General features: G+C 49.2%; 1 long non-coding RNA gene across 1 annotated transcript; it reads right to left on the reverse strand.

The window, feature by feature from the left end:
* Positions 1-24,306: 24,306 nt before the first annotated feature.
* LOC146395718 (uncharacterized) lies at positions 24,307-29,112 on the reverse strand. The gene is made up of 3 exons (XR_014831080.1): positions 28,962-29,112; positions 27,156-28,163; positions 24,307-25,563 (listed from the first exon to the last, which is right to left on the reverse strand). It is a non-coding gene; the product is annotated as an uncharacterized LOC146395718 (long non-coding RNA).
* Positions 29,113-71,511: the final 42,399 nt, after the last annotated feature.

The following is a 71,511-nucleotide window of genomic DNA, read 5'->3' on the forward strand; positions in this document are numbered from 1 at the left end:
TTCCAAAAGGGACGACACTCCTATTTACATATGGTGACTTTCATTCCTGGTAGTGTGCAAGCTTTGGGTGCCTCTGTAATATTTTCCCAAGCATTTATATAAAACACATTTATATAAATTCATAATAAAATCACCGTGGATCCCATAATAATTAATAGAAGAATGAAACCAATATGCAAATATGTAAATGTCCCCCAAACTGAGTCAATTATATTTACAAATGAAAATATGAAATAACAATACAATTATTTATAAGTCTTTTAATGATTCCTAGGCCATAGTTGGGTAACCATTTATTTTACTGTAATCTTAAAATCTTTTTCTTTTTTTTTTTCACATCCTCACCTGTGGCATGTGGAAGTTCCCAGGCGGAGGCTCAGGAAGGTGACAGCGCACTTGGCTTCCCAGAGGGTCTTGCTACCCTCCCAGGGAGCGCTCGGAGCCGCCTCGGCCCCTCCGGGAGGGACGTCTGTGCGGTGGCCGGTTTACTGGCGGGAGGAGAGGGGACGCAAGAAGATGCCTGCAGGAAGAAGAAAGAAGACGAGCCCAGAGCGGCGTCCCGCAGACCCTTCGGGGGCAGCACCGCAGCCGGGCGGGGGGACCTGGTGGGTCGGGAAGCTGCTGGTCTCCGGTTGGTGTGGATGCACCGCGCTGCTGCCGCGCACCCGGCCAAGAAGCCGAGAGCCGGGCTGTCGTCGGGCGGGGAGAGCACGTCTGCGCGACAGGCCGGCGGATGGCGAAGATGGTGCACTCGGGGCCAGAGCACCAGGCTCGGAGGCGGCATCGGGAGTTAGCGCCAGGCTCCTTTTACACTAAGGGGGCGCGGGCCGAGTCCCGGGTCCGGGCAGACGGCAGAGCCGTGTCCAGGTCGTCCTGCTGCAGCCACTGCCGGGTGCACCTGATCCCAAGGTCTCCCTGGAGCTAAGCAGACCGGGGGGCTCAGCTCTTCGGCGGGTTGTGTAGAACTTATCCATAGGCGCTGCCCCGTTGGTGATGGACTTGCGCCCCCCCCCCCCCCCCCGCAGAGCAGTGGCATCAAAGGCCAGAGTGAGAGGAGCAGACCCAGCGTGAGCTCCGCAGCTCCCCTTCTTAGCTGCCCTCGGCCGGAGTCCAGGTTCCCCAGGGGAGACGTGCAGACGGGATGGTGGGGGGCCTTCTCAAGCAGCTTGACCACCAGCAGAGCAAGGGGCTGAATAAAAGCTTTTGTGGAGCTAAGCGGGTATTTGTTTTTTACGATGAGAAAGGTGTGTTTATTTGGCCCAAAGTAAAAGCTGGAAGGTGGGCAGGTGGTGACCATGAGCTGTAGGAGGGGACAGGGTCTCTCGGGGGGCCCTGGGAGGTGAGGGAAGGCCGGCAGCTCCTCGGAGTCCCCCACATGAGCCACTTTCCTGCGTCCTCAGCAGACTGTGGCCGCTCCTCAGTCCCCTTCAGGCCCCCGGCCCTGAGAAACAGGGGTCCCAGCCCCTCATCCTGCTGGAAGGGAGAGCTACACCCAACGTCTGGGTAACAAGCAGTGTGCGGGCACCGGACAGACCGGTGTTCTTCTCCCGACCTCACGTCCCTGTCCTGTGAGGCCGCCCGGCGGGCCCAGGACCCCGCCTTTCACTGAGGGGAGATGAGGCTGGGCTCCCTGGCCGACTCCTCTGCGTTCGGGTTGCAGGCAAGAGTGAAAGCAGACAGGTTATGTCTCATCAGCTGCTGGCTCCCCTCCTCCTCTTCCTCCAGAGACCTGGGCCGAGAGGTCAAGGTTACAGGAAGGGAGCGGGCCCCACGGTCCCTGCCGCCCAGTATCCTCTCCCTCCTGTCGGAGAGGCCACACCTTGTGCATTAAGGAGGGCAGGTCTGAGTAAGGTCCAGGCAGGCGGACCACAAGCCAGAGCCGCGGGCTGCAGAGGAAGACGCAGGCGGGGCAGGGCCGGGGCCGCGGGACGGGAGGCGCTCCCGTGCCCCTGCTGGGGGCGGCCGTGGGCGATGGGCCTCTCTCCCCAGCTCCCTGTGCGGCCAGGGCCTGGAGGACCCTCCATTGCTCGGTTTCCCTGCCGGCAAAATGCGATTGGGCCAGAATCCCCAGATGATTTCTAAGACTGTCTCTAGCTGAGGAAGTCCACAAAACCCACAGGGCCGTTAACAGCCCGTTGGTAATCCGTTTTCACGCCCACGTCAAGACTTTATGAAGTTTCATTTTGGGGGCTTCAAAACCTGAACCCAGATGTTACCATGTTGTCCTGTACCTTATGTGACTTGGTGTTTGTATATGCGAAGGTTTGGGTGGCTTTGGAAAGGAGTGCTGAGGATGTGCGCTGAGCAAACGCTGGGGCCAGACATGGCTCTTTTTTTTTTTTTTTGGCTTTTTAGGGCCGCACCCGTGGCACATGAAGCTTCCCAGGCTAGGGGTTGAATTGGAGCTACAGCTGCCAGCCTACACCACAGCCACAGCAACACAGGATCCAAGCCACATCTGCGACCCACACCACAGCCCACGGCAACGCCGGATCCTTAACCCAGTGAGCAGGGCCAGGGATTGACCCCGCAACCTCATGGTTCCTAGTCGGATTCATTTCTGCTGCACCCCGACAGAACTCCCAGACACCGTTATAAGTGTTTTAGGTGTGCTGGCGGATTTAATCCTCAAGACACATCTCGAATCTGGTGCAGGTCTTCTGATTACAGAGGGGGAGATGCAGAACTAAGTTGCCTGGGGTCACATCACGGTGTGAAAGCCAGAGCTGGACTCGGGGGTCTGTGTTGCTGTGTTCAGTACGTTTTGGCCCTTGATGTCCGCCTCAGTGAGCTCTGAGCTCGGGTCCTAGATTTATAAGCCTGGGTTGTAAGTTCTCTGAAATGTGTCACCATCCTCCTGTTTCTGCACTTGCAGGAAAGCGATTCCAACAAGCCCTCTGGCTGAAAATTCCTTGAGGGTTTACCTCGTGAGGACTTCCCCTCACTGCCTTGGGGACCGGCAGCTTCTCCTGGCTTTCGTTCCTGGTCAGGGTTGCCAGAAAGAGGTGACACAGTCAAGTCAGTTTTGGTTTTCAGGTGTGGAACGTTCCGTCTCAATTCTAAATGCTTGTAACAATCAGAGAAGGGTCCCAGCTATTGAAAAGTCTCTCTCCTATAAACAAGAGGCCCCCAAAAGGAAAGGGGGTCTTCTTTTCTATATATACTTACTGTGTTTGAAGGGCGTCCTTGGGAAAACTGAACGTTTCTTGATTCGCAGTGCAAGTGTGGAGTCTTTGCTACGCTGATGGAACCTCCAACTTGGTGAACGTGGCTGGCTCCTGGTTGGTCATTCTCTTTGGATATAAATCATAATTTCTTCAGGATCATCAGGTCCCCCTTTTGGATTCAACCTTCAGCAAGATGACTGGATTTTTGGAGATGCCCTGTCTGGGGCTGTCTGCAGACCAGACTCCAGCTTAAGCAATCTGCACCAAGATGGATGGAGAATGGGTGCGACGGGCGAGGGCCTGGGCATTCAGAAGCCCACTGGCATTTTCAAAAATAACAGGATGCATGGAATTCACAGAACACAGCATTAACCACCTGAAATCAAAGAGTTCAGTGGCATTTAGTCCAAGTTGTACAATCGCCACTCCCTTCACTGGAGAGTAGAACTCTGTCCCGTTAGCAGTTTCTCCTTGTGTCCCCTCCTCCAGCCCCGGCAACCACCTCTCCTCTGCCTCTCTCTTTGGGTCTGTGTGTGTTAGATGTTGCGTATCAGTAGAAACATGCATATTTGTCCTTTTGCACCGTGTCTCTGTCTCCCAGCATCATGACTTGGAGGTCTGTCCCCTTGTTGCTTGTGTTCGGATGTCTGTAGTTATATCATCATCACTATTAGTATGTATTTATTTGGGCGTTTTAGACCTGCACCTGCAGCATATGGACGTTTCCAGGCTAGGGGTCAAATCAGAACTGCAGCTGCTGGGCTACACCACAGCCACAGCAACGCAGGATCTGAGCCATGTTGCGACCGACACCACAGCTCACGGTGATGCCAGATCCTTAACCTACTGGGAAGGCCAGGGATCGAACCCATCCTCATACCAGTTGGGTTCATTACTGCTGAGGCACAACGGGAACTCCTGGATGTCTGTAACTTTTAAAGCATCCTCTCTAAAACATTTCCTGGTATCTCTGCAGACAAAGAAGTGGGCTCCAGCCACGTGATTCCCCCCTTGCCCCACATGCCCCCATAACCGAGGGCAGCCAGGTGTGCAGGGCAGGGCCCCTGGCTTTGGGCTAGAGGCCCAGGCATTCTTGCTCCTGGAAAAGTCAGGCTGAAATATCATTGCTGTTTGATTTGTGAAAGTTGCAAATGTATGATCAGAGAGCAGCTTGTGTCACCTGAGATCAGTAGTGAGCACAAGGCAGGGGGCAGGAGGTCAAGGCAGGAGGGGAGCTGGGGTCTGAGGCCAGGGAGTCTTGGGGTGAGGATATGGGGGTGACATGGGACGGAGCAGGCTCCCCGCCTGGCGATGAGGTCTGCCCCCGCCCAGCTTGCACCCCCAACCTTGCGGGTTCCCAGGGTTGCCCTAGCAAACAGCAGAGCTGGACTCCCAGCTCTGGAGGCCAGCCAGCCCAGCTCACCAGGGCTAACTCGCTCTGGAGGGTCTGGGAGAAGACTGCGTCCACCAGCTTCAGTGGCCTCTGGCGTCCCTGGGCTTGTAGGCGGCCGCTTTCTCCTGGTGTAGTCACGTCGTCTTCCCTTTATGCTTGTCCCTCTTTGAGTCCTGATGTCCCCTTTTTATAAGGACACCAGCCATTGCCATGGGGCCCATCCTCATAACCTCACCCCATACAGAAACGCATGGACCCTTTTTCCAGATAAGGCCACATTCCCTGGGACTGGGGGTTAGCACTTCAACACTTACATTTATAAATTTTTTTTTGGGGGGGGGGAAACACAATTCAACCAGAACACCCACCCCCTGGCTGCCGAGGCCTTCGGGGATGGAGACGGGGAAAGAGTGATCCAGAAGAGGAAGAGCGTGTCTCTGAGATCCGCACCCCAGAGAGGGGCTGGCGAGGACGGCAGCCACCCTGTCCCTCATCTCGGCTCTGCCTCAGCCTGGAGAACAGCAGTGGCCCTGCCCTTCGCGGAGCGTCACGATCGTGCATTCAGGAGGCGTGTTCCAGACCCGGAGCCCCCACTTCCTCCTTCCCCTGCTCGTGGCAGGAGAGGCTGGAGCTCCTGTTCAGGGAGAACCCACAGCTGTGGTGTGGACAGCTCACAGGCTGATCCAGGAAGTGAGCCACAGTGCAGAAGGGTCAAATCCGCAGGCACGTGCAGGATGTCAGCGGGCATTTCTCCAGAAGCCACGGCCGCCAGTGCATCACCCTGTGAGTCTGCCGATGGGCCTCATGTGTGTCGGAGACAGGCTTCAATCAGCAAAAGCGGTGGATGGTGGCACTGATGGGTCCTCTCACTGATGAAATTAACTGTGCCAAGATTACATAGATGAGCTAAAATATTGGGAAGAGGCTCCCACTTTGCGTGTGTAGGGCTTAGGGATCTAGAAAGTTCTCCCCAGAGGTAGGGAATGTAGCCCAGACTTGACCACTAAACCATCTCTGTCCGGCCCTTGAGTTAGGGGTTTTCTGGTTGTCTTACCAGCTTTTTGCCAGGATTCTCCAAAGAAACAGAACTAATAGAATCGATCTCTGTCTTCCTCTGTCTCTCTACCATCCGTCTCTATCTATCTCTCTGCCTCCAGAGAGACAGAGACAGAGAGCTTTATTTTAAGCCATTGGTTCATGCTATTGTGGTGCCGACAAGTCTGGAATCTGTAGGGCAGGCGGGCTTCTGGAACTTTGGAGAAGGATAGGTGTTACATTCTTGAGTCTGGAAGGTGCAAGCTGCAAACAGGCAGGTATGAATGCTGCATTCTTGGGCAGAATTGCTTCTCTTTTGCACAGCCTCAGTCTTTGCTCAAGGCCTTCCCCTGATTGGATGAGGCCCACCGACTTCATAGAGGGTCACCTGCTTGACCCAAGCCCACAGATTTAAAAGGTAAGCACATCTAGAAAGGGCCCCCACAGAAACATTTAGACTGGGGTTTGGCCAACCCACTGGGCACACAGCCGGGCAAGTTGACGTGTAAAGTTAACCCTCACCATGACCACTTTCCTGGTTTGCTCAGGGGGCCTGGGTGTATGCACTGTGTTGGTGTAATTATTAATCCTGCTCAACGGCCTCTCAAAGTGTTTCAGTTCAAAGGACAGAGACTGGTCTCCCTTCAGCGGCAGTGGCTGGGACTCCATGGAGCTTACAGAACAGGTTGTAGGGGCTGCATACCTGTTTGTTCTCAAAGTGCAGGTAACGAGTTTCATAGGTGTAGCCTAACTGGGCAGAACGTTTGCTTTCATTGTCATCACATTGTGAGGTTAGGAGAGCCGGACCGTTAACCTTCACCACCTTAGCCACCGAAAAGAACCAGTGTGTGAGCAGAACAAGCTGGCTTAGCCCTGCCGGAAGCCTGAGGTCTTCCCGGAGCCTGAGACGGGGAGGCTATCGGCCATCGCTGGCGGTGAGCTGGCCTGAAGGGACCCACTGGTTAGAGGTGGAGCGTCCGAGGGGGTGTCTGGCACTGGGCGCGCTGCTGGAAGGATGATTTCTTGTTGAAATTAAAGCCTCAGCCACAGGGCCTCCTCAGCCCAGGGTTTCGTGAGCCCTCGGCTGCACCAGAGTTTCCTCCAAGTGCAGTTCCCGGGGTCTCCGAATCGAGATACACAGGGGACTCCTTAACCAGTGCCTGCATCCAGCCCTGACAAACCAGAACGAGACCTCGCAGCCCTCAGACCCCGCTCTGGAGTGTCCCCGCCCCCGCGCGGCCCCTCCCACAGCCCGACAGAGGCAAGCGCAGCAGGGCTGGCGCGTCCCTCCTGAGGCTGCTCCTAAGACAGGTGGCTTGGGGGATTCGCAGGCAGCCCTGTGCGGGGGCTCCTGTGCCAGGAGATGGGCCATGCCCACCACGACCAGACCTGCTGATGGCCCTGCAACCAAGGTCACGCCCACCACGGCCACACCCACCCACGGCTGTGCCACTGAGACCACGCCCACTGCAGCCATGCCCACAGCAACCATGCCCTCAGTCACGTGAGGCTCCATCTGGGTCGCGGGTCTCCAGGCCTGGTCAAGCTTAAGTGACGCGGCCCCAGTGGAGAGCCTCCTCCTTTGTGGGGGGCCAGCCCATGTGGCTAAGTGTCCTCAGCCTCCAGACTCCCAGAAGCCGTGTCAGAGAATCCGTGTCTGTTGTTCCCAGCTGCGCGGTTTGGGGTGGATTTGTCGCACAGGAGTCCACAGCTAACAAGGGGAGGTTGCTTTTGTCCTCAGGTGGCCCTCAGGCACCGTGACAGCTGAGAGCCTCGCCCCTGCCAGTATCCAGGCTCCTGAGACCGGCGGGAGAGGCCGTCCTGCTCTCTCTCCAGGTCACCATCTCTGTCCTTCAGGACCACAGTGAGGGCCCCTCAACTATCTCCCGGTTTACCAGTGTGCTGGTGGGCCCTCTTCTCTCCCCGTCAGCAGCCGGAGGCTTGTGCAGGTAAATCAGGGCACACGGCCCCCCTGTCCAAGCACCTCCAGTGCCTCTCACATGGTTCCGTCCTCGTGGATGAGTGGCCTTATTCAGGTCTGCAAGCCCCCCTCCCCAGGGAACCCCGGATTCCTCCTTATGTGCTTTCCCACCAGGGTCCCCCAGCCCTGCCCTCTCCTAGCTCCAGCTGTCCACACTCCCTACAGCACACACCCAGGTCTCCCGAGCTCCCCTGTGAATGTCTGTCCCCTCACTAGGGTGTCAGCACCAGGGAAAGGAGAGCCTGCCCTTCCTGCTCAGCTCCACTCTTCCTGATGCCCAGAAATGCACCTGACATGTGGTCGTGCCTCCATCAATCTCTGTCAAATAAGGGGAAAAAAAAAAAAAAAGCATGCCTGGCAAATCTACCTTCCAACTTCCAAGCTCAGCTCCAGAGTTTACCATTTCCAGGGTAAGCTTACCATTTGTCAGTGAATTTCCCAGGCTGTGTCAATTTCCCAGGTTGATTAATTACAGTTGGAACTGGGGTAACACATAATGACATTTCAACGAACAGGCTTAAAAGCAGAACTCGGTGTGGGGCTCCCGACTCTTGACGCGTGATGCCCCGCACGTCTGCGTGCCCTCTCAGTCCGGTCCCTCGCCCCAGGCACCCCCGGGCCTTCGCTGCCCCACGCCTCCTGCCTCCTCTCCATCACTGGAAGCTCTTCTCAGATGGGCAGGCATCTTATTTCTCCAACCAAGGGTCACCAAACATTGGCGCGCCAGCCAAGTCTGGCCCAGCACCTGCTCTTGTAAGTGGATTTCACTGAAGCACAAGCACACATTGATGCTCATTCTTTCAGGCTGCCATGGCACAGGGACTACACAGATGGTACGGGCTGGAAAACTACAAATACTAACTTTCTATCCTTTACAGAAAGTGTGCCCACCTCTGACCCAGGTCACAGGAGACATTTAACAGTGTTCAGATCACTAAAGGGATTTTTTTAGAGGATTGCTGTGAGGAGGAAAGTTACATGGGTGTGAATCAACCATTTGTTGAATCCCATTGAAAGGGATCCATTTAAAATTACGTGAAATATAGAAAGAAGTTACACACAGAGTCTGTTATTCCATCCCATCCATGTCACAGAGCCCAAGGTTGGAAATTTTGGCAATTTCCATGTAATACACGCCCTAACCCTGTGCCCCAAATATTCTAGAATTGGAAACATTCACAATAGCTTTGGAAATCCCAAATAAATAACTGTGATGAATTTTGTTGCAAAATGTATCCCATGTTTAACGGGTCTTTTAAAATGTATCATTTTATCAATGTCATATTATTTTAATTTGCCTTTAAAATGGATGAATGGACTGAGAAATTTCTAACTAGCGGTGATTTTTATTCAATACCAAGACTAAATGTGTGTACTTAATATCCCACAGGAGAAGCCAGGTTTCCTTGGGTCTTAAGAACAAAAGTCAGCAGCCCCTTTGTAAGCATTGCGACCCTCTTACACGAGGCCAATATCTTGATATGACACACTTCTCAGGGCCCAGCCTTTCCAAAGCACAGGACCCCTTTATGACACAAAGGGAGATTTTTCCAAGGTATGCAGATTAGCTGAGTGGGTTATAATCATTTATACGGAGTTGAAACTGAACTTACAAGAGGGGGAAGAAGATGAATATCAAAGGCAAGGCCATTAAAAAGGATTAAAACCATTAATTATGCTCCTGCTGTTCCCAGGGCGCTCCAGGGTCAGGAGCCAGTGGATTCCCGTGGGAGGAGGCTCTGCTGGAATATCTCCAGGTGCAGCCAAGGGAGGCAGTTACCTGGGCAGGTCTGCAGGTGCATCCTGGGTGTTGCGTGAGCCTTCCCGGGACAGCCTAGCCCCGCAGGGCAAGGTGGGGGTGGGGTCATCTGCATTCGTGATCCTTGGCATCTGTGAACACGTTTGTGTGGGTGCTGATCCTGGAAGGCCCTGGAGTGTAGACACTGAAAACCTTCTAATTGCCTCTTCTAATAAAGAGCTGTCAGAAAAGTCCTTCCAAGGCTCACAATTGATAAGGAGTAGAAATGACCAGCACACAGGATGGTCGGTTAAAGTTACACACTTTTATTTCCGTGGTCCTGCGCGAATCTAAGGCGTTCAGTTTCCCGAGCGGAGGGTAACTTGTTCGCTACCTGTGTTGGAGGGCTGCTGAATCCCCTGGAGCCCTATCTCTTGTGCATTATGCAGAAGCTGATGGGTCACACGTTAGCCATGGGGTAGAAATTAACAGTCGACTCCTGGGAACCTTGATCCGAAAGATGAGGAAACCACAGAACGGTTCTCGTGGCCCGTGTGCAGGTCTCTTTCTTTCAAGGACCACCTGAGTTCCAGCCGCACCTTCTCCAAGTGAAGTTTCTGGGCGGAACTGGAAACCTGAAAGCTTCCCAATGCGGGACCGAGGAGCGCTGTCACTATCTGTACGTGCATCGCCACTCGTGCTCATCAGACAAACCTCTCTACATGCCTGGAAAACTTTTTTTTTTCTTATTTTAAAACAGCTTCTTATGTGATATTGGGAAAACAAGCAAACAAAACTACAAGCTCAAATTATAAATGGTAGGTCACTCAACAGTTGGAAGCTAGGGAGGAAAGGGAATTTTTTAATTTTTTAATTAATTTTTTTTTTTTGTCTTTTTAGGGCTGCACCTGAGGCATATGGAGGTTCCCAGGCTAGGAGTGGAATTAGAGCTGTAGCCACCGGCCAGAGGCACAGCAACGCTGGACCCAAGCCGCATCTGCGACCCACACCACAGCTCACGGCAATGCTGGATCCTTAACCCACTGAGCAAGGCCAGGGATCGAACCTGCAACCTCATGGTTCCTAGTCGGATTCGTTTCCTCTGAGCCACAACAGGAATGCCTACGTTTTTTATTTTTCAAATGTTATTGTATATAGTTGACTTACCAAGTTGTGTTAATTTCGGGCATAGGGCAAAGTAACTCAGTTGTATGTATATCCATTAATTCTCAGATTCTTTTCCCTCAGAGGTTATAACACAGTATTGAGTGAAGTTCCCGGTGCCACACAGTAGGTCCTTGTTGCCCATCTGTTTTGTATGCAGTGGTGTGTGTGTAACAGTCCCAGCCTCCTAATTTATCCCCCACCACCTGACATCTCCCCTTTAGCAGATCTGTTTGGTTTTGAAATTTTTTAGTATGTTTCTATTTTCTAGTGTATCATTTTTTATTAGATCCCGTGTATTAGTGTTCTCATATGATAGTTGTCTTTCTCTGAATTACTTCACTTAGATGATAATTTCTAGGTCCATCCATGTTGCTGCAAATGGCATTATTTCATGCTTATTTATGGCTTATTTATCCATTGTACACATGTACTGCATCTTCTTTCCCCAGTCCTCTGTCGATGGACATTTAGGTTGCTTTTCCGTCTTGGCTATTGTAAATAGCGCTGCTCTGAGCATTGGGGTGCCTGGTTTTCTCTGAATGTAAGCCCAGGAGTGGTACTGCTGGGTCACATGGTAGTTCTATATTTAGCTTTTTGAGGAATCTGCATACTGTTCTCCTCAGTAGTTGCACCAGCTTACATTCCCATCAAGAGTGTAGGAGGGTTGCCTTTTCTCCACACTCTCTCCAACATTTATTGTTTGTAGACTTTTTGATGATGGCCATTTTGACTGGTGTGAGGTGGTACCTCATGGGAGTTTGGCTTTGCATTTCTCTAATAATTAGTGATGCTGAGCATCTTTTCATGTGCTTTTTGACCATCTATCTCTCTTCTTTGGAGAAATGTCTGTTTAGATCTTCTGACCAAGTTTTAATTGGGTTGTTTGGTTTTTTTGACATAAACCGTATGAGATGTTTGTGTATTTTGGAGACTAATTCCTTGTTGGTGGCTTCATTTACAAAGATTTTTCCTAGTCTGTGGATTGTCTTTGTTTTGTTAATGGTTTCTCTTGCTGTGCAAAAGCTTTTAAGTTTAATTAGGTGCCATTTGTTTATTTTCATTTTTATTTTCATTACTCTAGGAGGTGGATCAGAAAAGAAATTGCTGTGATATATGTCAGGGTGTTTTGCCTAATGTTTTCTTCTAGGAGTTTTATAGTATCAGGTCTTACATTTAGGTCTTTAACCCATTTTGAGTTTATGGGGTAAATACATTTTGAACGCTTCCTCATTCATGAGGTACAAGGGCTAAAGAAAAAAAACCCAGAGGGGACCCCAGTTTACACCGAGTGCATTGACATGTTCCAGAAAAATCCCTTCTTCCCTACTCATTTCCAGATGACCGAAAATCTTCTACCTCGCACAAAGGGTCTTCGTTTTTTTTCAGAAAGGACTGTGTGGGCTCTCGCATTTTCTCACATGATCTATATCTGGATAGGCAACATTGTTACAACAGTGGAATCTTTTTTTGGCTTTCTTACTCTCAATTTATTCAGATCCTTTCTATTCAAAGGTCGACCTCTGTAACGATTTAACTTTCACTACGTTTACAAGAAACAGAGCTGCACTTTGACCAAGGGAGAAGTGAGACTTTTTGCTAGAAACTCTCCATGCAGTACGCTCAAGGGAAGGTATCTGAGCAAGAGCATAAACTCAGCAGCGAAATCACTGGCTGAACATGAGCTTTGACACAGAACTCATTCCACTCTAGGTGAGCAATTCTGTCCAGTGACCAAGTGTTTGTAGGTTGACTGGCAGCCTACACTGCTTGAGATATAGAATGCTGCAGGCTGAGAATTCAAGGGCATCTTTGAAATGCAAGCAGATGAACAGACCACAAACAGTACGACTTAAAATTCAGAAAGGCTCTCAGCCCAAATTCCTAAAATCAGAAGACAGTTCCTGCAAGTTGCACATGTTAGCATCTGGGATTGGCATATTTCATAGCATAAACTAGAATGATTAATGGATGTACGTGCTTGTGTGTGTGTGTGTGTGTGCCTGCATGTGAGTGTATGTGTATATTTCTGTACAATTTCATTAAAACCATCTTACAGCAGTGGTTTCTCACTGTGAAATATTTTCACAGTAATGAAGAAGAAGAGTTTAAAAAATCACTGACCCGTGTTTCCAATTTGAGCAGCTAGAAGAATAAACAAAGTAAATTTCATTCAAGTGCAAGGAAAATGAATAAATACAGAGCAGAAGTCAATGAAATAGAAAACAGGAAGAAATAATAGAGAAAATGAACAAAGTCCAAAGTTATTTACTTGAAAAAAAAAGCACAATTTATAATCTCCCAGTAAAGTTCATGAAAAAGTGGATAGAACTATAAATCCTAGAGATATTTAAAATCTAACCGATGTGTAATAACCTTTTCATATAGGCAGACCTCGGAGATATTACATGTTGGTTCCAGACTATTCTAATAAAATGACTATCACAATAAGTGAGTCACAAAAAAATGTTGGTTTCCTAGTGCATATATAAAACTTATGTCTACATTATTGCATCTCTATAAGTGTACAAGAGCATCAAGTCTTAAAAGTAGTGTACGCATCTTAATTTAAAAATAATATATTATTGAAAACACCAACCACCAGCTGAGCTTTCAGCCAGTGTAATCACTTTGCTGGCAGAGGGTTTGAAATATCATAAGGATTACCAAAATATGACACAGGGACATGACATGAGAATATACTATTGGGAAAATGGTGCCAGTAGACTTGCTTGACACTGGGTTCCTACAGACCTTCAATTTGTAAAAAATCCAGTGTCTCTGAAGTTCGATAAAATGAAATGCAGTAAAATGAGGTCTGCCTCAATTTTACAATAGGACTAATTCCTAGAAAAATGCAATTTACTAAAACTGACTCATGAGGAAATAGAAAATATGAATAGCCCTATAGCATTTGAGAAATTTACTTTGAAATAAAAATATTTGCCACAAAGAACACTCCAGAGCCACATTATGCCACTGGTAAAGTCTATTAAAGTTAAAGAAGAAATAGTATCCATTTTATAAAAACACGTTCAGGAAACAGAACAAGGATACATTCCAACTCATTTGGCAAAGCTAACCACAAAATCTGAGAAAATAAAATGGAAAAATTCCTCATGAAGCTAGATGCAAATCCTTTATAAAGAATTGTCAAATTAGGTTTTATCCCAGAAAAGCAAAGCTGAATAACTTTAGACCATTAATCATTGTAATTCATCAACTCTTGGGGAATAATCTGTCTACTCACAGCTCCTGTTGTAACAATGGACACATGTTTACACCGTGAAAAACTTAACGATCCAGTCTATTAGCAAGAAGTTGCTGGCTTAATGAAAAGAATCTACAGAAAAACTTTGTGGGCATAAATAGATGAGCAAAAAAGAAAAGAGAAAGTGAAGGTCACACTTGGCACAGTAGATTCTAGGGTAACTGGGTAAATAGCTTTTCTAGACTGTGATTTCACCAACTCTAGAATAAAGTTTCTTCTCAATATGAATTTGCTGATGTGATTTATTTCCTTGCATTTCTCTGTGCATGTTAAGCTAGTCCTTTTGGCGTGTAGGCAATCATTCCAGCTCTTCCCGATTTCTCCAACACAGAGCGGAACGCGTGCTCCGAGAAAGTAAGAAATGCCTAGCTAGCCCTGCCTTCGTTTCTCCCAGTGGCTTAGAGCTAGACAAATTTAGTGATGAACTTGATAAGTAAGGTCTATTGCCATCAAGAAATGTCTTATGGAACTGGGTATAAAACAGTCTTCTTGCCATCACTGCCTGGTAACTCCCAACATATCTAATAAACTAGAATCCTGAAGTATAGAAACAAAATCTTTTAATATATTTATATATTTTTGAATAAGTGCTTTTCTTTTTTTCTTTTTTTCTTTTTTTTTTTTTTGTCATTTTGCCTTTTCTAGGGCTGCTCCCTCGGCATATGGAGGTTCCCAGGCTAGGGGTCGAATTGGAGCTGTAGCGGCTGGCCTACACCACAGCCACAGCAACGTGGGATCTGAGCCGCACAGCTCATGGCAATGCCGGATCCTTGACCCACTGAACAAGGCCAGGGATCAAACCCGAAACCTCATGGTTCCTAGTCGGATTTGTTAACCACTGCGCCACAACGGGAACTCCAATGTGTGCTTTTAAGAACTATGATTTATTTCATTAACTCCTAGATTACCTCTGTGATGTAGGCGTTTGTGTGTGTCCTCTCTTAGGGAAACAAAGAAACTCATGCATGCTAAGCCTAATGAATGCATCTGCCTTTAATGGAGGGGCTGAAACCAGAAGGAATGGAAATTGGCTTCCTCTGCCCATGAAGATAGTAGGTTCATAAAGTCAGGGAGGGCAGTATTTATTTAGGCAGGTGACATTCGGTGCTGGCTTCTCACTTAGGACAGAGTGGCTCTGAGCTGTCCATGCCGGGATAGGATCAGAGAAGGCATGGTATGAAGAGGCCAGCTGTGGGATGCTAGAAACAGAAGGCAGAGTCCCCAAACCAGGCTGTGAGGGCAGATTAGATCTCTCTCAGGGCAAGAAGATTTGCCAGATTCCTCACTAGGAGGGAAATTGTGGCAAATGAGAGCTGGGAAGAAAGCATCTAGCCTGAGGGCTATTTTCATTTGGTCTAGGAGAATCCCTCGGGGACATTTTTTAATGGCGAAAGTACCCATCCATGAGCACAGCTCTCAATCCTGATAGCACAGTAGGGAGGGGGCTACAGAGTTGGTGGTGGGGTCAGTGATTACTCTGTAGGATAATCCAGTTGTCCAGAAAAGTATGAGAATCTGTGTATGCTTTTAAATAATTCACTTTAAATTTAAATAATTCACGCATTGTTGATGGCTGAAAGCTTGAAAAGGAAGCTCTGATGGTAATATTTATTCACTTCCATTAATAAGTTTGGAACACAACAACATTTACACAGAAGAAAATAATTGGTTTGGTATTAGGTTCGTAAGTGTCTTTGTTTGATGTGTAGGAAATAAGTCTTTTTGAAGAGCTGAACAGTCACTTTTTTCTCCTTTTAGAAACGGCAGTGTACGTCCAGATGTCCACCATTCCTCTCCCAACAGTGATAATCAAAGGAGGCCAGAAATAGATCCAATGCAGGAATCCAGGAAAGGGTATCATCAGAATGCCAGAACGTTGAATGAACTTCTTGAATATAAAGTGCAGATGGGGATAGATTAAAAGAAGTCATGAGGAGTCACACATCCCCTCCCAGAACACGGTCTTGCCTCTTGGCAGAACTCCCAAAACTCTGAAACGAGTGTGTTAGAACTAGAAGAAAAAGAAGGCTCCCTCGAGCTGGACCCCACAACTTCTTTTTGGGACAGACCAGTGGCATTCAGAAGTAACTGTGCCAGAAGTTCCGAGTGGAAGAGAGGCGACCCAAGCAGAATCTCACCCTAACTGGGTTCTGGCTACAAATCGCTCCTGAGAAGTTGAGGCTGTCAGCCTGGAAGGACCCTTTCCCGCCCCAGCAGGGTCACTCTCTAACACAGGGAGAAAAGCCCTATGTCCGTGGGTGCAGCTACACAAAGAGCGTAGAGCGGAGGAAACTGAACAGAGAGCATCACTCCCTGGGAGAGCAGTTCCGGTAGACAGAGAAGGAAGTGCTAGGAAGGTGAATGCGGTTGCTTCTCTTCAACCCTCCAGACTTCTCCCCTTCTTCCCTAGGTCCTTGCATCACGGAGCAGGGAATCTGGGCTTGCTGCACCCAGCTCTCCAGCTAAGAATGAAGAGCACCCTAGCAGCATCCAGGGGACCTATATAGAGAGCCAGCTGCAATCAGGCACACCAAGACATGCTTCTATTTAAGCAGGACACTTTGGGAAAGCAATTGAGAACCTGCAAAAGCATCCTATTGTGTGAATACCTATATATGAAAATAAAGCGAGCACAAGTCATGTGCAGAGTCTAAGTTATACTCCCGCCGAGTGTGAAGAAGATACAAACTATGAACGAAGAGATTAGTGATGAGAGATAAAGGTGAAAGGAACCTGATAGTTTCAAGAGAGAAGGAGAGAAAAAAAATCACCTTAGGATGGTTTAAAAGGTACAGGGGCAGGAAGGGTCTGAACCAGTAACAAATACTGGATCAGGCTTATCAAAGAGAAGCCCAACAACCACAGGCAGGGGACTAGGACAGGAGAGGAAGGTCATCAAAGAGGAAAAGAGAAGAAGGAAAGGAGATGCAACAACCACCATAATAATTGGGTTTCTGAAAAGGAAACTGCCTCGAGATGGCCCGAGTTCTCCCCCCTTTTTCTTTCTCCTGACATTGCCAATTCTCTCTAGTTTTTCTTGAGGAGCTGAGTTTCCATCTTCGGTCATTTCCCTTAGTTTGAAGAGCTTTATTTAGCGTTTCTCGCAATGAAGGAATGCTGACAACCTAAGGCCTCTACCTCCTTTAATCTGGAAAGTCTCTTTACATTGCCTTCTTCTTGAAGGCTTTCGACTCAATGCAGGAGCATGGGTGAACCTGTCTTCCCATTATTTTTTAAAATTTTGTTTATTTATTTACTTATTGCTTTTCAGGGCCACACTTGCAGCCTATGGAGGTTCCCAGGCCAGGGGTTGAATTGGAGCTGTGGCCACTGGCCTACCCCACAGCCACAGCCACACCAGATCTGAGCTGTCTCTGCAACCTACACCTCAGCTCATGGCAAACCCACTGAGTGAGGCCAGGGATCAAACCTGCGTCCTCATGGATGCTGGTCAGATTCATTTCTGCTGAGCCACGGCGGGAGCTCCTGAATGAACCTGCCTTAAGATTCCTGTGTGCACAAGCTTTATCCCCGTCGTCAGGCCTCTGTGGTTTCCGATGACTCTCCTACAATTGAACTTGGCCCACCGGGCCTCTAATACGCAGTGTGTGGTTTTTCTCAGGCTGCTTTAAAATTTCTCCTCACTTTGGGAGTTACATCAGCTTGTCTGCAATGTGCTTAGGTATCTTTCATTTATGTTGCTGGGGTCCACTGAGTTTCATGAATCTATAAATTTATTTGTTTCATCAAATTTGGAAAAATTCTGGTCATTGTTTCTTAAATAAACAATGACCTTCCTTCACCTCTATTCCTCCTCCTTTTGGAGTCTGATCACATGCATCCAAGCCCTTTTTCTACTGTGCAATCTTAATTTCCTTTCATATTTTTCTTTCTGTTCTTCATATTTGATCATTTCCATGGATTTAAAAAATTAATGAGTTCTCTGTTTTCTCCTATTGTTAATCCCATTGGATGATTTAAAAAACATTCGAATATTCTCATCTTCACCTTTACATTTAAAAAGGTTATTTTAGTTTATATTCCTCTGCTGATAGCTACTGTTTTTCTGTTCATTGCAAACATACTTTCAGAAGTTCATTTGTAAACATCCTTGAGCAGGAATAACAGCTGCTTTAAAACCCAGGTCTGCTGATAGTGGGTCTGGGTCCTGGGCTTTGCTCCTCACGCATCACCTTGTCTCTGGAGATCATGTCATGTTTTCCTGTTTCTTCACTCTGGGTGTTGCAAAGAATACGCTGCAGAAGCTCTAGATTATTTTATATGCCTTGGAAGATGTTTGCTTTATTTTTTAAGCATGCAAGTAACGTGGAAGAATTCAGGATGCAGAGTCCATCTCCATTGGAACGGAATAGTAACTCAAGAATCAATGCAGTTCCTCAGCTGGGCTGCTTGCATTGTACTCTGTATATGCACAGTTAACAGAGTGGCTGAAAATGTGGGCAAAACACAAGTATGGATTGTTGCTCCTCGGCTCTCTTACTTTACAACACAGTAATGAAATCGCAATAGAGGCTGCGCACTGCATGTGACATAGGGCTTCCGTAGGAAAATGTTTATGATGCTTAAAAATTATGTAGCATTTCCTACTTTGGGGTATTTTAATACAAGTTGGACTGAATTTCTATGTTTTCTTTTTTATATTTCCAAAGATGATCCCATGATTTCTCTCCTTATCTCTATTTGATGACCCTCCAACTATCGAACCATACTTGCATTTCTGGAATTTTCCAAATTGGCCATGACAAGGTGCCTAGCATGTGCTGTACCCTTTGCTCAATATATTTTTACCAGTTTTTGACTTTTTTTTTTTTTTGGAGCAGTTTTAAGTTCACAGCAAAGCTGAGACAAAGATATACCGCTCTTTCCCATATGTTCCCTGCCCTCCCCGCATGGCCTCTCTCATTATTAACCTCCTGCCACAGGAGTGCATTTGTAACAGCTCACGAGCCTACTGACACATCACAAACACCCAACATGCACCAATTATACTAGGGTTCACTCTTCGTCGTGTTTATTCTATGGGTTTGGATAAACGTATAATGACTTATGTTCACCATTACTGTGTCATACAGTGTAATTTTACTGCCCTAAAAATACTCTGTGTTCTGTCTACTTATCCCTGCACCCCAGGCAGCCACTGTCTTCTCACTATGTCACCATAGCTCTGCCTTTTCCCGAACGCCGTGCCATTGGAAGCACACAGTCTGCACACTTTCACACAAACTTTTCAGAGTGGCTTCTTTCACTTAGTAATATGCATTTAAAGGTCCCCAGTGTCTTTTCATGGCTTTATAGCTCGCTTCTTTTTCTCACTGAATAATATTTCATCGTCTGGCTGTACCACGGTTTGTTACTTTTTCACCGACGGAAGGACATCTTGGTTGCATCCAAGTTTTGTCAACTATGAAGAAAGTTGCTATAAACATCTGTGTGCAGAGTCGGGGATGTAGGTAAGTTTTCCTCCCCTTTGGGTAATTGTCAAGAAACAAGACTGCTGGATCCTGGCACAAGTATGTGTAGATTTGTAAGAAAATACCAATCTGTCTCCCCAAGTGGCTGCACCCTTTCGCCTTCCCTCCAGGAGAAATAAGAGTTCCTGCTGCTCCACACCTCACCAGCATATGGTGTTGCCAGTGTCTTTCGGCGTTTCAGAAGATGTGTGGTTGTAACTCATATTTTTTTTTAATTTTTTTATTATAGTTGATTTACAATGTTCTGTCACTTTCTGCTCTGCAGCAAAGTAACCCAGCTGTATGTATAGATATGATATATACACATTATATATATTCTTTTTTTCATTCTCTTCCATCATGTTCCATCTCATAGGAAGTGTAGCATCTTTTCATATGCGTGTTTTCCATTTATACATCCTCTTTATTGAGATGTCTGTTAAGAGCTTTTGCCCATGTTTTAAATCCAAGTTGTCTGTTTTCCTGTTGAGTTTTAAAGGTTTCCTGTATAACAGCCCTTTATCAGATGTGTCTTTGGAAAATATTTTCTTCTAGTCTCTGGCCTGTCTTCGACTACTCTTGACATTATCTTTTGCATATAGCGAAGTTTTTTATTTTAATGAAGTCCAGTTTACCAACTGCCACCCTCTAGTCCTCTCAGTTTTTCTCCTATGCTGTCTTCTATGCTCTGCTCTTCCTAAGAGTTTTATAGTTTAAATATCACATTTAGGTGCTATGATCCATTTTGCATTAATATTTAGGAAGGCTGTGAGGTCTGTGTCTAGATTTATTATTATTATTATTATTATTATTGCATGTGGAAGTCAGTTGTTCCAGTCTCATTTGCTAAAAAAACTATATCAGCTCCATTGCATTACTGTGCTTCTTTGTCAAAGATTAGTGGCCTCTATTTATGTGAATGTGTTTCTCGGCTCCCTGTTCTGTTCCATCGATACATTTGTCTGTTCTTTCCCCAAAACCATACTGTCTGGCTTACTGTAGATTTACAGTAAGTCTTGAAACCACATACTGTTAGTCCTCCGACTTTGTTCTTCTTCAGTATCTTGTTGGCCATTCTGGGATTTTTACTTCTGTGTATAAAATTTAGAATGTATTTTTTTTACACCCCAAAAATAATTTGCTTGGATTTGGGTTGGGATTGCATTGAATCCACAGGTCCATTTGAGAGGAACTGACAGCCAACAATATGGTGTCTTTCTGCCCACCCCTTGAGCTTTCTCTTCATCAAGTTGTTTTTGGTTTTTTTTGGTTTTTGGTTTTGGTTTTTAGGGCCTCATGTGTGGCATATGGAAGTTCCCAGGCTAGAGGTGTCCAATCGAGCTACAGCTGCTGGCCTACGCCACGGCCACAGCCACGCAGATCTGAGCCACCTACACCACAGCTCAAAGCAACGCCGGATCCTTAACCCACTGAGCGGGGCCAGGGATGGAACCCACATCCTCCAGGATCCTAGTCGGGTTCGTTAACCGCTGAGACGTGGAGGGAACTCCCCATTAAGTTCTTTAGTTCATCAAAGTTCTGTGTTTTTTTCTCATATAGATCTTGCATATATTTTGTTAGGTTTATAAGTAATTTAAACAAATTAGATTTATACGTGAGTATTTCATTTTGGGGGGTGACGATGTAAATGTAACTATGCTTCTAATTCCAAATTCCACGGTTCATTCCTGAGAAAGAGGAGAGCAGTTGATTCTCCTTATAAAGATTTTGGCATCGATATTCATGAATTAGCTTGCTCAGTAGTTTTCTTTCTTTATTGTTTGATTAATTAAATCTTTGTCAGGATTTAGATCATGGCTATTCTTCGTAAGATGCTTTTCTTCTTTTCCCATGCACTGAAATTTTTAGAATTATATAATCCTTAAAGGATTAAAGGCTTGATAAATGCTTCCTGAGAAATCAGAGACATACAGTTCTTTTTGTGTAGGGGGTGCACTTTAGCAATTATCTTTTTTTGTCATTGTCTCATTAGACTGTGTATCTCCATTGGAATCAATAAATAGTACGTTTATATCAGTGATTGTATGTTTACTATTTTTTGGTAGATTTTTGCAAAGTGGTTTCTTATGCTTTTTAGAAGAATATTTTGGGAGTTCCCATCGTGGCTCAGTGGTTAACGAACCCAACTAGTATCCATGAGACGCGGGTTCGCTCCCTGACCTTGCTCAGTGGGTTAAGGATCCAGCATTGCTGTGAGCGGTCATGTATGTAGGTCAAAGACGCAGCTAGGACCCTGTGTTGCTGTGGCTGTGGGGAAGGCCGGCAGCTGTAGCTCTAGATTCGACCCGTAGCCTGGGAACCTCCATATGCTGCAGGTGTGGCCCTAAAAAGACAAAAACATTATTTCGGATGCAGTTTCTTCCATTCAGCTTTCAGTGTTGTGCGTCAGTGTTCCCCTGCTAAACCTCCGTTTTTCCTGAGTAAGTTAGGCAATTGGTTGCTTTATTTTTTAAGAAACCAATTTTGGGTTTTAACTGCTCTACTTATTTTAAAGTCACTAGCCCATGCGTTTATGCTTTCTTCCTTATTTTTTTCTATTACTTTCTTTTAATTTACCTCGATATCCTTGTCTTGCTTTTCCAGCTGGGTCCTTCCCTAAGCCAGTCTTAATGTGTAATGTTTATTGATGCCATCATTGAATGTTTTCCTCTGTTACCTGATGGCTCGTTTAGTGGCACCCGCCCCTGCCCACGAATCCTAACATTTGTGTTTTCAAAAGTTTCTCTACTTAATATTTTCTTTTGATCCGTAATTCGTTTCGTGGATTGTTTCTGTAAAATGTAAAAGTAGAGGGCTCTGTTTTTACATTTTGAAAAGTTTTATGCTGTCTTTCTTTTGTCAGGATCACAGACTCCTGACTGTCTCCTTTTTGGTACTTTGAAATCCACTGGGGCTTTCTCTGTGGGCTGAGACCTTTTGTACCTGTGTCAGCCTGTCTCACAGAGAAGGTTCCTTCTCTGCTCTTGGAGGGTGGACGTCAGTACACGTGGATTGGATTTTCCTATTGAGTCTATTGCTCACATCGTTGATGTTCTTCGGCCTGTTTTGTTCACTGCATGTCTCCTAGATGAATAAAAACGTTCTAGGTCCCCCATCTTAGTGCGCTTTGTTTCTCTTTGTATCTTCCCTCGCTTTTGCTTTGCAGAAATTGTTGCTGAGTCCGTAAATATTAATTGCGGTGACATCTTCCTCTGACTTTCAGTCTCTGCTAGTTTGAAGTGACTACTTCTTTTTTCTTCCGATAAAAAAATCACATCTACCACTTTCTTTTGGGTCGTGTGTTTGTCTATATAACTTTGTCCATCCTTTGCTTTCTAGGCTTTCTGGGTCTTTTATTCAGGTATATTTTTAGTGTCAATCTTGGTTTGGAATTTAGCTTTGTTAGTTTATGTGAAAAAATATTTTTCTTCTTTTAATAGAGGCATACAGCTGATAGGTACAGATATTATCAATATATTTTGTTTTACTTCTGTTGTACTATTATGTAAAACATTATGTTGTGTGGTTACAGACACACGACCTTGTGAAAAGTTATTTATAAAATGGCCTGTGACTTTAGCTTTGTCCCTCTCTCTTCGGTGTGCATTTTTTTTAATTTACATTTGGTTTATATATTTGTTCTGCTTACCTTTATATTAATTTTTATGCCAATTCCCTGATATAATATTTGCCATTCCTTCCTTTATTTTTCATTCTGTGAGAGATAATAATTGAATTATAAATTCTTCCTCACCCTTTTCCGCTCTTAATCTTTCTGGCAACTGATATGAGGTCACGTCCTTTGCTCCTCTCACTGATGTATTGAAGGTGATGGCAGGCTCCTTCTGTTTTTCCTATGAGCGCCTCATCACGTCACAACATTAACGGTTGCGAGCTGCCCACGTCTCAGGCATCCGCCGTTTCGTTTCGAATTAGTCTGGAGGCTAACCATCATTTTTCTAGGTTCTGCAGAGAAATACACTTTTAATGCTCACGAGCAGTCCTCATATAGAATGTCTCTCATAATGCTGGCTGTCTGAGCCTGATTTATTTTTATTTTTTACTGAAGTATATTTGACTTACAGTGTTATTTTCTGCTGTACAGCAAAGTGATATATGTACATGCATATACATACATTCTTTTAAAATATTCTTTGTTGTATATCCATCTGAAACTGATTTTTAAGAGCGTCAGTGCTCAAGAGGATAATGTACCCTGAATTCTTGCATGTTGGTAACCGCTTTTTTTGTTGTTGTTGTTGTCTTTTTGCCATTTCTAAGGCCACTCCCACAGCATATGGAGGTTCCCAGGCTGGGGGTCGAATCAGAGCTGCAGCTGCCAGCCTGCACCAGAGCCACAGCAACTCGGGATCCAAGCCACATCTGGAACCTACACCACAGCTCACGGCAACACCGGATCCTTAACCCACTGAGCAAGGCCAGGGATCGAACCCACAACCTCATGGTTCCTAGTTGGATTTGTTAACCATTGCACCACGACGGGAACTCCCATTTTTATTTTTTTATTTTTTAGTTTTTAGGGCCACACCTATGGCATATGGAAGTTCTCAGGCTAGGGGTCAAATCAGAGCAATGGCTGCTGGCCTACACCACAGCCACAGCAATGCAGGATCTGAGGCATGTCTGCAACCTACACCACAGCTCACAGCAACGCCGGATCCTGAACCCACTGAGTGAGGTCAGGGGTGGAACCCGTGTCCTCATGGATACTAGTCAGGTTTGTTTCTGCTGGGCCACAGCGGGAACTCCCTGGGAACCGTTTTAAAAATGCTTTTTATGCTTAATGATCAGCTGAGCTAAATGTCAGGACCTGGCCTCACTTTTTTTCCTTTGGATATTTAAAATATTCTCTAGCGTTTTCTGCCATAAACCACGGCTGTCGAAAATTCTCATAGCACTCTGATTTTCTCTTTTTATACGTAAGTTAACTATTTGTATTCCTAAAGAATTTTTGTTTTTGCCGTTTATTTCTTGAGAGCACAGTAGTTTTTTACATTAAAATGTTCCACTGTTGGTCATCATGACTTATTTTTTGCTTTTCCCACAAGTGCAGCCTTTAAATACATAGAAGAGAGAAACTTTTTTAATTTCAAGAAAGCTCATACAGTTTATAAGATTTAATGTTTGTTCTGTCACAGAGCTCTGTTTTCCTTTGTTTTCAGAGAACACATAAAAGTAGAAATCGATAATATTTTCTTGAAAATATCCTGTTAAAATATCCTACATTAGGACTGAGCAGTTCTACATTTAGTGATTTAATATAAAAATAATCAGAGAGGAACACAAAGATATTGGAGTAAAGATAAACTTAAATTTACATTCATTATAAATAACGAGGCTTCACTATTATAATAGCCAAGACAAAGAGGCGATCTAAGTGTCCATCCACAGAAGAATGGATAAAGAAGACGTGTACATATATGTACGTGGACTATTACTCAGCTATAAAAAAGCATGAAGTAATGCCATTTGTAGCAACATGGATGGACTTAGAAATTATCACACTAAGTGAAGTCAGTCAGACACAGAAAGACACATACCATATGATGTCACTTATATGTGGAATCTAAAATAATAATACAAGAGAACTTATTTACAAAACAGGAATAGACTCACAGACAGAGAAAACACACTCATGTCCAGCAGAGGCGAAGGGGGAGGGAGGGATAAATTGGGAGCTTGGATTAACAGATATATGCTACCATATGCAAAATAAATAAACAACAAGGACTTACTAAAATTTTGTGATAACCTATAAAGAAAAAGAATCCCTCTATCTATCTATTCATCTATAACTGAATCACTTTGCTGTACACCTGAAACTAACACAACATAGTAAATCAACTATATTTCAGTAAAAATTTTTAGAAGTATGCTCTACTTTAGAATGTTCATTAAATAAGTTTTGAGACACTGCATATATAGACTATTTTTCAGATATCAAAATAATGTTTTAGGAGCGTCTTTAATATTATGAGGCTATCAAGTAAAAAAAGGACTTTAAATGCAGTGCATATAGTGTATTCCCTATTGATAACAAAAATACTATTGAAATAAGACTGAGAGTATATAGACTTTCAAAGAATTCATAGTTACTTAGTCTGAAGTGTGGGTGGAGCTGCCGGAGATATGTCCTTTCTACGCTTTCTAAAATTTCCTAAATTATTCAATTATGTATGTGTGTGTATGTGTATATACATACGTAATAAGTGTTATTCGAATAACGTATCTATCATCTACGTTAAAGAAAAAATATACCCTGAAGGAGAAGCTTGTTGGTGGCACTATTTTTCACTCCAGGTTTCCCTTCGGCCAACTGTTTCTGTGGAAGGAATACATGCATTTTACAACCTATTTCAGAATGAAAGCGGCAGTGGAAGTCGCGTATCTGTTGACCCTTCAGCCGCGGGTGACTGTGACTGTGGGCATCATCGCAGTCACGTGCACACGCAGGCCAGCCACGCGGCGCTTTCGCCTCGTTGGCAATGTTAAGGCCCCTTCATTGAAACCACGCCGGGAACCGTCCTTCAGAGTGTTCTCCAGGTCGGTCGCCACGTCCCTCTCCCGCGGGCTCATCGTCACACTGCGGTGGCGAGTTACGCAGGAGAGGGGCTTTGGAGGGAACTCCGAGAAGCACTTTGGCTTCCCCCGGGCTCCTCTTGCAGGTCTAAGCGCCGTCACACAGGACGCTGTCTGCATTTGCATGTCCAGTTTGTTTAGGGCCGTATATGGAAAACCATTCCTTTCTTACTTCCACGAACCCCAATCCTTTTGATCCAGAGCCTTGAAGCTGTGGTTGCGAGTGTGTGCGTGTGCATGTGGCTGAGTGTGTGGGGGGGGATGAGTGAGGCTGTTGAGTGTGGTTGAGTGTATGCGTGTGTGTATCGGCCTCAAGAGGGTGCTTCTGTGGGGCCACCTCCCTCGAGAGCTCCCCTGGGTGGTGCGAGGGGCCGTGAGGCCTCGGGCTCATCCTCCCGGAGGGCAGCACCCACCCCCCGCCCACAGCTCCCCGATGGCACGGCCTCAGCCGGTGCCTGTACAATCTCCATCTCCAGCTCTGCCTCCAGGGAGCTGCAACCAGGCCCTTTGTTTTAAGCTTTTTTTCTTTAAAGAGAGGCATGTCTGTATTAAAAGGTGGAACCCTCCTGCCTCCCCAGTCAGAATATGCTAAAGGCCACCTGACAGCGATGGTTTTCACTTCGTTTTCAGAGCCTGCCTGGGGCTGAGACCTGCCGGCTTCCAGGCTGTCACTTCCTGGGACAGCCCTTTGAGGGGCTGCTGGAGCACCTCCCTGTCACCCCTGGTTTCTGTTTCACACCCACACACACTCACACACACACACGCACATGCACACACGCACACACACACACCATCGTCCAATTACCGAGTTTAGAGGAAGGAAGCCGAGGCCTCTCTTTGCCTCCTTGTGGGCTTTCTTAGGCCGAAGGGTCACATTCTCCAGGAAAGAGCCCGCAACCCCACCCGGGAATTGCTTCTAGCTTGCAGGGGCAGCAAGAAGCCCCGTCCCCGGAAAGGATGACCCTCGGGTTTCCGGCCACACGGCCGCCAGCTTACTTCGCGGTCCATTCAGTGGCCTTGAGTCTCAGCTCCTGCATGTCTCCTGGCTGCTGGGTTCTAGACAGGGGTCAGCTCTTACAGACGGAAAAAGCATTTTCCTGCCTTAAGCAGACACCACACACAGGCACACACTCACACCATAGCACAGCACATCCTAGACACGCACAGGCACACAAACCTCACACACACACACACGCACACACGCATGGGCTTCCTTTGGGGCAGGTAGATTTTGAACAATAGGAGTTGCCATCTTGACCTTGTACCTTTTTCTTTCCCCATAAGTTAAAATCATTTCCATGCATGACGGAGTCAAAGGTTTACACCTGCCCTTACCTGAATCATTTCCAAAACCCATCGTCATTAGAAACCTCTTGAGAGGTCGTCATTAGATCGCCGTCTGTTGGCAGGGCGGCTCGCCGGTCTCATCGACGTGGTAGGCGGATTGGCGATGACGTCAGCACGGAGAAACGGGTCCGTGGCTGGAAGTGGGTCCAGGCTTCCTCACCGGGGAGTGAAGGGCCCCGGGCCCGGCCCTATTCCTTCGCTCGGGTTTGTGTGTTCGCGCAATTACAGGGACCTTGAGGGCAGATCCACGCCCGGGCAGGAGCTGCTCGTCAGGGTGAAATAGCAGCGCCCCACGAAAAGCGGCGTCCAGCAAGCCTGCACTGCTCATCAGAGGGATGCTGATTTTACCTTTTCCTTCCCCAGGGTTCCGGGGAGAGCTCGTTCTCGGGCTCGGGTCCAACTGCCTCATTGGTACGGTTTCTGCCACTTATGTTTCAGTCTTAGAAAAGGAAACTGTTCCTCATGCCACCGCCTCCGGGTCTAGGGTTTCTATGAAACGGCGAGCTCTTCGCCCAAGAGTGGAAAAGCTTGTTGCCCCCGCAAAGGCCAAACGTCGCAGCCCCGACGGGCGAAGACGCCGCACTCAGGGCTCCCCCAGGCTGCTGTCTAATCCTCCAGCTCTGGGGCTGAGGGGCGGGTGGCAGAGGGGGCTCGGAGAGGCAGGGGCCCACGTCCGCCTCCTACCTGGAGGGGCTGCATTTGCTCTGCCAACTAAATAGGAGTTTTTGAGCTGAGCGCTGGGAGCAGGCGGGGCTGTGGCGGCCAGGGCTCCACGCAGTGCCAGCCCAGGTATGGAAAGTAACCAGGGAGGTGGGTGGGCCTGGCCCTGCCCCAAGGGGAGGGCTGTGCAGGTGCAGTGCCGCCGGCGGCCTTCCCTGACACATCTTCCTGGAGCCGTCTACACAGGCTTCTGTGTTACAAGACATCTCGAAGACACGGCTCTCTCCACTGCGGCTTTTCTGGGCGCTGCTGTGCAGCCGTTCTGGTCCAGGGCACCTGCCGGGAGACCAAACCCGAAGCGTGAGCGGCAGCATCCCGCGCTCCATGCCGCGCCCGCCCAGGGCTGAGCCCTGCGGGGGTCTGCGAGTCCTGAGTGCTCGCAGGGGCTGAAGCCCGAGGGGCAGGTCCACCTGGATGGCTTGTCTAAGGCCCTGCTTTCCTGGGGTCATGGAGGGGACAGCACCCCAATTGATAAGGTTCAGGGGTCCTGGCACCACCTTGGAAAAGCATCCCTGGAAATGGGAAGTTTGAGCGGGAAAGTTCTCAACATCCCAGCTCCTCTTCTCTCAAGCACAGGCGGCCGCTCTGAGCTCCCGGTCAGCACATCGTCCTCCCCAGGCACCCAGCCCTGAAGAGCATAGTGCCCACCCCCCATCCCCCCACACCTCCCCCCATCTCCCCACGCCCCCCCACATCCAATCCAACAGCCAGTCCTGCGGAGCTCAGCTCCAAATGCAGCTCCGCCAGCTCACCCCTCGCCCTCTTTGCTGCCCTCTGTCCAAGCCACCCCGCCTCCTACTTGGATCCCTGCAGCCACCACTGGACCGTCCTCCCGAGTCCACTCTTGCGCCACCGCAGAGGTTCTCCGCCAATCCCCTGAACGACCTTTGACCCTGACCATGTCTCCCAGCTGCTTCAAACGCACCATGGTCTCCCCACAAGTCTCCACCCCCGGGCCTCTCGGGCCCCACCCCCGCGGCCACCGGCCAGCCCTCGGCCCCACTCTCGGGGCCCAGCCCGGAGCCCCTGCCAGGTCCGCCCAGATGCCAGGGGCTCTGCCCGGGGGCCTCTCACAGGCATGTGATCCGATTTGTGCCTCTAACTGCTTCGGTCTTGGCGCAGCTCTTCCCTGCCAGCCGTGGTCTGTCCCCGGCTCCTCTTTCTCAACCTGCTGTTTTCCTTTGCGATTTTCTCTGGCAGCTCCTTTCTTTCAGCAGACGCATGTGCCAGACGATTAACCTGTGTTTCTGGGTGTGTGCAGGAAACGCACACACGCACTTACACATGCATGGGCGCCACTCACGCACACCACGGGCACACAAGCCCACATCACATTCATGGACACATGCACACACCTGCACACGCGCATGCTCACACACTCTCTCTGCTGGCTGTCACCCTGTGTGGCTCTGTCCTCTCCAAGCCAGTGTCCCAACCCCATAAATCCTCTGAATATCTACCCAAGGTCATCCGACGTCCTAATTGTCAAGCCAATAAAAAATTCGCTTTCTGATTTTCAGTATTGATTTTCACCCTTTTCCAGGTTGCCCTTCCTGTCTGGAAGCCTCTGGTTTCCTGAGGCACCCCCTCCCCCAGCCCTTCTCATTCTCTGGGACTGTCCCCCTCTGTCCATACTTGGTCCCCCCCAACAGATCTCCACAGGGCTGAGCTCTCCTGCTGCCCCCGGGGCCAGCTTCTTCTCGTGGGGCCCAGGGCAGCCCTCTTCATCTACAGCCTCCGGAGCCCCACTGTGGGGTCCAGCCTGTCTCCCAGGCCCTCCCCTCTGTCCCCTCTGCATCCCATGCCCTGTCTCCTCTAACCAGCCTCCCTCACCCTCCAGGCCCTCCTCTCTCAGCTAGAAGGAGCCCCCAAACCCGACTCTGGTGACATCCCGCCTCCTTTGAAAGCCCTTCTCTCCTTCCCACCACCCAGTACACACAGACTACAGGTCATGCATTGCCTGGATGCCCCCATGGCTTAGCCTCCCCGCCCCCCGGCTATGGTGCCATGTCCTGGTTACAGAGTGACAAGCCTCTGGGCAGCCCTGCTCTTTGATACTGTAGGCGGCTGTCTGTGCTGCCACCCCAAGACAGCCTCTCCCCTGGCTGTCTCCCCACTCTGCTCACTCAGCCACACACCTGCTACCCCCCACCTTCTGAACACTCTGCTCCTGCATCTGTCTCTTTCTCATGGGCTGAATTTCTCCTGGAGGACCTGCCTGCAGAGTGCCTGCCCGCTCAGTCATTGCAGAATGAAGGGACAGGCTCAGGGCACGATTGCTGGGTCAGTGGGAACCAGGCAGAGCGGGTGGAGGTGACGTCTCAAGGAAGCAAGCATCGGAAGTTGATGTAAGAGAGACTGAGCACCAGTTACACATGAGCCTAAAAGACTGAGAAAACATCTTCTCGGGGTAATTTATTGACTTTGAAGAATGAAAGTGGTGTTACTTTTCTATCGCTCCTGGGAAGAATCGCCCCGTGCTTAGCGCCTCACACAGTAGCGCAGCATCACCTCCACCTGGAGCAAGATCAGCTGGTCTTTCTTTAGGCCACGCCACCCCACTCGGCTTCGTTCAAGTCGCCACTGGCTCAGCATTTATCTGGGGGATCTGGGGGAAGGGTCTCCTTCCAGCCTCGTTCTCACCGTTGGCAGAATTCAGTTCCCTGTGATTTGGGGACTGAGTCCTCACATGGATGGAGGGATGATGGGTGGATGGTTGGAGGGTAGACGGATGGTGGATGGGTGGGCGGATGGTTGGAGGACAGATGGACGGATGGATGGATGGACGGATGGGTGGATGGTGGATGATGGGTGGATGGATATCTAGGGACGATGATTTGGGGTAACCTCAGATGGTGGATTACCCTTTCATACCATATGTCCTCAGAGTCCTGGAAGAGGTCAGGTCGGCTCAGTGTCCCTGTCTCTGGGCAGTGGGGACACAGCCATGAACGGTAGCATCATGGGTCATTCCGGCTTCTTTCCATTCTGGGGCCGTTCCCTTCCCTGAACGTGCTTGGAAATCACCTGCCAGCCCATAAACAAATCCTTCCTGTTTGGAGGAGTCCCTGGGTGTACCTATGGGCCATGCTAAGAGCCCTGGACAGTCCAGGGCCAGCATCCTAAGGGCCAGAACCTCATCCTCCTTCCTTGGAGGGATCCCCCTGGGAGTCGGCAGGGTCCGAAGAGAGAAGTGGCCCCTCCCTCCTCCCAGACTCCACACAAAATCCCACTTTCCTCCCATCAGGAAGTGCATTGAAGTGAGCGTGATGGGTTTGCCAGAAAAGTCCTCAGGGCAGCAAAATCAGGGGCCACTCAGAGCAGCGGCCAGGGGCACAGGCTAGGGAAGGGGCGTGGGTCCCAGCCACTGGATGTGTGGAGTTGGGCAAGGAACCCAGCTTTCTGTCCTGCAGGGGAGAAGGTGCCCATCTTCTGGGCTATCGCGAGAGGAGGGCACCGTGCCTGTGATGTCCCTGGCGCAGTAAACACTCCGTCAACGTGGGCTATGCTCACTCCTCCAAAAGCCAAGAGCTTCGATGGTCCTGAAACTGAGACCACAGGACGGTCCACAGAAGGGAGAGGTCCGGGTGGGGAGGCTTGGCTCTCCCCCTGAGTCCACCGTCCTCCCATCATATGTGTCACGCCTTTGGCGATGCTGGGCGTGGAGGAGGGGAGGTGAGATTCAAATGGACACACACGCCTTCCTTCACTCCCCTCGGAAGACCTGAGGATGCGTACATTTCCCCCAAGGGCTCTATTTAATGACACCAGAAGGAGCCACCAAGAAGTGACTCTGGAAAACATGGACCTCAGCAGCACGGGTGGTTTCTGAGGGGTGGTATCTTTGCGGGGCAACTGCCCGGTAGGCGTGGAGGCGTTTGTCTTCCTCTTGCAGCTGGCACTTCCTTCTGGACTGAGTGGGAGTCTGCTGAGCTGCATGCTCTTAGCACCTTGATCTCCCAGCTCCCCCGGAAGCCAGTCCAGATACATCTCGCCTCTACTTCTTTGCTCTTTGTTCCCAAACCTCGTCCCACGCATCCCACCTGAGAACCTCCCAGAAGCCCTGGCAATACACACCTCATCTGGTTTTGCCCAGAGGGCCATGCCCCTTCCAGAAGCAGAAGGAGCGGATCCAGGCAGCTGCTGGGAGGGGATACAGCTCGTCCTGGAGCCTGGGCGGCCCCTGGATGGAGGCATCTTTCCTCCTGGCCCCTGGGGACAGGAAGGCAGGCCTGTGCCCTCCAGGACCCGCTCTAGTCAGGCGTGGCCACGAGATGATGGTGTCGTGTGTGCGACCCCATGTGACACAGCTGGGGGCGCTGTTCTTCAGCCCGAGGATGGAGAGGTCAGCTCGACATACGGTTCTCTTCAGTCCCTGGAGTAACTGCGTGTCCAAACCACGGGGATTTACTCCCCCAGCTCTGAGGGTGAGAGTCCGAAATCAAGGCCTTCTCAGGGCTGGGTCCTCAGAAGCCCCGAGGGCGAGGGTGGTCCGGGCTCTCCCAGTTTCTGGTGGCTCCTGGCAAGCTTGGTGGGTGCATCGCCAGAGCCCTGCCTTCTTCCCGGGAGTCTCCGGGCCCCCTCCTCTTCTTACAAGGATGTTATAACCCTGATCCAGAGGGACTCTGTCATAACCTGAGGACACCTTCAACTGTCCTATTTCCAAGTAAGGTCACATCTGAGGTTCCAGCTGGCCCTAAATCGTGGGCGGAAACTCCGCAACTTACCACAGAGGCTTTACTATGGAGTAAAGTTTGTGTAGTGATGGAATTATCCCATTGTGTCTTTAGAGGGAAACCCACGCTCCGAAGGAGGGGAATTACAGCACTCCTGCAGGAAGTGAATTCTGCCAACAAACAGTGACTCTGGAGGAGGTCCCGGGCACTGGCCAGAACAGCACCCAGCACCTCACAGAAGAAATTTCCAGATAATAAATTCACATGGCTCTCACCCACTAAATGTGTGGTAGCGGGGTCCTCCACCACAGACAGCTAAACACATCTGAAGCTCTGGTTGTGGTCAGACTCCTGGCAATACCCCAAAGAACATGAGTCTAAATATTTTGCAAATGGGACTTGGTGGATCCAAGTGGCATTCTGTAATTTGAGGGTTACCTTCAGAACAGCTCCCTTCCTGTGTCATCTACTGAAAAATCTCTCCATGGCAGAATGAAATGGGATTTTATTTATTTATTTATTTTTTGGAAATCTAATAATCCAAAACCTCAGCAGAGTATTGCATTTGGAGTAGGCAATTCTTTCGGTGACTAATGCCAACTACCCTAAAAGGATGAGTGAGTTCGTATGTGTTCCATGTTTTGAGATCCCCGGTAAGTAGGCACCGATGGTGTTAAGAGGAGGATTACGGGGTGATTATGTTAAGGCCGACAGCTGTCCCCGTGTATCCTGACACACTGAGCATCGGACTTGTCGGGGGAAACTCCAGAGGTACCCATTAGAATTGAATGCCCTGAATCCATGTACAGTTGTAACGCAGCCCCAGCCTGAGAGAGCACCAGGATTTCGGGAGAGGCTTCCTCATGCCTTGGGTTCCCGGGGGGCCAGGGACTGCCCTGTGGCCGCACTGGGCATATTCCGTTTGCTTGGCTACTTTACAAGAGCCGTTGTGGATGTGTCTGTTGAGAGAAAAGGGATCCCTTTGATTTTTATTTATTGTGTCTCCTACAAGGGGCTTTTTCCTTTTGGTTATCAAAATGAAATATTAATAGCCCGTCTGCAAGGATGCGCTACACGCGCCTGCTTCCCTCGTTAGCGCTTGACCTGCAGTCACTCACCATTAGCGCCGCCACCGTGATGCTCCCGCGGCAGCTGCGGACCAGCCTGGGAGGTCCTCGCGCAGTGCGTGCTGGGCGAGGCTTCCGACAAGCGACCATCGCAAGAAAACCGACGTGCCGTGGGGTCCGAGGACAGTGGAGGCACAAATGCGGTTCGCTGACTTCAAGGAAAAACACAGGACGAGCTCCAATGCTCCTAATTAGATGGCAACTGAACAGGAACTGGCTCTTTCGGGAGGCGTGGCGTCAGCGCCCATCACCGACCTTGGGGGTGGGGGCGTGAGGCTGGTGGGCCCTCGAGTTTGTACGTGTGGGTGGGGTGTCCTTTAACTCTGTGATGCCGCTTAATCAGGTCCCCTTGACTTGCTGCCAGCATTTGCCTTCCTGAGCGCACGCCCACAGGTGACCCTAAGCATTTTATCAGGCAGTTTCTTAGGGGTTTTATCACACAGACACATTTCAGCGCTTGCAGCTTTTAGAGGTTTTCTCTCTCCATTGCTCTTTGAAATCCGTGTTGAGTCTCAGCTGTGTTGAGACGGGAGGGGGGCACCGCACCCTCTCCTCCTTGGCATCTCTGGACAAGCCACGCCTTCCAAATGGACGCGCTGGTAATGGACTTTATCGCCCGCATCTCTGACGACAATCAGACCGGTTTCCACACCAGGCATGACTGCAGGTTCTTCCTGGCTATTAATTAGGCTTCAATTTGTTCTCGGTGCCAATTTCAAACCTCCTACGTTTTTTACCCACTCTTTCCCCCCTTCCATCAATCAACTCTTCCCCACATTTAATTAAAAGCTTATAAAGCACGCACGGCTCTGTGCTGCGCTGAGACGCGCAGGTAAGGGGAGCAGGGGGCGGGAGCGTCCTGTCTAGCTGGCACGCAGGGCACCTGTGAGCACAGAACTTCTTTTGTGAACAGCACACTGATAAGAGGAGTGTCACAGGGCGTATCCGATTGCATGCTGTCAGTGGCCAGTCAAAGACCCCAGGCCTCCACAATGACTTTCTAAGACGTGTTTCCAAAAGTCTGAAATTTCCCCAACAACAGGAGGCAAAGGCGGTGAGTAGAAATCGTTCCCATCAAGCTGCAGGGCAAACTCAGGAAAACTGATCTTGTCTTTTGCTGGTTGATGTGAGCCAATTCATGAAGAAAGAATTTCACAACCTCTGCTGCTAAAGATGCTGCAAGCCAACTAGCTGGTGTAGGAGGGATCTGCTCTGCGTGATGGGTCCCGGCATGTCCTGGCTGCCTGCGCCCGGGCCCTGCGCCCAGAGACCATTAGGCAAGGAGACGGGAGGTAGGCAGTGTCCCCAGGGTCACCCAGAAGACTGCCCACGGGCCGTGGGAAAAGCACAGGGGCTGGCTGGTCTGGACGGCAATGGGCTTTCTTAGCTGGTCACTGCCACTGCCTTTTTCTTTTCTTCTTTGGCTATTTAAGGCCACACTCGCGGCATATGGAGGTTCCCAGGCTAGGGGTCTAATCAGAACTGTAGCTGCTGGCCTACACCACAGCCATAGCAACGCCAGACCCAAGCTTCGTCTGCGACCTACACCACAGCTCGTGGCAATGCCGGATCCTTAACGCACTGAGCGAGGCCAGGGATCGAACCTGCAACCTCACGGTTACGGGATTCGTTTCCACTGCATCACAGCAGGCACTCCCGCCGCTTCCTCTTTCTAAATAGCGATCGCTTCTTCTAAATGCTAGTGTGAAGGAAGCACACACCCAGCTTAGGAAGCGAGCTGCTGCTTTTCATCCACCATAAAGAAAAAGTCTATAATCTCGGAATTTAAAAATGAATGTGCCCAAATACCCTGGTGACCTAGCAGTTAAAGATAAGGCATTGCAACTGCTATGACTCAGGTTCACTTCCTGGTCCAGGAACTTTCGCATGCCATGGGCCCGGCCAAAAAAAAGGAATGTGCCAGTCCCAGAAGTTTATTCACGCTTTTGAGAAAATGGAAATAATCCATGTGTTTATGTGATTACATCTAGAAAGTATTCAAAGTAACAAACCTAGGTTGAAACACAGAGTAATTTATAAGCTGTCTCATAATGTCACGTTCATTAAAATAATTTACTTACACAATTATAAAATAATCCTGCCTCATACAGCCACACCCATTATTCCTTTTTTAAAAACTCCTCCTTGGCTCCAACCCACACCCACGCCCACACACCTGTGTGAGCCTGTGCGCACCTGCTTCCTCTGGGGGCTGAGCCTCCCCCCACCTTCCTCCACCTCCCCCTACTTCCCCCCACCTCAGGAGTCAGCTGTGGGGTCCTTTATCCCTGGTCCTGGGGTGATGGGTCCCCGCATGTCACATGACCCTGGCTGGACCATGACAAGCCTCCACTGGGAGCTGGAGACTGGGAGTCAGGGATTCTGGCTCTGTCTGGCTGTTCCCTCAAAAGTGTGAACCCTGAACTTGCGGCCGTGCATGGTACCGCTTTCTCCCGGGGTCCTGGAAATCAGGAAAGCTGATTTGCGGCCGAAGGGCGGGGGCAGACACTCAGACGCAGCGGAGGCCAGAGGTGGGAGGAGGTCCTGAGCGCACGCCAGCCCCTGGCCCCTGGCTGCGCAAGTCCGCCCTTACTCTGAATTCTGCAGGACACGCGAGCATCCTTTCATACATTCTTCTGTGGCTTTAAACCAAATCAAATTAGATTTCTCTCACTTCCACCCCCTGGAATCCTCACGAAAACCACAGGGGAAAAAACTCACCAGAATGGCCACAGTGAATATTTAAGCCTAGTAGAACAGAGGGGGTTTTAACTTTTTCTTAGTTCCATGGCAAGAAGCTTCCTGAAGTTTTAATGTGACAGTTTTAGGGGAAGAAGGAAGGCAGAAAAACAAACATTTTTCTAAAGAAAAAAATAGAGATTTTAAAGCCATTGAATAAATTGCCTACTTAGTTTGTATCTTAGAGCACTCATTATGTTTATCATAATTATTTTTCATCAAGTGACCAAACAAAACGAGTATTATACAAGACAGTGTTTCCCCGAGGATAACTGAACACTTGCTTCAGTGTAGTCTCAGGTTGGAGGAGCATCTATCCTAAAAATGGGTTGGTGTGACGCGAGGCAGTTACTATTAGAAGCAAAAAGTTGGTGCTCTAGGACTTGAGAGAGCATTCTGGAAGGTCTTGTGGTGGAAGCTCTATTCTACAGCCAGAACCCTTCCGGCACTTTCAGTGTCCCTGTATAGTTTCCAGGGCTTGTCCCAGGACGCAGAGGCCGCCTCCTCCAGGGAGTCTGCCAAGAGAGGCTGCTCTGCAGGGGTGGACATCCTGGCTGTGCAGGTTCAAATGCAAGGAGCTGGGAGCCGCCTTCCTCTCTCAGGTGCGAGGGCACAGACAACAGGATGCTTCTGCTTCAGAGGTAAGAGTGCCATCTACTGAATCAAAGACCTCATTTCCCGCAGCCCCATGCCCCGGGCCTCAGAGACCTCCCACCCAGGGGCCGAGGGAGGATGGGAGATGCAGATGGCAGCCAAGAACAAAGACTGGAGGACAGCCCCAGGCTAAGGGCTTGTCAGCCCCACAGCGTCTGCAGGCAGAGGGAGAGCCCGGAGCAGAGCTGCTGTGCGCGATCTCGAAGGATGGCTCTAGCGACTGATTTGGGAAGACAGAGGAGCCCCCCCGAGTCACTTAGGAGAGAGATGCCCACTTGAGCAGTGCGAGGGCTCTGTGGGCTGGCTGTGTCCACGAGAGCGTGGCTGGTGAGGCTGAGCCCCAGCCCCGTGGTCCAGAAAGGCGGGGGCTCCCCCATGTCGAAAGGATGAACGATAAGGCCCTGCTGTCGAGCGTGGGGACTGTATCCGACCTCCCGGGATAGACCGTGATGGAAAGTGATCTACAAAAGGGTGTATATACCTCTGTGCGACTGAGTCACGCGGCCGCAGAGCAGAACCTGGCACTCTGCAGATCCACTCTGCCTCCATCTCAAACAAAGAAGGAAGGGACCACACATCAGCGGAGACGGCGGCCTTCCTGGGCAGGCAGGAGGGCGCGGTGGCAGATCCCGGCGCCGGCTGGATGGCGCTCGTGCACGTCCGCGGTCCCGGTATTCACACAGGCGCTCCCTTTCTCTGGGCGCAGATGAAGGCGGATGATAACGTACCATCCGCGGCCTCCCATCCCGACGGTGGAGGTTAATTTGCTCGTGTTTTAAAGAGCCTTTGAAGGTGCTAAGTGTTATTATTATAATTGTTACATAAAGTTCCTGAGAGGGAATAAGGGCCGCTGGAGGTAGATTTGCTTCACTTTGATGCCGTCGCGCGGCTCATCGCCTGCAAGCGGCGCGGCTGCCAGCGCCGAAGAGAGGCCTGTCGCATGCGCGGGCTGAGCCGCTTTGGTGGCATCCGGTGTTTGGGCTCTGGGTTGTTCTCAAGTGTGTGTTCACGACCGGAGGGTTCTGGAAGGGCAAGGAGGGAGCGGCTCCTCCAATATAAACCCCCTTGATTTTCCGAGGAGGGAGGACCGAGTCAACGAGAGAGAAAAGTGGACCCAAATTAGATGCATGTTGTCTGGGGAAATAGCCCCAAGTCCCCGTGGAAGACGAACACGGAGCTCCTCCCCGACCTTCCAGGGAGGGAGGAGGGGACGGAAGTTCCCACCTGCTGAGCTGAGACACACAGAGCACAGAGGCTCCCGGGTTCAGGGTTGGGTTGGTCGCTTCACTGGCGAACCACCGGGAGGCAGGTGCCAGCCTCCTGCCTCCACGGGCGCAGGTTACACTTCGGAGGCGAGCTCAGCCTTTGGAGCCGGAGAAACACTGATGAGCTGGCTGGGGTGTCTGCACGCAGCCCCGATTTCAGGAGGGGATCCGGGGATTCCGGGGCCCAGCACCGACCGAACTGCCCGGAGACATAGCCACCCAGTGACTCCCAGTCACCCCGCTTCCAGAAAGGGCTCCTCTGTTCGTTCACACACTCAGCACATAACTGGGCAGTGTCCAGTAAGTTGCTGGGGATGACAGAGACCACCCAAGGAGCCCCAGTCTAAGCGGAGCTGAGCCTCCAAATGTTTTAGGACTGAGAGAAGTCAGTTATTGGATGGCAAGTTAGAGTATGATGACTTTCTACGAAAGAGAGGAGGGGCATTTTGAAGGCATTACAAGAGATGACTTGACCTCGTCCTTACTTGGAACATCTTGAAAGAAGGCCTAAATTATGGGGAAAGAGGTGCGATTTCAGGCAGAGGGGGGACGGCTTGTGCAAGTGCCCGGAGGTCATAAAGAAAGCAGGTGTTCAAGAAACCACAGAAGAGCTGGTGTTCCTGCAGAGAGAGATGAGATGAGACAGGGCTGGATGTAGCAGGAGCCTGATGGGTCAGAGCCCTGCAGTTCCGGGGGCTCGCTGAGTGTTTTCCCAAGTAGCAGAGAAGTCATGACAAGCTTGTAAGCCAGGAGCATCTGGAGGGGGCGGACCCAGGGTCAGAGGGAGTGAGGAGCCCTGGCGGTGGCTGAACTGCTTGAAGACACGCGAGAAGCGGAGACTTTCAAAAGGTAAAGATAGGGGAGTTCCCATCGTGCCTCAGTGGTTGGCCAATCCGACGAGGAACCCTGAGGTTGCAGGTTCGATCCCTGGCCTCACTCAGTGGGTTAAGGATCCGGTGTTGCCATGAGCTGTGGTGTAGGTTGCAGACTCGGCTCAGATCCAGCGTTGCTGTGGCTCTGGCGTAGGCCAGTGACTGCAGCTCCGATTCGACCCCTAGCCTGGGAACCTCCATCTGCTGCCGGAGTGGCCCAAGAAATGGTAAAAAGACCAAAAAAAAAAAAAAAAGAAGAAGTAAAGATGGGGAATTCCCTTTGTGGCTCAGTGGAAATGAACCTGACTAGTCTCCATGAGGATGTGTGTTCGATCCCTGGCCTCGCTCAGTGGGTTAAGGATCTGGCATTGCCGTGAGCTGTAGTGTAGATTGCAGAAGCAGCTTGGATCCTGCATTGCTGTGGCTGTGGCGTCCGCCAGCAGCTGTAGCTCTGATTCTACCCCTAGCCTGGGAACCTCCATATGCCATGCTTGCAGCACCCCCGCCTCCCAAACAAAACCCAAAACAGAGTTGCCGTCAGCGTTTGGTTACTGGGTGAGCACAGAGTCCCTCTCCAGGGAGGCAGGAGGAGGAGCAGGCACTGCAGGCCACGCCCCTGCGCAACTCCAGGCAGGCTCTTCCGCACCTCTGCTTACCCCCCCCCCCGTTACACCGGCCTTGCCTGTGAGTCTCCCACGATGCACCGCTCTTTCCACGCCCTGTGTTCTGAGATGTGTGTGTGTGTGTGTGTGTGTGTGTGTGTGTGTGTGATCAAAGGCAGCTGGTGTTCCTGGTGTCACAGATGACGCTGTGGCCCGTGCTCTTACTCCCTGGCAGGCAACTCTGTCCCTGTGCTGCCCCCCCGCCCGAGGCTGCCTGGGGGCTCCATCACCTCCTGTTTGGCCACAACACATCCCACGTTTGCTCTGTGACATCGGCTAGATTCATGCAGATGCACTTGCTGGGCCCGAAGACAGAGCCCGTGAAAGCTGACACTGTCAAGATGCCTTCCCACACATCTTGGCCCTCTTACTCCTTCACCCAAAGTGTGCGAAAGAGCTCGGTTTCTTGCAATCTTTCCGACACTGGACAGTGCGTGTCTTTAAAAAAAATGCCAACCCGCAGGGTGTGGAAATAAAGTCAACGTCCTTTTGCCTGTTCCGTACTGAGGTGGCGCTTCTCTCTTAGGCTCCTGAGCCGCTTGTACGTCCGCTTCCGTGAATTTCTTTGGTCATATTCTTGCTGCCTTTCTGTTGGACTGCTTGCCTGACACCCCGATTTTCATTTATTTTGTCCGTTACACGCACGGCAAGTGTTGTCCTCCAGATGGTCCCCTTTATTTACGATGTATGTGCTTGTTCGGAAGTCCTCGTTTTAATCTTGAACAACAAGTGTGTTAATATTTTCCTTCTTGGGTTTTGGATTTGCTAAGGAAAGCTCGCTTCCTTAAAATTATTAAAACTGTCCTTTACCGTTTCTTCCTTTATACTCTATAGGTATTTGATGTCTTTATAACGCGAAGTTTAATTTAGGTGTGAGGTAAGGAGCCGACTTTATCCTTAGGTTTATTTTCAAATAGAGGTGTTTGTTAGGGAGTCCCTGCTTTTGCTAATGACATGCCAGCTTCGCTTTATGTATGTTTGTGTTCCCTTTTATTCATAGGTTCACGTATTTGCTGACTCAACAGACATTGATCGACCACAGCCAGGCCCTATCGCAGCTGCTGGGACATAACAGCTCAGCCAGGAATCTCCAAAGCGGGAGGTGACCAGAGCTTCGACCAGGCATAAACCAGGTGGGAGCAGGAGGCATGTGGGTTCTACCGAAAAGACGGCAGCACACAGAATTTCTGTGCAAGGAAATGGGAGCTCTGCCTTGCCATCTTGGGGGACAGGAAGCAGGAGAGGTGCCCAGATGGCCCTGGGGACAGCAACGCCTCTGGTGGGAGAGTCCTGGATGCCCTGTGCAGCCAACTTGATTTAAGCTATGTCACTGCACTGCAGACGCCCTCGGTCCCCAAATGTTCCGAAAGGCTGGTGACTTCCAGGGTCGCCGTGTGCGTCAGAGGAGCGGGGGAAAAGCAGCAGCTCGGCCCGGCTGGAGGAAAGGGGCGAGGCCAGGCTGGGGGAGCTGGGACCAGAGGAGACGGGGCACGCGCCCTGCGGATGCGGGAGGCCCACTTTGCCTGATGCTCCAAGGCGCCCTGTCCTGGCTCAGCCCCTGACGTTCCTGCGGCGCGGGGGCCGTGTTGTCGCAGCTCTTACTTACAAGGACCCCCCTCCAGTGAGGGTCCAGCCCAGGGCCCGACCCACGAGCCTCAGCAGGACGGCCTGTGGGGGCGGGGCGGAGACCAGGGCCCCGAGGGCGGGGTTGATGGGACGGGCGCCCAGCGTGGGCGCGCCCCACCGCGCGCAGACCCCTCCTCTGTGTCCCTTGCGGTCGCCGTGCCCCTCGGGAACGCGCCTACACCTCCAGGCGTGACAGCTGTGGCCCTCCAACTGTTCAGCCCCTGGCCGCCTTTTCTCTGCAACTATATAATATATATATTTTAAGTGTTAATGTTTTTAATGATTTTTTTCCATTACAGTCGGTTTACAGTGGTCGTCAATTTTCTACTGCGCAGCAAAGTGACTATATTACGAGGACTCTTTCTAGACATAAAAATAGAGGAAACCATCGTTCTTGGTGAGGCTTGTTTTTCTTCACTCCCCAGGAATGAATCGCTCCCTGTGTTTATAGCTGCACCTCTCCTACCGTCGTGGTGTCTGGAAACAGTCCTGGAGATCAGCCCTGGGGTTTGGCCAACTCGCTACTGAAAAGCTCATCAAGTGGTCTGCAGTTTGTCCTTTTCCTCCACCCTGCAGCTGTCTTCATTCCCCCTTGTTTCCAGGGCCTGGGGGGGGTGGTGCGTGTGATATTAAGTCACATGGAGTCACACGTGCACACGCGTGTCTGGTTACATGCACACACGTGTGACTCCGTCTTCCAGCAGGCCGTCCATGGCTCTGTCGCCTTCTTTACTCCGCTGGTCTGAGGGTCCCTGAGCACACAGCAGGCCTGCAGCTCACGAGCCCCCACTCAGGCAAATCGGAGTGTAGGCTCTCCGGGGGGTGGGGGTGGGGCTGGCTGAGAGTGTTTCGCGCCCCCAAGTGTATGTCTCCCCAGATAAGTCAGGCAGCTCTGTGAGGGTGGAATCGAAAGTGACCTCAGAATCCACCTTCTTGTTGAGACTGTATTTGCCGCTTTCATCCGTGCACCCGTCTGTCTGTCTGGCTCTGAGCCGGGGGCAGAGCTGCTCATCGTGGGCTCAGGGGCAGGAGCAGCGCGTGATGGCCCGACAGCCATGTGTGTGATGTGCTTCCACGGAGGGGAGCCAGTGCCTGGGGCACTCAGCCAGCTCTGCGGAAGGGGACAGCCCAGCTGGGGGGCAGGGGGGGCCTGGACAGACCTGGCGGCCCAACCGTCCCTGCCAGCAGAGGCTGACCCAGGCGAGGCGACCTGTCTGTGAAGCGTGTTGAGAAGGACTTGAACTCTGGGAGTGAACGCTCACTCCCCGTGGCTTAAACACCTGGGAGGTGCCAAGATGCGGGGCTTGGGGCCTGACCTAAAGGGTTTCTTTTGGGGGGCGCTGGGCCCAGGTCACACAGGCAGATGCGAAGGGGGTGTCCCCGGAGGTTACTCCGGGCTGTGTGTGCAGGCGTGTGGAGGCTGAGCAGGGCCAGAGAAACAAAGGCTGGAGTCAGAGACTCGGGATTCTCAGCCTCGCCAGAGCCGCTGCAGGAGAGCCAGCGTCCTCTGGGGCCGGACCTGGGGCCACCACCTTTCAGACGAGGCGGGGTGACCAGGACCCTGTGTGGAGCCCAGGCTGGCGGGGCTGCAGTTACGCCTCCTCATGGTCCCTGCGTGTGTCTGGGACCTGATCCCCTCCTCCTGTCAGGACATCAGTCAGATTGGATGCGGGCCCCGCCCCCTGAGCCGACTTCAGCCTGGTCACTGCCCTGAAGACCCTGGCTCCAATGCCACCAGGTTCCAAGATACCGAAGAAGGTGGGAACCGGGGGGACCCCACTCAGCCCATAGCAGCAGCCAGGGCGACATTGCGGAGCAGGCAGCAAAGTGAAATGAGACAGCTATAATTTTATTATCCCATTAGTAGAAGAATAGGATGGAGAGTCTAAGTTATTCCTCCAGGTGAGGGACCTAAATCAGAAAAAGAGACAATTTTTTGCATCACCAAACTCTCATTACATTTTCTTTGATGTTTTATTGCTAAATTCTTTTTCGCACGGTGGTGTTCTGATTTAAGAAGAGTGAACAGTATAGATTGCAGCCCGGAATAGAGCCAGGCTGCTAGAAATATGTTGGCCAATATTTTCCTTTCCCCGTTATTTGGGTGGTAATTGATGTGTGCATTTTACAGTTCACTGCAGCTTCAGCCCAGGGAAGGCGCACGAGGCAACGTGGGGCTGAAATATTTGAAATGGTCCAGCCTTCATCCTTGGTAAACTATTAGGCTCATTTCAGACTTTCCAGAAGCAAATGAGTGCTTCATCGCTCTGCCTCTGATTCAGTGGCCCAGTAGCCTGTAAAAATATGCAGATTAGTTGCGAGCCAAATAATTTGGTCAGAATTATTAACTAATAAAACATCTTTTCCCCCAGAATCTGCTATCAGGAATAACTTATCACACAGAAGCAAAATAAATGCTCAGTGTTGCTAAAAGAGATAAAAGTCATTGAGCCATGAACGTAAAACTATATTGCAAAACTTCCAGGTACTGAAGAGTAAGTGGATGGCATGCGGATGCCGGGAGACCCTGTTCACAGGTAAGGCTGCCCCCCGCCCATTCGCCACAGGGTTAGTGATGAGTGGAATGGACGCGGCTCTTGGGGCTCAAAGTTTGCGAACGGTGGGGCTGAGGGAGCGATTATTAACAAACTGGACATTAATTGACAGTCTTATTTTCTCCTGAATCGTGGGGGACGAGCAGCCAGGATTTCGGGGACAGGTAACTGCTTGGAGTGGGCCTGTGGCTCCCGGGGAGGGGGCAGCCCTTTCTCCCAGGGTCAGGTAGGGTGCCTGCAGCTGTGGTCCCAGGGGCCCCTTCCCCTGCAAAGGGCAGAGGCAGTGGCAGCGGGGACTGCCCGCGGTCAGTGCAGGGTGCGTGCTGGCAGAGAGGGGGTCTGGGGGGTGCCCAGGGTCCATGCAGGATGTGTGCTGGCAGAGAGGGGGGCTAGGGGCCTGCGCCAAGGAATGACCTTAGCTTCTCTCCGAGGAAACAAAGTGATGCGAGGGGCCTTTTGAGGCATTTTGATCCAACAGGCAGCGTGTCGTGTTTTCAACATAGGACATTTGTTGTTATCAAACATACTGACTGTTAACTGAAGTTTCCCTGCAGCATCAGCTCTCAAAGGAAAGGGACTTTGACGTTCCGCCATCACGGTATTGCCTTCCCTGGGTTCCCGCCAGGGTGTCTTGCCCGGAGTCACCCCACGGTCTCCTAGGAGCCCCCCTCTCCCCCCAGCCCAGGCAGCATCTGATTTCTTCCCTGCATGGCTCCTCAGAGGACTTGGGAACTCAGGTTGGTGGGGGCCTGCTTATGTCCCGTGAGGCTCACCTGTCCCAGGACCCCGTGTGATGTGTTCTGGCAAGTGTGCGTCAAACCTCCATCCCCGGGAAGACTGATGACATTTCCAGCAGCCTCCAGGTCACCTTGTGCCTCTCTCCTGTCCACCCATGCCCTTCCCTGTTTCCGTGGCTCTGTCTGCTCCAGCATCTTCCAGACGGCTGGCCATCCCCTTCCCGCAATGAGCAGAACGCTCGTGAGATTCACCACATGAGCACATGTCACTGGCTGTTCCTCCGTTAGGCGAATCTGTCTCGCTTTGTCTTCTCATTCTCATTTGGGCTCTTCCACAGCCAGTATCTGTGTTCAGGGCTCACTGTGGCCTGGCGTGATTCCTAAGATAAGGATTCAGGACAGGGGTCCCCGACTCATGTGGTAAATGTGTTTAACTTTGTAAGAAGCTGCCAATCTGTCTTCCAAAGTGGCTGCGCCATGCTGTGTGCCCACCAGCAGTGGGTGAATGTTCCAGTAGCTCTACACTTTAACCTACACTTTGTGCCAACAGACTTTGTCGTCTTTTAAGGTTTTATTGAAATCTAGTTGAGTGACAAGGTTGTGACAATTTCTGCTGTACAACAAAGTGATTCAGTTTACAAGTACACACATGCATTCTCTTTCAGACTCTTTTCCAATATAGGGTATCACAGAAGATTGGTAGAGTTCTCTGTGCTACACGGCAGGTCCCCGTTAACTGTCCATTCCACACACAGGAGTGTGAAAATGCAAATCATAAGCCCCACTCCATCCTTCCCCAACTTTTCCCTTTTGGTAACCATAAGTCTGTTTTCAACGTCTGTGAATCTATTTCCATTTTGTAAATAAGTTCATTTGTATCATTTTTTAAGATGCCACATATAAGTGATATCATATTGTATTGGCATTTATCTGTCTGGCTTACTTCACTTACTATGACACTCTCCAGGTCCATCCATGTTGTTGTAAACGGCAGAATGTCATTCTTTTTCATGGCCGAGTAATACTCCATCATATATATGTACCACATCTTCTTTATCCATTCATTTGCTGATGGACATTTAGGTTGCTTCTAAGAATAGACTTTTAAATTTTTTGACATTTGAAAAGTGATTTTAGTTTTCATTTCCCTGATGACAAATACGGTTCAGCTTTTTGGCTTATTAACCATATATACCTCTTTTTTAGTGTTTCTTATATTTTCTTGCTTTATTTTTATTGGATTATCTTATTAGTGAGTGGTGAGAGTATTTTTGAGCAAGAAAGATTTTTTTTTAAAAAAATAAGATATCTGTCTTGTAAATATTTTCTATCAACCTAAAGTTTGTTGCTTCATTTTTCCCAAAATTGTCTTCGGAAGAGCAGAGTTTAAAATTGGAGTGGCTTTTAAGGTCATAACATCTGCTGACATCTATTATTCATTCAACAACCACTTACTAAAAGCCAACACTGCCAAGAACTGTTACAGATCCTGGAGCTATGACAGTAAACAAAATGGGTCAAGTGCCTGCCCCCATGGGCTCACCCTGTGTGGGGAAAATAAATACGGAAACGAGTCATTTGAATACTTTCAGATCATGATAATCAGGGGGAGGAAATTTACGTATTGATTTATTTCCAACAGCGTGTTGATTTCAGGCGTTCTGCGCAGCGAGGTGGCATTTGCACACGTTATGAAATGATCACCACCTCAGTGCAATAACCCCGGTCTCCATACAAAGTTATGAACGATGTCATCCACCATACTCCTTCTGCTGCGTGTTACATCCCTGGGCTTATTTAGTATATGACGAAGGTTGGTACCTCTTAGTCCCCTTCAGGGTGAAAGGAAGTTAAAAATCACAGAGGGTGTTGGAAGAGAGAGCTGGGGCGGGAGCCGGGAGACAGGCATTAACCAGGCCGACCCGAGTGGCCTCCTGGGAGGTGGCCTCCTGGGAAGGTGGGTCTTAAGGGAGCTTTGCGTGGCCACCTTCGCAGGAGGCTGAAGAAGGGGGTTAGGTGTCCTTGGCAGGAGGAACAGCAGGGCTGAAGGCCTCAGGTGAGAGTATGTTGAAATGACTGGGGCTTCACAGAGGCATCAGCCTCACGCAGTGTGGAGATGGAGTCCTGGGTGGCAGAGGCTGAGGGTGGGGAAGTGGGTGGCTCTGAGCCCCACTGCTGCTTCTTTCTTTACATGCAGGGAAGCTTCCAGAAGACCAGAGTGTCCCCTCCTCAGTGTTAGAGGCCCATTTGGTAGATGGTTTCTCATTTTCTACCTACATGACCAAATCATTTGTAAGTAAAGTCATTTTTCTTCTTCCTTTCCAAAGTATATGCTTTTTTCTCTTTCCATCCTTAGTTTGCTGAGAACGTCTGTCATGAGTGGTTTCAGATTTTGTTAATATTTTTCTGTATCTGTTGATATGATCGTATGTTTCTTGTCCTTATTTTAGCTTAATGTGGTTAAATGCATTGACTAACATTCAGCGTTGAACTGGGTTTGCCTTCCTGGGGTGTGACCCACCTGGTCATGGTCCATTGCCTTTTTTACAGCTTGTTGGATTTGATTCAGTAAGCAAGGGATTCTTTTTTTTATTGAAGTATAGTGGATTTATAATATCTTCATTTCAGGTAAACAGCATACTGATTCAGTAGTTTTACAGACTCTACTCCACGAAGAGTTACTGTAAGATAATGGGTATATGCTTTGCGCTGTATAATACACCCTTATTGGTTATTTTATACCGAGTGGTTTGTATCCCTTAATTCCATACCCCAGCTTATCCATCCCCGCTTCCTTCTTCCCTCTGATAATTGCTAGTTTGGTTTCTATGTTTATGAGGCTATTTCTGTGTCACCGTATACATTTTTCTTTATTATTTTTTAGATTCCACCTCTCAGTTCTATCAGATACTGTTTGTCTTCTTTTGACTTATTTCACAAAGCGTAATATCCTCTAGGTCACCCCTGCTGTTGCCATGACATTCTTTCGTGTGTATCACGCACCGCATCTTCCTCACCCACTCCTCTGTTGACGGACATTTAGGTGGCTTCCATGTCTTGGCTGTTGTAAATAGCGCTGCTATGAGCATCGGGGTGTATGTTACCTTTTGGAATTAGTGTGTTCTCCGGGTAGATGCCCAGGAGTGGGGTTGCTGAATCGTAGGGTAGTTCTATTTTTAGTTTTTCGAGGCCCCTCCACACTGTTTTCCATAGTGGTTGTACCAGTTTACATTCCCACCAGCAGTGTAGGAGGGTTCCCTTTTCTCCACACCCTCTCCAGCATTTATTGTTTTGTAGGCTTTCTGATGATGACCATTCTGGCTGGTATGCGGCATTACCTCACTGTGGGTTTGGATTCCGTTTCTCTAATCAGTGAGGTTGAGCATCCTTTCAGGTGCCTGCTGGCCATCCGTATGTCTTCTTTGGAAAGATGCCTATTCAGGTCTTCTGCCCTTTTTTGGATTGGATTGTTTCTTTTTTGACGTTGAGTTGTATGAGCTGTTTGTAGGACTATATGCATGGTCGTAGTTTTCCTGTCAAGGCTCTCGCTGCTTCTGTGATCAGTGTATTGCAGGTCTCACAAAATGAGGTGTTGTGTTCTCTCCTCTTCTGTTTTCTGTAGGGTTTCTGTGGAGTGGAGTTGTGTCGGGGTTACAACATCCTTAAACGTGGGGCAGGATTCCTGAGGTTGTAGGGGAGAATCCTCTCTCCTTACAAGTCCCAGGCTCTGTAGGCATCTTCCTTCTTCAGTGGGATCTGTGGCTTGTGTCCTTCCAGGACTTGACTCTTCATCAAAGTTGTTGGATTTATGGCCGGGACAGTACCTCCTATTAATGTCTTCAGCCTGTGCAGTGACAGCCCCTCATTCCTGGCTCTGGAGCAGAGGCACCGATGATGAGACACAGTGACTGGCTCATCTAACATGGACTCCTGTGTGTAGAGCCCTCCCTTCCTTTTGCAACTGCCTCGGCCACCAGAACAGAAAAGGTGCCCCCTCCACCTCCCTTCCATCCTCCACAGGCCCCTGGCAGGTGCATCTTTGGAGACCAGGGCATTCCCACTGTTGAGGCCAGGCCTCCCATTTCCCATCTTGGCTGTTCTCCAGCATTGCCTTTTCTCAGTTGCCTTGAACTTCAGGAATCTTGCTGGTCCTTGTATTCCCCTCTGTGTCTGCGCGGCTCCAAATGGAACATTAGCTGCATGTTATAGGCACAAGGAAAGAGAAAGCCCTGTGAGCTCACCAGCTTTGAACACTGTGCAGCAGGCATAGCAGGGACTTAGTAAGTGGTCTGTGAGTGAGTGAACAAATGGATGGAAGGATGGGAGGGTGGGTGGATGGATGGATGGAGGAATGGGGGGATGGATGGATGGAGGGAGGGAGGGATGATGGATGGAGAGGCACAGAGGGGATGACAACTTTGGACCAGGACGTGGTGATGGAGGGGAACGGGCCTTGAATCCTGAGAGCATCCCATGCTGGCTCAGAGGGTCTCGGATGGAGAACACAGTCCACTGTGGCCTCACATGATAAAATGCAAAGTGGCCTTTGAATAAAGAGGAACTGACTGCAGAGTTTCATGAGGAATTTGGCGAGCCCGCGCTGACCTACTGCCTGCTCCAGGTTCAAGTCTGCGTTGATGCACCGCCTCACATTTCATGCAGCGCCTGCCGTCCTCTGGGTCTACAGGAGAAGAGAGCTTAAAAGAGCCCCTTTCCCGTCTTCTGGGGCGTTCCTGAAAAGAGGTGAGAGCGACGAAGCAGACACAAGCCGAAAAACTACCATAACTGTGTTTCGTGTTCTTTTCTTTTTTTGAGAACTTTCTACAGTCAAACCTTTCTCCTGCTTCAATTAACCTGAACTGTCATCGATTCTATCTTAGCTTTTAACGGAGACGCCTCCCAGCCGGCCCACTGGGGTGTCTAATGAGTTTGGTGTGGAATGACAATGTTTGAGACGCTATAGCATTTCCGACTGCAGCCCTGGGTAAGGTTTGCTCCCTTCCTGAAGACGGGTGTGAATAAACAGGTTAAACTGGAAGAGGGTCTCAATCCATTTCGGTAACACTGTGAGGGGTCCTACATCATTGGGGTGACACATGCAGGGCCGGTCACAGATACCTGCTCGCCTCCAGGTACCACCTGAGTCCAGCCGAACCCTTGACTCTTTCTCTTCTCGGTTAAATACGCGGGACCATGTGCGGGACCTCCGGACACGGCGGCCGCATCTCCTGTTTGCCCCGAGATGGTGTTTCACACGTTTTAGATTTCAGAGCTTAAATTAGCATGTCTGATAAGCGAGACTGCATCTGTTCTTGTCACAGGGGCAGGCGGTGTCGCCCGCTGCGGCCAGGACCGTGACCTCTGAGCAGTAAGGCGAGTCGCCGCTGGAAATTATTTATCACCCGAGCCGGTCATTCCATTTCGGCCACCGAGCCTCGCACATCTAATTGACACAGCAATAATGGCCTATGAACTTCTGATCCAATTAATTGTTAATGAGAGGTTTGATGAGCAAAGAAAGGGCCTATTAGGTGAACTGGTTGTCTTTCTGTCACAAGAGCAGGGGTCAGCACTCTGCAAAGGGAAAAATGAAAGTACTACCACCGGTCCACTGGTTTAAAGGGGCCACGTCATCACTAATGCTCAGTAAAGCTAAACACAAAGTGTGGCCCCCCAGACACCCCGATGTGAACACGTGGACACCCCGATGTGAACACACGGACATGCTGTACTTCTGAAAGTTGCTCTCATGGATGCTTTAAAAAAAATCATAATCCTTGTGACTTTCACGATATGGAAGAAATCATAGTTTTATGCAATTGGTTCTGTCATTTTTCTTTCGAAATGAACCCAATTTATTTTTCTGATTATAAAAGCAATGTATGCTCACCTCAACAGATAGAGAAAATCAAGGAACCTATTTTTATTTTTATTTATTTATTTATTTATTTATTTATTTTGGTCTTTTTGCCACTTCTTGGGCTGCTGCTGTGGCATATGGAGGTTCCCAGGCTAGGGGTCTAATCGGAGCTGTAGCCGCCGGCCTACACCACAGCCACAGCAACGTGGGATCCCAGCTGCGTCTGCACCCTACACCACAGCTCAGGGCAACGCCGGATCCTTAACCCACTGAGCAAGGTCAGGGATCAAACCCGCAACCTCATCGTTCCTAGTCGGATTCGTTAACCACTGCGCCACGGCAGGAACTCCCAAGGAACCTATTTTTAAAAAGTCAGTACCACTCAATTCTGCCACTCAGAGCTAATTGTTGAGTTTCAGGAATCAAATACAGTTTGTGCCCTGGGAACCTCCAGGGGGCACTGTTCCTGGCCTGATCTGCACACACGGCTCTGGAGTTGGGCAGTGCACAGCCCACAAGGGCTGTAGACATACTGATGTGAATGCTTGTGTCTGTGTAGTTGTCTGTATCCTTCATTTTCAATATTTTAAACATTTAATTTTCTTCCTCCAAAGAGAGAGTTTTGTCATGCTCTGAATCTTCCACAAAGAAGATAAAGTCTTGAAACACCTATGCTACCAGATATCTTTAATTGGAACCTAGAAACTGGTTCTGTAACAGTGGAATGTGGATGTGAGTCCTGGAGTTCGAGACCCACACAACGCAGGCTGTCTTTCTACTCTGCCTGCAACAGGTGAGCAGGCCAGTGGCAGGGGCCGCAGGTCCTCACAGGATGGCCCTCGACACTTGATGTCACTTGTTCTGTGACACGATTTCAGCACACCGGGAGAAGCTTCTGCTGAACTTCCCCTTTAGAGCCTTGCATATGAGATGCTAGTGTATCTTTGAGAGTTGACACATCAAGCTGTCAATCAATCCAGCTCTACAGAGGGCTGCGTTCCAGCTACGTGGCTTATTAAGTGTGTGACCTTCTGCAGGGAGCTCAGCTCCTTGGAGCCCCATGACTGGTCTCCATGGGAAAGATGGGCGATGGGGTAACCCTCAAAACCAGTCTGTTTGGAAGGACTGGAAATCGGGAAGCCTTTCAGAAAACCATGACCGTCAGAGCTGTTCTAATTTATAACGTCATTCCAGTAACTCAGTACCCACGTGTGTGGTTTAGCTGCACTGAGTGGAAGGCAAGAGAGGTGCACGGATGACACAGATGCGAGGGTGGAGGAGGCATTTCCTCCTATGTTGTATTCTAAGTGTATGGTTTCAGGTTTTGCATGTAGTCTCTGATCCACTTTGAGTTAGTTTTTGTGAAGGGTTTATGGTGTGTGTCTAGATTCATTTTTCTGCATGTGGATGTCCCTTGTTAACGGTGCCGTTTGTTGAAAAGACTGTCTTTGCCCCATTGTCAAAGATCCGTTGATTATATGTATGCAAGTCTTTTTTTGGGGGGCACTCCACGATGCCCCATTGATCTCTGTGTCTGTTCTTTCACAAATACCACGTCGTCTTCATCACTGAAGCGTCCTAATGTTTTGAAGTCAAGTGTTGTTAAGCCCTGTCACTTTGTTCTTTAATATTCCGTTCGCTCTTCAGAGGGTTTTTTTTGCCTCTCCAGATAAACTTCAAAAATCAGTTTTGTGGTATCTACCACAACGACTTGCTGCAATTTTGATTGGAATTGCATCGAATCCCTTGATCAAGCTGGGAAGATGTCTTGACAATGTTGTCTTCCTATCCCTGAATAGGTACATCTCTGCATTTATTTAGTTCTTTGATTTCATTCACCAGAGTTTTGTAATTTTCCCATATAGATCTTGTACAGACTTTGTTTGGTTAATACCAAATTATTTAATTTTGGGGGGATGCCAATATAACATTATTATATTTTAAATTTCAAATTCCACTTTATTGCTGGCATCATGAAAAACAATTCAATTTTGCTTGTTAACTTTGTATCCTGAATCTTACTTTAATGGATTATTAGTTCCAGGAGGTTTTGACAGACTCTTTCGGATAATCTACATAGACAGTCATAGTCAAAGTCAATTTTTTTCTTTCTTTCCAGGCTGCATAATTTTTTTCTCCTTTCTTGTCTTATTACATTAACCGGTACTTCCATGATGCTGAAAGGAGTGTTGAGAGAGGACATCCTTGCCTTTTTCCTGATCTTATTGGAGATCACTTTCCAATAAGTTTCTCACTTTTAAGTATAATGTTAACTATAGGTTTTTGCCACTGCAGTGACAACACTGGTTTTTGTAGATATCTTTCATCCAGTTGAGGAAGTTCTAGTTCTTCCTCTATTTCTAGATTACTGAGAGTTTTTCTTTTCTTTCTTTTTTTTTTTTTTTTGGTCATGAATTGATGTTGGATTTGGTCAAATGTTTTTTGTCCATTTATTGATATAATCATGTGATTTTTCTTTTTTAGTCTTTTGATGTGATGTGTTATAACGACTGATTTTTGAATGTTGAAGCAGCCTTGCATAACTGTGATAAATCCCACTTGATTGTAGTGTTAATTTCTTTAATAAATTGTTGGATTTATTTTTGTACTATTTTTTTGAGAATTTTTTGCATCTATGCTCATGAGAGATATTGGCCCATAGGTTTTTTCCCCCTATAATGTGTTTTTCTTGTTTGGTACCAGGATAATACTGGCTTCATAGAATTAGTTATGTTTCTTCTTTCCTTTCTGATAGTAGGAATGTGTGGCCTCTCTCTTTTTTCTTAGTTAGCCTGGCTAAAGTTTTATTGACTTCACTAATCTTTTCAAAGAACTAGTTTTTGGTTTCATTGATTGATTTCGTAGATTTGGCTTCATGATTTTCTCTACTGATTTCCTATTTTAAATTTTATTGATTTCTGCTCTAATTCTTCTTCTCCTTTTTCTTCTTCTTCTTCTTCTTTTTTTTTCCTGCGGTATATGGAATTTTCCAGGCCAGGGCTTAAATCCAAGTCACGTATACCACAGCTGTGACCTATACCACAGCTGCAGCAATGCTGGACCTTTAACCCACTCTGCTGGGCTGAGGATCAAGCCCAACCCTCACCAGCACTCTGAGCTGCTGCAGTCAGATTCTTAACCCACTGCACCACAGAGGGAAATCCTGCTCTAATTCTTATTATTTCTTTTCTTTCACTTACTTTGGGTTTGATTTGCTTTTCCTTTTCTTTCTTAAGGAGGAAATTTAGATTATTGATTTTAGATCTTTTTTTCTTTTCTAATATATGAATTCAATGTTCTAAATTTCCCCCTAAGAACTGCTTTCACCACATCCCACAAATTTTGATTGGTTGTATTTTCCTTTAGTTCAAAATAATTTTTATTCTTGAAATTTCTCCTTCTGCTCATATGTTAATTAGAAGTGTGTTGTTTGATATCCATATATTTTGGAACTTTCCAATTATCTTTGTGTTATTTATTTCTAGTTCAATTTCAAAGTGATCTTTAAAAAACTTAAAAGTGTGTTTTATGGCCCAGCATGTGGTCTATCTTGGTGAAGGGTTCATGTGAGCCTGAGAAGAATGTGTGTTCTGCTGTTGTTGGATGAAGTGGTCTATAGACGTTGATTATAGCCAGCTGATTGATGGTGTTGGTGAAAGTTCCACTGTGTCCTTACTGACTTTCTGCCTGCTGGATCTGTCCATGTGTGATGGAAGAATACCGAAGCCTCCAACTATGACAATGAGTCATCTGTTTCTCCTTGAAGTTCTAGTAACTTTTGTCTCATGGTTTGGTGCTCTGTTTTAGGTGCATATGTGCTAAGAATTTTAGGTCTTCTTCGAGAATTAACCTCTTTATCATCCTGTAGTGCCCCAAATAGTTACAACAGTACAATCAAAGATCAGTGATCACAATCACCAAAGCAATTATAATCATAATGAAAAAGTTTGAAATTACCAAAATGTAGCACGGAGACATAAAGTGAGCAAATGCTGTTGAGAAAATGACATCAGTAGGTTTATTCCATGCAGGGTTGCAAAAAAAACTTCCATTTTAAAAAAACCCAATTATCTGTGAAGCACAAGAACATGAACAGTGCCTTTGTATCTTTACTCTTAAAGAGGGTTTCATGTAGACATTGCATACGTGTCTTAGTTTTGATCCACTGTGATGAGCTCTCTCATTTACCTGGTGAAGTTAGACCATTGATAAGCAATTAGTGATATAACTGGATTAATAACTAATACATTCTTTAGTGTTTTGTTGCCCTTGTTCCTTGTTCCAATTTTGGGCTTCCACTCATATGGACGACCTTCCTTAGGTGGGATAGGATGGCTGGAGTGGGTTGTATTTGGGGTTTCCCTTCTCCCACTTGAAAGGCTAAAGGTGGCTGGAGTTGAGCACCAACTGGTCACTTAGCTCCAGTCCCCCTCTAGGCGAGGCTCTGGTTGGCTAGTGGAGGCCTTGTGAGGAGGACAGAGTCCTCTGCTCCTTTTCCACGTCCCCTGCCAGGAGCACCCCGCGGCTGTCCTCCCGCAGGTACTGTGGGAGGTCCTGGAGATAAATCTCACAGTGCTCCGAGGGTCCTCCTGCGATCGGGCCCCCTTGGAGTTTTTAGCTCTCAGCATCGTCTGCACTGAGCCTCCAGAAATTCTCCAATTACAGTCCACATTTTCGTACCTGGCACTGGCTCCTACCATGGTTTCTGCTTGTGAGTCCCCGCCAGTAGGCCATGACGCTGTATCGCTGTCTGTCCCTCCAGCCCTGCAAGCATTGTCCCCTGTGTCATCATCTCTCTTAGATCCAAGAAGAATTGTTGATTGTTCAGTCTGTTCAGCATTTTACTTGTTGTTAGGTTGGATTGGCAATTTCTAAGCTCCTTACTGAGAGGTTCCTAAATCAACGAAAATAATTTGCCTAAAAACATAAACAAACATGAGTCTGGTAATACGTTAATGAAAGGGTGGGGAAAATAATGTTGAAACTGTAATTATTTCCTTACACAAAGATTATATCTCAAACCACGTACACATGATAGTAGGTAAAGCGGAGATTCAGTAAATATCTTGTTGTTTAGTCGAGAAGAGTCAACCTGATTATATCAAGCCAAGCAATTTAACTCTAAGAACATAATGACCTGAATCAGTTGCCTACCTGGAATAAATTAACAAGCTAATTGTTAAATATTTCCTTCATTCTCTCTTGTTGCAGCTTTAGATTAGATAATACAAACCTGTTACTTCCCGAAACTCACAAAACATTTATCTTTATTCCAAAGGCTCATTTGTCCCAACAAAATTATTAGATCAGATTTTGACATCCAGCCACAGTTAAGTTATTGATACTAGAGCGATCTTCCAGCATGACCAGCCATAAAATGACAAAATGCATGAGGCAGTGGTTTTCAGTCAATGTACAAAAGGCCAGGCGAGAGGCACAGGGGAGTCCCATGATTCTGGTCTCATCTGGGGACAGTCCACGTCCCACTTCAAAAATGGAACAAGTTTGATGCATGTAATGGAGAACATAAGGCATAAAGTGAGACGCGAAGCTGTAAAATACAGACTCGATAGCCTTCAAGTAACCACTAAAAAACAACAATAAAGTGTTGTAGGCAAGAAGGAAATAGAGGAAATAAAAAGGAAAATAAAATGACTAATCTGAGCAAAATAGTAATAGAATAACAGGGGATAATAACCCGAATGGACCAATGAGAACTGAACAGTAAAAGGGTAGCCTTTACTGAATCATAAAACAGGTCCATTCATTTAAATGGACCAAACATGTGTGTTAAAAGGCAGAGATTTTAGGCTGGGCAGACCCAACTATATTTTGACTACAAGAGGAATGTTTTACATATAGAGACAGATACTGAAAAGGATGGAAGGATGGGATGAAAGTATCGTGCAACAATAAATAAGAGAATGCTCACATGGTTGTACTCAGACAAAACGGTAAAATGGACTTCATCAGCCTAAAAATGTGATGCTCCCCGGAAGACAATGCCAAGGGCATGAAGAAGCAAGTCACAGCTTGGAGAAAAGAGACACAAACACATCTATGACCAAAGGCTTGTACCCAGAATTTTTCTACATGGATCAAATCTGGGTCCAAGTCTTTGTCCATATGTGAATACCTATGTGCATATGCTTCACACATGTATGTGTAACTATACGTGTACACACACACACACACATACACACTTTTTTGTGGAATACATCAGCATATATACATGCACACATATGCACACAAACAAAAACAATGGCGAAAAGTTATTTCTCCAATTCCATATTGTCTCATTGATATGTGCAATCTAAAAGAACCCCAAAACATCAAAGAAACAAACTTGTGCGTGCAGAGAATGGATTGGTGGTTGCCAGAGATGTGGGTGCGGGCCCTGGTGAAATGGGTTAAGGGGATCCAAAGGTACAAACTTCCAGTTACAAAACAAATAAGTCCTGGGGAGGCCAATACAGATACAGGGACTATAGTTAATAATACCGCATTGTGTAAAAAACTCCTTATAATGGGACAAATACTCGCATTAAAGCATAGGAAGACTCTCCGAATAGACAGTTCTCAGAAGAAGATGTAATACATGGTGATAAGCATGTAAAGTTTCTCCTACCGTGAGTGGTCAGGTGTACACATATTAAATCCACGGTGATCTCAAATCTTGCTCCACATCTAAGATATCAACAGTGTGAAACGCTGAAGAGGACTGAGCCTCGGAACCCTCACGCTCCTCTTGTGGTGGTGTACGGTGGCACAGTTGTTTCGTGAGGCAATCATAAAGTGAAACTTGCATTTCGTACATGGCTTCTTCCACCTATTTACTTCAGAGACCCAAAAGCCTTTGTCCATAAAACCGACTTGTCTAAGGATGTTTGCAGCAGCCTTCAACAGCCCCGGACTTGAAACAGCTCATTTGTCTATCAGCAGATGGCTGGATAGACACGTGGCCATGTGTCCGTCTTATGGAACAGTGTCAGCTGTGACAACCAATGTGTTACTGATCACACGTGGTGTATGCCTCACGGCCATGATGTCAAGCAAACCAGCCCACTTCATGGGAAGTTCCAGAACAGGCACAACGGGTCTGCACCGAGAGGAGTCAGAGCTGTCAGGCCGAGGAGGGGCTCTTGATTGGGAGGAGACCCAGGGAAGTTTCTGGGGAGGTTGAAACCTTCTCCACGTGGTGGAAGTGCTTTCTCACCAGTCTGCCAAATCCATCGAATTGCACACTTTGAGCGTGACTGTCATTGTCTTTTAGTCACACTTGAAGAAAATTGATCTAAAAATGATTGTGGCTCAGCAGTAACGAACCTGACTAGTACCCATGAGGATGCGAGTTCGATCCCTGGCCTTGCGCAGTGGGTTAAGGGTCCAGTATTGCTGTGAGCTGTGGTGTAGGTCGCAGATGTGCCTCAGATGCCACATTGCTGTGGTCTGGCGTAGGCCGGTGGCTGCAGCTCCGATTCAACCCCTAGTCTGGGAACTTCCATATGCCCCAGGTGCAGCCCTAAAAAGCAAATAAATACATTTTTAAAAAAAAATTTAAACATAATAAAAATAATTAGGCTGAGCGAGAGTTCCCCCAGCCATCTAGCCTCTCTCTACTGTGATTTCTGCCACCGTGGGTGCTGTCCCGCTCCCGACATTTAGGCGAGGGTGTCGTCACTGTCGGGCAGCAAGAATGAGGGCAGAGGGCCCCCTGCCTTGACTGTGTTTAGTCAAATCTGAAGACTTTGGTCGTGTATCTTAGGGAGGCAGTGATCAAGGGCTAATCAGAGTCTAACAGAATCAAAGCTTCTGCCAGACTCTCTCCATGGCCAAGCCAAGCTGCTGAGTGTATTGAGACTAGAACTGCTGTTTGGAAACTCCAACAAGGAAGATTCTTTCATCCAAGACTGACTCATGCATAGGATGTGACTGAAGTATTTTAAAACAGTATGACTCTTCTTTGATGGTCGTGCATGACCAGGCACTATGGTCTCCCTACTCGGAGATTTCTAAACTGTCCTTAGGATGTGATTTCCTCGTAGTTACCTAAAACACCAGTTACTACGGCACTGTGAAATTTTACTCAATTATGCTTTTGATTTACTGCTTAAAGCAGCCTGCATCATCTGGGCTCTATTTGTTCACTCACAATTTATGTTGTCTATAGTTTACTGGCTTTGTAAACTCAGAGGTGTTACTAATGTTGCTTCTTTATTTTCTTCCAAAGCCCACAGAGTCTAATGTTTTCTACTTTGCTTAGATTATGGTTTTGTCATTAAAATTTGTTCTGGCTCCCTCCCAGCTCTTCCATCAGTATGTTATAATCTCACAATTAAAATGTCTAATTTATTTCCTCATGTTCCTGATGTTATTGAAATTGGCTGGCACTCTCTAGAAAGGATGCCAAAGTCTTAATAGGCGCCAAGGTAACAAAACATTTTGTCTCTTTTATTTTTCTGTTTTCATTATATTAACAAAATAAAGTGTTTAACCTATAGCCAGATGGAAATCAATTCACCTTTATTTATTTTAGAGAGAAGTTACAGTGCAACTTTAAATAAAGTTGCTTTTATGATTTTCCATTGAGGAAGGAAGTATTGCTATAAAATGTAATGTTGAGGTATTAATTTTAATAAAGTAGTAACTTTAAAAGATGGATAGTTCATGGCTGTAGACAGTGCTTAAAAGGAGGGGGATTTATCTTCATTGTCTCTTTAGGCTGATAGGTCTATAAATTATTAACCCGAGAAGCAGAATAACAGGTCTGAAATTTAAAAAATGGAAGCTGAAATTTGTTTTGCCTTGCCACTCAAGACTGTCTCTGTGAAGTTTGATTCATACTTGATATAAACTTTGAAAATTAACTGAAATGATGGTGGAGTTCATCCCAAGAACAGATAGTCTAAGCACACAGGGCACACAGGGCAGAGCAGAGCCCCTGGTGGATGCAGAGGCCCGTCTTCTGCGGCCCGTGAGGCTCTCAGCTGGTGAGGCTTCCAGAACCATGGCTCAAGGATGCCATCCTGCTGGCCTGGAGGGAGGTGGTGTCACAAAATCAGAACCAAGTACTTCTACGTCCACTTATTCTGCACGTGTTTCCTGTGATCCTGCCGAGTGCACTGGGCGACATCCAGTGCTGAGCACAAAGCAACAGCCCTGCCCTCGGGGAGATGCCAATCCATCAGGGTCAGTGACTGGGCAGTGCCCAGGAAAGAGTGAGGAGGAAAGGCCATCTCCTCAACTGCAAGACCCAGCTGGGCATCAATTCCGAGAGCCAAGTCACAAGTCACCCCAGCCTCTGAGGCTTCAGACAGCAATGTCCTTGAAGCTCCTGGATTCTGTGGGCGCAGCTGGGCTGGCGGCGTTTGCTGCAGCCAGAAGGTGCTGGGAATGCAGCAACTGGAAGGCTCCACCCTGCCAGGTGTCCAAGGTGGCACCCTCACAGGTCTGGTGCTGCTTCTGGCCATGGCCTGAGTACTCAGCTGTCAGCCAGACCCCACGGGGGGCTACTCTCTGTGCTTGGGCTTCTCACAGGGCAGGCATTCCCAGAGGGGACATTCCAGGAGTCAAGAGGAGGAAATGCCAGGCCCGCCAAGGCTAGACTCAGACTGTTACAGTGTCCCTTAGGCTGAGCTGTGTCGCCCGTGGGACCCAACCCATTCAGGGGGGTTAAAAACCCTTCATCGCATGATGGGAGAGGGGCAAGGTCCCCCTGCAGAAGGAGCTAGTGGTACAGTCCACTCTGGAAAATAACATGATCACTGGATCTAAGAAAGTGTTTGTGAATGAGCGACGTTTATCAGTAAGTTAATACGAGGTAAATCTATTCAATATTTATCACGTTAGTCTGCAAAGGGTCCACACACATTTATATTGTATTAGCTCATCTAGCCCTTATCATCTCCCAAGAGGAAGCTGAGGCTATGGTTTTCATGCTACAGGAAAGGAAACTGACTCAAGACATCAAGCAATGGCTAAGTTCACATGTGCCTTGAGTCCAGAACTATGGAGGTGCTACTGGGTTACACTTTGTTGTGTCACATGGACACCGATGCCGGGGAGGGACGAGAGGAGCTGGGGGATGAGGGCTCCAGCACATCACCCAGAACTGCCGGGCGAGGAGGAAGGCAAAGGAGCCTTGAGGGGCCGGAGTAGGGTCAGGAGGGCGGGGTAGGGAGAGGCTGTGGAGACAGAGGAATGTCTGGAGCTTAGACGTTCTTCTTGAGAAGGAAGGTTGAGTACGCTAATCAGGGGACTTCTGGGGCCAGAGGTGTGGTTTCTGAAGACCCCCCACCCACCCCACCCCCGGCTGCTTCCTGGAGGATGGACTGGGGGGATGCTTATCAAGGGGGGGACGACCAAATGTGAGACAGAGGTGGTGTCAGAGAGGTAAGGATGAGTGGAGGGTTTGGGATCCGTAGGGGCAGGACTGTGGAGGGAATCCGGGGGCCGTGGCCTGGGTCCTCATGTTTCCGTAATGAGACCTGGGGCGGCGGCACCTGTTCCAAGGTGGGACAGTGTGTTGGGGCACAGGTGGAGAGAAAACCAAGAGCTTGTCTGTCTACTTGCTTGCTTCCTTGCCCTGAACGTCTGGACTGAAGGCAGAGGACATGTTCGCTCGTCCGTGATGGATGAGGTGATGAGCTTGGAGCTCCGGGGCGCAGGTGACCACCTGGGGTGGCCAATGTCGCCCATCTTGGGTAATAGGATCAAAGCTCAACCACACCTTGGCTTGGACAGGAATCAGGTTTGCAGGTAACGGGGGCTGACCATGGCCTCATCGTGAGCGTCTCCGGGATGCTGGTCCTGAAGACCTTCAGCCGCCTTTTGCGGGTGTCCCATGACCTGGCCAGCTGGGAGCTGCGCCCCAGCAGAGGTGGTCGAGGGGGAGGGTCCGTGACTGTCCTCCCAATGTTGAGGTTCCCTTTAACCGAGTATCTTTCTGCCAATTAAAAAGACTAAAGGAAACACCTTCCCCATCCTTACGTTGCAGAGGAGGTCAAGTCAACTCTTCCTAAACGCAAAGGATACTCCTCGGTTCCCTGACAGAGGGGCCAGGGCTGGCAGCGAGGTGGGCTGGGGAGGCATTTTGCTGGGTTGCTAGTTAAAGAAGAGATGTCACCTCTGTATGAAATCCCTTAGGCCCAGTAACTGTGGGCATAAGAAGACGTTTGCTGCATGATCTCGGGGGAAAAATCGACCGTCCTTAAAATCGGAATTATAGATTGTCGTCTTCTCTTCGACGCTGACGTGCTGGACGGCTTCAAAGCGGCTCTTTCAATCTTGAAACAGGCCAGACAGATGCATTCCTCTGACTTCCTTTCAGATCTGGACGCTCAGAGAATCATCTCTTATTGGTATTTATTCTGCTCTAAATTAGCTATTTGCTTATTGACCCCAAATAGTTATCATCTCAGCTGGAAATATATTGGATCTCTGGTTGCCAAACAAATATTCAGCAAAAGATGAATAAAAGCATATGGGAGGAACCCCCCCAATTCTGGCCTGCCGGTGCTCTGGAAGGCGTCCTGGCTGGCGGCCATGTGCCCCGCTGAACGCAGGCATCGGGCGACAGTGATGGATTCGACGGCGGGGAGGCGTTAATGACGCTGGGAGCTGATGGCGGAGCCTCTTCGCCGTCATTTGCATTTCCATTATCATCTCTGCATTTATCTTCATGAAGAGAACGCCAGAGCTAATTAAAGTCTGGGCTAACAGGGTGGCCACCAACACCAGGAAGGCCTGGGAAAGTTTCCAGCAGGAAGGACCCCAACCTTACACCAAAGCCAATTAACTTAATTCCTCGGGAAGCTGTTTAGGCTCTTCCACTGCAGTAACTGGGCAGTGAAAGCACACCTCCCAGTTTACGCTCCAATCAAGGGCTTGCTGATGCGGGGGACACTGTTTTTCTCAGCCCCCACCCGACCCAGCACATCTTTGAAAATCCTTACATTTAAAAAAAATCGGAAGCATAGAAACCTTGTGGGTTTTGTTTGCATGACACCCACATTTCTTTATTGCCATTTCAGACATTTAAAATTTTTTTTCTACAAATTTAATTCAAAAGATAAATTTCGGACCATTTAGTCCTGTTTCAATGCAAATCATTGGTGTCCACATTCAGAAAATGGGACTCTTTTTGTGCAGGTGCCGTGTAAAAATCACACAAGTTATGACTTCCAAAGTCTATTTCCACTGTGTGTGAAGTTTCTGCCATGCATTTTCATTAGGCTGTTTATTCCCTAGTATCCATGACAATAAATGGCATCATTAAGGGATGGAATTTAATTTTTCCTTTATGAGTTTTAATTAGAGGCTGGCTTTGTGATTCCTCTTCCCCACTGCCTACCAGAACTACAATAGGTCGTTTTGAGGGTTCAACTCATTGCCTCGCCCTGAGGTGGATCCAGGAAACCGAAGATGCCCTCCAAGCAAGTTCTCTGTGCACAAATAGAGGGACTTGATCGGAGAAGGTTGCCCTTGATCTTTGGTTGACTTGGGGGGGGTCTCTGAGGGTCTCCCACCCTCTGGAAGGAGGTACCCCCCCGTCCTGATTGAACAGTGTGTGTAACAGAAAGACAGAGGCAATCGGTGCCACTTTAATGATATTGACCCGAAGAACGGTTTCATCCCAGATGAAGACAAAGCTTCAAGGCGGCTTTTCTCCCGGTGGAAGGAGGCAGGGGTGCATTTCTTGGAGGAAAACAGGGAGTGCCATTGTGCTCCCCCTGCACAGTCACCGCCGTGCACCCTGGACTGTGCGCCTCCTACTCGTGGAGTGAGCGCCGCATTGGTCGTGGGGATGTGGAAACTACTGGTCAGAGACGGACCCTGAGCTCCCCGGGGGCAGCCCGGTGCTGTTCAAAACCAGGTCTTCTGCCCCAGACGCCAGGGCTGTGCCGCCTCGTCCCTCTGCCCCTCAATCCAAGGGCTTCCAGCCGGGGTGATTCCATAGCTGTCCCGTGGGGTAGCGGGGCAGGGGAGGCGTCTTCAGGGCTCCCTCCCACCTGCGGTCAGAGTGGTGGCCGTGCGTTGGTCAGGGTGCATGGACCCCGGGGCAGGATGAAGACAGCCTCCCCGATTCTGTCGCGATGGAGCTGGGGACTGTGCAGGAGGGAGCCACACCGGGCAGGGAACAAGCAAACCCGTTCCTTTCGCAGTCTCAGTGGTGTGCAGCTAACCAGAGGACCGGGTGGGGAACAGGGAAGCTGGGAAATGACGCAGGCCTGGGTTCTCGTCCTGAGCAGCGGCAGTCTGCCTCCCTGGCTCCTTTTAGGCTCGCAGTGGGATCAGGGTGAGGGACACGGGTCTGCTTGGCTGCCTCCTTCCCCGATGCAGGCTGGGCACCTGCGGCTCACAGCACCTGGAGCCCAAAGGGTTCTTGGCACCTTCAGTGTGGGGCCTCTTCCCACGACCCCCCACCCAACCTGGGAGGGAGTCCCAGGAGCTGAGGGTCCACGGCTGGACTGTGTCTCCAAGCCCCGGACTGGGTGGCTGCACGGTCAGTGCACAGCCGGTGTTTGTGGAATGAAGAGTGGATGGATGGACAGAGGCACGTGTGTCCCTCAACCCAACTTTCAAGTTCAACAGTGACGGAATGAAGCTTTCTTTTATTAGCGACTAAATCAGTGTCAAACTAAGCCTGTCCTTTTGCGCTTGGGTTTTGCTTCCTAACTGATCTTGCAGCGGGACTGTTATCTGGGGTTTACAGTTAGGCGAACACAGAACTGAAGCGATGTGGGCAGAATGAAACTCATCTGAGCCAGAGGTGACTATTTAGTGGGAGGCACACAGACCTTCGTTCCACACACCTTTCATCAGCTTCCTCTTCATGAAGCCACTAACGTGGTGGTTCCCCAAAGACAGAAGGAAACCGATTTTCCATTTCACAGTTTAACCCCGGAAAGTCGAGTCCTCCTGGTACGTGGACGTATCGTTACCATCAACGTGGGCAGCAGCATCATCAAAACACGTTTCTGAAGCCCGCGACCTCGCAGAGCGCCGAGTAGTGGACGGAGAATTAGGTACGCAAGTGTTTTCACTTCTTCGAACGTATTGGGCGTGCAAGGGGTGAATAGAGCGAGCGACCAAAATAGCGGATGACGCGAGCAAGCTGCTGGGACTTCGTTCTAGATGAGACGTGGGAAAGGGGAACATTCCAGGCCTGCGGAGCCCGAAGGGGGGCTAAGGAGTGTTATCTCTTCCCAGGTGAGCGGGAAGCAGGCGGGGCCTCCAGGTAGCCTCTGGGCCTTTACCTGTGCTGTGCTGGGGTTGCTCTCAGGTGCTCCTGAAATGCTGAGGAGGGTGTGGAGGAAGGAAGCGGGGACCCACCCTTGTCTTGTCTGAAGCGCCACCACTTGCTCCGGACACAGATGGCCCCTGCGGACCTCTGGGAATCCAGTGCTGGGGGAAGGAAGGGAGGCTGCCTCTGCATTTGGATGGGCCGGTGATGCAAAGTAATGAAGACTCTTTACATAACAAGGAGCTTGAAAGGCTTTGAGAGGTCACAACTTTGCTTGTATTTCTCGCTAGGCTATGAGAGGTGTTAGGCTCTGGAAATCTAGCAGAGGCCTTGAACACGTCAGAGGGGCGTGGGTCCCAGAGGGCACGTGGGACCTGGGTCAGACCAGGCTCTCCTCTCTGACCCACAGCTTTGCCTCCACGGAGGGACCTTGGTGTTTGCCCAGCTCTTCTTCCCCAGGGCCCCACCTGGACAGGGCATCACCTGGGTGCTGGCGCAGCTTCCCAGGAGGCAGGAGAAGCATCAGGCTTGGGGGCTTTGGATTGGGGGAGGGAGTTCTCGCTATGGGTGTTTTATCCTCGTGAAGCATTCTGATTTCAGTTCCAGCCACATGCAGACACCCTGTCTGATGGCTGAACCCCAGCTTACACTCCAGGGAGAAAACTGGATGGGGCTGGTTCTGGTCAGGAGGGTCTGTACCCAGGGGCAGGGGTGACCTGTGTGCTGCAGGGGTGACCGCTGGGCGGGCGATCATGGCAAGTGATCCTGGCAGGTCCTCCCAGAGCGTCAGCCACAGACCCACAGACAGAAGTTACCGGGCTCCTTAGGGGTGGAAAACACAGCCTTTGTTTTTTGGTGTTTTTTTTTGTTTGTTTGTTTTTAGTTTTCTTTAACTTGTTGGGATGGTGCTGAAGTGCCTTATGTTGCCATAAGTCGGGTATTAATTAAATTAAATACACAGCATTTTTGCTGGAACTCGGGCTCTGTCCGCTGTTGCCGAATAGAGATACGGAGACAGTTTGGGGTGAAGGAGAAAAGGAGGGCTTTGTTGTTTGCCAGGCAAAGGGGGACACAGCAGGCTAAGGCCTTAAAGGCTGTGCCCCTTGGAAGGGATAAGGAGGTGGTTTTATAGTTTGGGGAGTGAAAAATAGGCCCCAGATTGCTATCAGAGTAGAGGCAAACTCGCATTGTCTTTCAGAGCTGGTGTCCCCTGGCCCCAGGGCTGGTTCTGGTGGTCCTCCTTCTTCCAGAATGAGGATAATCCATCAAGTAGTTCTTCCATTTGTTGGGGGTTTTATTCTGCAGAAAGGCTCAAAGACATTGTTCTGTATGTTCCTGGAAGAGGAACAGGACCTGCCCTGAGGCTGCACTCTTGTCTCCTGACGGCTCCTCCCTGGTCTCCGCGTCCCCTCCCTTCCCTGATCAGCAGCTGCCCTTTGGAACTCTGGGAAGGTCCTGGAGACAGAGGCTTATTCCCTAAAAACAAGAAATGGGGGACACAGAAAGGCTTGTGTGCTCAGGAGCCCTGCAGGGCTCTGGCTCCGTTGGCAGCGTTAGAAGTTGCACACAGCTTGCAACCACCACCTTCACAAGGTGTCACCCCAAATACTTCCTCCCCCTGCCCACGGCAGTCAAACCCCCAAACCTGGCCCCTGAGAGCACAGGTCTGCATTCTGCATTCTACTTTGTATTTCTGGACTTGCATAGGCATGGAATGAGCCTTCCATGTCTTTTTTCATTTGGCAGAATGCTTTTGAGCCCATGCGTGGTGCTGCGTGCATCAGCCGTGGTTCCTTCCCGCTGCCCAGGTGTGTGGCACAGCAAGGATGCGCCACAGTGTGTCTCCTCCCTCGGCCAAAGGTGTTGGCATCCTTCCCGTTTGGGGCTCTCGCGGGCGGTGCGGCTCTGAGCAGCCACAACCAGGCGAGCATGGAGTGTTGGTTCTCCTTTGTCCTGGGCAGGTCCTGGGCTGGAACTGCTGGGTGGCTGGATGCCTAAGCTGCACCCTCCTGCGTCCCTGCCAGCAGTATGCACGTTTGGTGCTCCGCCTTCTCACCCCAGAGGGTGTTTTTCACTTGACCCCTCTCGTCTGTGATGCTGCTGAGACCTTTGACAAACACTCTTGGGTTGTCATGATGCTCCATTTTTATTTTATTTTTATTTTTTATTTTGCGAATCCTTCCATAGGGCTCATTGTCTGAGCAGTTTGATGCTTGGTGTGTAGGGACCATGGGGTGAAGGAGCCCACCCTTTGCTGTGTGATCAGGGGCGTTAGTGGCCCTGCCCCTAGACCCTAAAGCCTGTCAGCCGGTGGAGCTGAGAGCCAAGCCCTGCCCGTGGGATTGGACGGAGGCTTCCTCCCCGCTTCGGTCCTCACCCGCACAGCCTCCGGCTTCTCTTTACGCAGTGTCTCGGCTGACACAGCCCTCCGGCTTTCTTCCTCTCGTTGGCTCAGGTCGAACCCAGGACCCCACCACCCTCTCCTGGCTGAATCAGAGCCGTCCTGGAAGTTAATGTTGACTAGAACAGCCTGTGGTGTGGACAGAGAAACTGCACGTTTCATTGTGGTCTTTTGCGTCCATCTGTTAAGGATTGAATGTGTCCCCTCAAAATCCATATGTTTAAGCCCAAAGCCTCAGTGCGTCTGATTTTCAGAAATGGGGTCTTTGGGACACAACCGGGGCTAGAGGAGGTGACGAGCCTGGGAACCTCTGACGGGATTAGTGCCCTTTTAGGTGACCCGAGAGGGCTCTTTCTCTCTCCAGGTAAGAGGGCAGGTGCCCGCAGCCAGGAGGAGAGGGCTCAGCAGGACTGACCACCTGACCCTGGGCCTCCCGACACAAGGACGGTAAGCTGGTTTTAAGGCCTCTGGCTTAGGGCCCTTGGTCCGTGCATTTTGTGTTACGGCGCCCCCTCTAAGCTACATCTGGTACCGGAACTTATCTGTCAGCGGTCCCTGCACTATTTCCCAAGAGACTAACGTCGCACACTAGTCTGCCGTCTTTTAAAGGTAAGTGGTTTTCAAGGTTAGAAAGCAGATCAGGGCAGAAGGAAAACAAAGTTTGCCAAGTTTCTTTAGGGAGTGATGACAATTTTCTAAAGTTAGGTGGTGTTGATAATTGCCTAACTCTGTAAATACACTAAAAGCTATTGAATTGTACAATTTAAAAGGCTGAACTTAGAGTTCCCCTCGTGGCGCAGTGGTTAACAAATCCAACTAGGAACCATGAGGTTGCGGGTTCGATCCCTGGCCTTGCTCAGTGGGTTAAGGATCCGGCGTTGCCCTGAGCTGTGGTGTAGGTTGCAGACGCGGCTCAGATCCCGGGTTGCTGTGGCTCTGGTGTAGGCTGGTGGCTACAGCTCTGATTTGACCCCTAGCCTGGGAACCTCCGTTTGCCGCAGGAGCGGCCCTAGAAATGGCAAAAAGACAAAAATAAATAAATAAATAAAAGGATGAATTTTGTAGTATGTGGCTTAGTTCTAATTAATCCATTATTTAAAAAGAAATGCAGAAGACCCGTCTATGGGATCACTAGTTCTGCTCAAAATGCCAACTTTCTGATTAGGCTTCTGATTCAAACACCAGCCACTGGGGTGGACGTTGGTAAACGCAGGACAGGCGCGAGGTGGTTTGCCCTTGAGGTGGAGCTGGAAGGGGTCTTCAGAAACACGGAGCTTGCAGACACCAGCTGTTTCAAAAGAGTAAGAAGGAAACCCACATGGCTGTCCAGGAACACGTGGATACGCGGGAACCCTCGCCTCGGTTGTCATTCTACGACGTATCATATGCACAAGGTTTCCCTTGTACTCAAGGTCTTCTATTCAGAGACTTCCAAGACCGGGCTCGGGAAGGGCCAGGCGGACTTGGAAGCGGCTTGGGTCTCTTGCTGAACTTTCTGATGCACTGATTCGAATCCTGCTTTTAGTGATCACGTTCTAATGGCTTCAGTAAAGCCCTGACGGTACCCGGACATTAAATGGCAGGGCAAGTTAATTCACCAGCCGATTTCAGCTGCTTTTGGAAAATCCAGGAGTGCGTGTGCCATTGGCCTGTAAGCCCCCACGGTGGGTGGGTCTCCCTGGACTCCCACCTGCCCGTCTCGTCCTGAGCACCCTGCCTTGGAGAGAGGCTAGGCAGCCCCACTGCTCCACGGGAGCGAGACGGAGGGAGAAGAAAGAATGGAAAAAAGGCTTTTCCAAAACATGAGATGACTGCAGGGGCCTTCACCCCGCCAGCTAGTAGTGGCCACCCTGAGGCAGAGGGCGGGAGGGAGGGGGCACCAGATCTGCGGATCATCTGCCAGCTGGGCGGGGCCCCGATCCCCCCCCCCTCCCGAGTCTGCCTTCACCCTCTTTGCTTATGAGCTGTGTAGCCTCAGATGCCTTCGTCCGGGTCAGAATTGTCCAGTAGAAGCAACATGTGAGCCACCGAGGTCAATTTAAGTTGTTTAGTATCCATTTTTAAGAGGAGTAAAAAGAATTGGTGAAATTCAAAAAACAAAACAAAACTCGGTTTACCCAAAACATTATCATCAATGTATAATTAATATAAATAGCTATTAATGAGCTATTTTGCATTCATTTTTTTAAATTTATTTTTTATTACTTTTTAGGACTGCACCTGTGGCATATGGACGTTCCCAGGCTAGAGGGTGAATGGAAACTGCGGCTGCCGGCCTACAGCACAGCCACAGCCATGCCAGATCTGAGCCACATCTGTGAGCTACACTGCAGCTTGTGGCAACCCCAGATCCTCAACCCACTGAGCAAGCCCAGGGATTGAACCCGCATCCTCATGGATACTAGTCAGGTTCTTAACCTGCTGAGCCACTACGGGAACTCCTACATTCATTTTTATTGGACCAATAAAATCTGTGGCCATTTTGCATTTAAATCTCATCTCAAATTAGGCACCAAATTTTCAAGGGTTCATGTGAAATGTTTAATCCTAGCAAAGGATCAATTTGTGTTTCATGGAAAAACAGTCGTCCTTGCTTTAGCCTTTAAAATCTAAGTATTACCTGTGTATTTATTTTATATCTGAATATGAATGAAGGTTAAATGTCAAGTTCTTTTCCTCGGTCACACCGGCCGTGTTTCCAGGGTCCAGCAGCCCCGTGGCCGAGGCCCTGGGGTGGGACAGCACAGGCCTGGATTGTGCAGGACGGAGCTGGGTGCCCCGGTGGGGCAGAAAATTGTCACCTGGGTGAAGCCATCAGTTCCCTGAGGCTCTCAGACTGCAGGGTGGGCTCAGCCTTCCTCCAGACACAAGGATGGGGGTGGAGACAAGACCTGTACAAGGAGGATTTGAACTTGACCTGTTACTTCTCAGGCTCCACAATTAATTCGAGCCCAGGAAGGTCCATGAATCAACTATGGGAAGTGCGTGGTGGGGGGGCTCCTGGGAGAGACGTCCCCACAGCTGTGCGCATGGCCCCTGGCACACTGGCCTGAGGTTGGGGCGCAGGGGTGACATGGCCTCGAGGGGTCTCAGGAACCCCCTGCTGTGTGGGGAGGACGGACCCCCGGTCCCCTTTCCCTCTGCCCTGGCCGAGGTGCTGGCCCACCTCACTGCTGTCCTGTTTCACCACCTCCCCCGGGCTCTGCCAGACGGGGTCCTCGCCCGTGCCCACTGTGGGCTCCTCACTGTGGCCTTGTCCTGATGACTCCAGGGGGCTGCTCCTCAGAGGGGACCGTCCCCAGTGGTGACCACTACCTGACATGGCCCGGAGTTCAGGTCAGGGGACGGGCGGCCCCTGGGGCTTGCGGGGTGACTGGGCCACTGGATGTGACATGGCCCCCCGGGGTGAGGGGTGACGGAAGCCACCCTCCCATTGCTACCAGTGTTGCTGGAGCTGCAGTCTGAGCTAACCCGAATCAGAAGGCGCCTTCCGAACGTGGCTTTCTTCTCTGAGAAAACATCTGGACGGCGGACACGGGCTGGCCCCGTCACGAGCGGGCCCACAGCGGCTTTGCCGTCGTCCAGTCCCTGGTGGAGGGATACAGACTCGGATGCGGGGGCCACACCAATCATTTCAAATCAGACTGAGAAGAGCCGTCGGGCTCCACTTTGTCTGGACTTGCAAAGCACCCCGTTCACCCTCCCGAGACCCGGCCCCACAGCTGGGCTGACGCGCCTCCAGGGAAACACTGGGAAGCTCCGGCCGGAGGCGGGACTGGGTCCTGGACGGGAGGGTCCAGGCTGGGGGGGTTTGCGGGCCGGGACCCTGCTCTCCTCTGCGTGGCGTCCCCCACCCCAACACACACACACGTGCACGCACCAGAAACAAGGGGCAGACTCAGGCATCTTAACAAAGAGAAAAGGCGGACGATTTGAAAAAGTAAAAAAACCCTCCAGGCCAAAGTTCAACAAGTCTAGTGCTTGTCACACTTGGCCCGAGGCGTGTGCGGATGAGGGCGGGAGGCGAAGGGTGTGACTCCGAACTCATGGGTCCTGCCCCGTCCTGCGCCCCCAGACCCAGCACCCAGTGGCCGGAGCCCCCAGGCCCGGGGGGATGGGCAGACGGCAAGGGCAGAAGCTTGTGGGGACAGTGGGGAACAGGAGGCAGTCTCAGAGGCTTTGGGGCATGGGGGCCGTGGACTGGA

This window comes from Sus scrofa, chromosome 16 (genome assembly GCF_054392235.1).
Source record: "Sus scrofa isolate SSC_HxYL_T2T_F1_AM1 chromosome 16, Sscrofa_HxYL_maternal_Yorkshire_Landrace_v2.0, whole genome shotgun sequence".
Lineage (NCBI taxonomy): Eukaryota > Metazoa > Chordata > Mammalia > Artiodactyla > Suidae > Sus > Sus scrofa.